Here is a 72,089-nt window from a genome sequence, read left to right as displayed (position 1 = left end):
ATTTGTTTAGTCTGGGGAAGCCTAAACCTTCAAGCATAGCTCGTCAAGGAGCTGACTAGCATGCTGCGTGTTGAAGTCTACTTCTAACAGTTGAATCAGTTCAAGAAAATTTATAGAATTTCAAGAAAACATTTTTGGTGAGGACGTTCCCTGCTGAAGTTGCTCTGTTGCTTGGTTATAAACAACTTTAATGACAGAAGTGTTTGCGTGGAGGAGGAAGGACTTGGTTGAAGTCATAGTGGTCTTAGTGACTTCCAACGAAAAGGATATCAGTCCACTGTCATTAGTCATGTGATCTCTAACAAAGAGTTTCAAAGGAGGTGTTGGGAACAAAGGCCAGAACTTTTGCATGCTGGTAACCCCACCTATGGAATTGGAGGAAAGATGAAATCAAATGAAGCAGATATTGTAGTCATCTACAGTGCGGAGGACTGAGGACTAGCCTGAGGTAGCATTTCATCTTCCACCCTTTTATTGGGGTTCTCTTTTTTGAAAGTGAAAGTTAATTTTGAAGCACTTGGCAAAATGCTTTTTTGAGCACTTGAAAATTGTTTTTTGGGTGACCTTTTAAAAAAGCCAGGATTTTGAAGCTTTTAAAGCAAAAGTGTGATTTTTTTTTAAATAGAATTTCATATTTCATGGACGCGTTAATTTTTTTATTCAAATATTATGAAATTGTGTTTCCAAATGTTCTCACAAAAAGCTCCATCTTTATTTGTTACACACTCAAATTCAACTTCTCTTGGTTGGATGGAAAATGCTGATTAGGAAATACTTCATTTTTTTTTTGCAGGATCTCAATCTTTTCAAAGACAAATTTTTACATGTTTCAAGGGGATTTGCAGTTGTGCAGTTTCATTTGCTAGTGCTGTTTTTGGTTATTGATTGAGCCGGTTGGACATTGTACATGAGTCCCTTACTTCTTAACTTACACTGTGTTGGGTTTTGTGGAGCCTAGTTGTGCCGACCCGAAATAATGCTGCGTGTTTTTTAATGAAAGATTTTCTTACTCAGGGCTTAGTCCATGGAGCGAAGGCTTGGGCCAATAGGCCTTTTTCATAGCCCATTGGGAGCCCTGTGTGCAGCATATAAAGCTATTGTTTTTTGGTGATTAGGTTTGGCCGTCATTTTGAGAGCGAGAGAGAAAACATTGTAAAGATGCACTCTCTGTTTTTCTTCCTGATTATAGTGAAATCCCTGCAACTCCGTGGACGTAGGCAAATTTGCCGAACCACGAAAATATTGTCTTGTGCGTGTGATTGTTCTGTTTGGGTGTGTGTTTTGCTTTTATTTTGTTTCTCATAGGTTTGGGAATTTCGTGTTTCTTCCCAACATACTGCAGATTCTTAACTGACTATGACAAAGGGTGCAGAAGGTGGCAATTGGCCAAGCAAACTTGAACAGCTGAACCGCCATTCAGCTTTCTTCATTAATCTTAATCACCCTCTGCATTGAAACATCAATCAAATTTTAGTCTTCCCAACTCTTTTATTCAATAGTCAGATTTTTTCCATTGCTCTTTAATAGGCATCAAGCTGCCTTTACCCTCATCTCAACAACTCAAAACATCAATTGCATCACTCACCATCGGCAATTCTTACCACAAAATCTCAGCACAATGTCAACATTGTGTCGAAGTGAAGCTCTACTTGTATAAAGCATCAACATTCATTTTTGATGTCCCATTGAACATACTTCCCAATTTGAAAGACAAGAAAAACACAATTATTATTTAACCCATTCTAGAACTTGACCCAAAAATATACTAACATGATTCTATATTGATTGATCTATCTTTACTCAAATTAGTTCTTGATCAAAGGGTAGGCTACCAAAGAGTGGAGCCGAGCCAAATTTTATTATGTTCAAGCTTATTCATTAATTTTTTGATTAATCTTGAGCTTGAGCCAAGCTGAAACTAATTTTGAATATACTTGTCCAAGATTGTTCATTATATTATCAACCAAGTTTGAGCCAAGTCTAGCCAAATTTTATAATGTTTTGTACTGGGTAAATTTTTAATAAAATGGTAAAGGTTGAGTTGAGCTTAAACTAAGTTTGAATATAAGTATTCACTTGAGTTTGCTATTAGCTTTTAAAATAAATGTAAGATTGATAAATTTATGAATGAACATACATAAATACAAACAGTTGTAGTGATTTTACCATGTCGACCACCTATCATATTGGTGATATCAACTTTTGAGGATGAGTGTATTTGCAATGTTTATCTTAACTCTTGGTACCCAAAGTAAATAGTTGAACTTATCAAATTAGAAATTTAGTAGGAAAAGAGTAGATTGATGTCTTTATCTCCACTCCTATTTGGACCTTAGATGATTCCAATAAGCTTTTAGAGGGGCTCACTCCAAACCTATAAACAAGCTTCTTTAGGCTTGTCGACATTGGTTTTCGTCCGCCGTACGACGTGGCAAGGATGGAATGGAGGAATAAAATGTGACAAACTAGAGTCGCAACCTCACCTTTTCGGGAAGAGATAAAATGAGGGAAACTATAATGATTAATAAGCAAAACCCTAAAGATCTACAAACTTCAGGATTCTGGTTATGTATAAGGACTATATTAGACACCTTATGATATCAGTTTTAGGAACAATTGCCATCACTGATTGAATGCTTATTCTATATTTATATATAAGAAAGGAATAAAACAATGATGAGATGAAATATCACTCTTATAAGCCCAAATTGAACATCAAGGATGACGTGGTTTTAGAAGAGGTAGCCTAAGGGTCATCCTTGTTAACTCAAAAGCCTTAAGTGAACATTTTTCAAAAGAATTGAATGAGTTTATTCTCCTTTGATCACCCAAATCAAACATCATGTGATTTGAGACGAAAAGGGCAACCCATATCTATTCAAATTAATGGAATGGGTTTTTCTTCCTTTGATCACTCAAATCAAACATCAATTATGATATGAATTGGGAGAGAAAGGGGAACCCATATCTTTATGAAATTTGAAAGCTTTAAAATCAAATGATTAAATAAAGAATAAATGTGGCCTCAAAATCACTTATGGGAAAGGCAAGAATCTAATTTGAAAATTTCTATTTGAAATTTAAAATAAAAGGAAAAGATTAGATATAATTTTTTAAAAAAATTATAATTTTGAAATTTTCAATTGAAAGGAAACTGAGATGTGATCTTGGACTTGAAGTTTAAAATGAAAAGGGAAATTTGAATGCAAATTTTAAAAGAAAACATTTTGGGTAATTTGAAAACAAGAAAAAAAAAAAACGGGGTATCATCATTGGCCTTTAAAAGAAAGAGAAACAAAAGAGAAGCACAAACAAGAGACAAAATTTTATATATATATTTAGTTTTGTCATTTTTCTGTAATGGATAAATAATAAATAAAAGTATAAATAATAATAATAATAATAATAATAATAATAATAATCACAATGATGGTAAGGACAAACATAATAATAATGATAAAATAGACTAATAACAATAAAAGATAATGACAATAATAGGTATAAGATAATTATAATAATAGTACTAATAATAACAATACTAGTGAATCTAATGGTAAAAATGACCATAAAGGAATTTCACTTTTTTTTTGAATTTTTAACATTTTAAATTTTTTTCTCAATTTAAAACCCAAAAAAAAAAAAACTAAAAAAAATAAAAGGGGTCTGGCTAGCCTAGATTGAGTCAACTCGGTCTAGTTGTTTAAACACATGTACATGGGCACGTGACCTTCCCCCTCTCCTTCATCCTCACGTGCTAGCATTCCCTCAACCATAGGTGCATTGCAACCTATTTCACACACCCATGGTTCTACACCCAGTCATCGCCTACCAGCCGCCTAGTCGCCACCATCTCCATCGTTCATTAGCGACGCCACTTCCAGTAGTGACCTCCCCCCTTCCTTCTTCTTCTTCTTCTTCTTCTTCTTCTTATAACCTATGCACAACCATTGTTAGTGATAACAATTATTTGCATTATATCAAGGTAGAATAGTTTTTTTCCCTTTTATTCTTGTAGGCTACATAAGTCATCTTTAATCTCTTGTAGAACTCCAATGATTCAATGAAAGCCTTCTCTTTTTTCCAATCTTTTGCTCCTCTTTGATTCTATCATGGTTGATACGCCCAAAATAATCTAGCCAATGAGAGTAGGTCAACACCTGTCTCGTGCCTTCTCCGGGTCAGACATTCTGACGAATAATCAGCTCCAACCCAATAAAGAGGAGGAGAGATCCACGTCAGCGGCTTAAATAGCTGAGTAATGGGTGCAAGCACTTTATGACTGGGGAGCAATTCACGCCCCCGCGCAATAAAGACAAACCAACCAAGAGTCAACTCGAGCCCTTATAAGAAGGGATCTGGAGAAGAGGCCAAGGTAAGTCATTCAACTCATTCTACTATTGCATCCAGCCTCTCTAAAAGCATTTCTCTTACTTTGGCATCGGAGTGATCCCCCGGAGTACACCCCGGGTCCTCCAAGCCTTTCTTCTCTTCCCCTTTCAGGTCAGCGAAAGTCGAAGGAGCAATTTTGCTAATTTTACCCTACAACAGTTGGCACCGTCTGTGGGAACCTGCTTTTAAGAGGCAATCATATCTTGCTCTCGACTTTCGAAATTCAGGCAATGCCGACATCACACAGTTCTACCTCCATCCCTGCTGTGAGAAAGGAATCGTCTCAGTCCATCCACTCCACACCCGCAGAACCATCGGGTGTCAATAAGGAGGAATTCCTCGCTTTCCAAAAGGAAATGAAGGATATGCTCAACCAACTTTTACAACAAAAGAGTCAGGAAGGGCACATCCTCCACCAACAGCAAGAGAGCCCCAGTGCAGACAAGAAAACTGGAAAAACAAAGGAGAACGAGGAAAAAATCTACCTCAACAAGAAGGTAGAGGATACAAACAGCGTGGACGTAAACCAACAAAGATCCACGAAGCTCGAAGAAAGGATCAAGAAAATAGATCACATAGAAAAGATGATGAAGAGGGCAGAACCAAAACCTTCTACGGGGAAGCGTCCCTAAAGATCTTAGAGCCACCATTCAACAAAGAGATCATGGAGGCTCCACTGCCAAGCAGATTCAAGATGCCCACCTTCGAAAGGTAAGAAGGTTTGTCTAACCCAATTGATCATCTGGACACCTTCAAGATGTTGATGCAGCTGCAGGGTGCTCCAGACGCCATTATGTGCCGGGCTTTTACAACAACCCTCAAGAGTACTGCAAGAGACTGGTACCGGACTCTACGACCAGGATTGATCGGTTCCTCAGAATTGGAACAACTATTCATCGGTCACTTCCTTAGTAGCTGGAGAATTTCTAAAACAACAGGCCATCTCATGAGTATGGCGTAAGGAGAGCAGGAGTGTAGTAACCTGACCCCGAAAAAAAAAAAAAAAGATATTTTGGAGAAGATATTTTGAAAAGAGATATTTTGAGATATTTATATATAAATATCTTAGAGGAGATATTTATTTAGATTACTTAAGGGCTAAGTAAGGATTTATTCTATAAATTCTCTTATCCTCTCTCATTCTCTCATTCTCTCTCTCATTCTCTCTCTCTCTCTCTCTCTCTCTCTCTCTCTCTCTCTCCTCTCTCTCTCTCTCTCTCTCTCTCTCTCTCTCTCTAAGATCCTTCGCCATTCGTCATCCGTTTCCAAAAACGGAGGGTACTGCGTGGATCAGAAGAGGAAACTCTACACTTTTAGTGGATTGGATCGTCGTTTCGGAGAGTTTCGGGTTTTCCCAAGAATTGAGGTAGGAATCTGATCCTAATTTTGATTGGATATTTGGATAGCAGTAGAAAACATAGTAAGGTTATGTTCTGTGGTTTTAGGTTTTCGGGATCTCAGGTTGTCGTTTTGGACCGTTTTCGTACGAAGTTTCATTTCGAATATAAGGTAAGGGAAATTTGATTACAACAGTTATTTTGGAAAACTAAACTGCTAAAAAGCTAGTTTACGTTATTATGTATGATTTAACTGCTTATTTGTGAAATTCTACCAAGTAGAAATGCCGGTTTGACAATTTTACGGTTTTTGGTAAAAACGAGAATTTCGACGTATGATCTCCAAATTTTACAAACATCGTTATTTGTGCTTATACTATAGTTGGAGAGGCTCGATTCCTTTATTTATTTAGTTAAATTATGTATATTGAATTTCTATCATTTAGCGGGTTTTTGTATTAAACTTGTATGATATATGTTGAAATGGAAATGAATGTATTTTCTATACTACGGATATAGAATATGGGAATGAAATTCCAATTTGTTATACTGACAATGTGATAAACAGAGGCTGGTGATACACTGAGCCGCATCAGTAAACAAAGAGGGGAAAACTGAGTGGAAAGACGCCGGTTTGAACCTGATGGAATTATTTCTATACTATTGATATAGATTATGGGAGATAAAATCATATTTGTATAAATTGAATTTATGATACACGGAACCACAGATTGAGAGTCCCTAGAGGGTTGAAAAATACTTTCTTTGCAGGGTGAAATGAAACCACTGTTATATGATACGACACGATATCGTAGCTAGATGTACACGTGCAACCACACGTATTAAACGATGTGGGTACCAAGATGGTCGACTAGCAAGGTGAAACCATTGGCTGATATTGGGCCAATGGGGGCAGTCGGATCGTATGTAGGTACTCGGCAGTGTCTGCAAGAACAGGGCATTGGATGAGTACCAGTGCACAACCCAAGCCACGGGGTAAAATTGGTTATAGGGATATTTTGCTATTGGTCATCTGATAAATCATTAAATGGTCGAAAGAAAAATGTGGGAATTTTGTAATATGAATGATGATATACCTGATGCATTACTATATTGAAAATATTTGATTTATATTCCAGATGTTAAATGAAATGCATGTATGCAGTCACACACTGTTGTAACTCCTTCTTCCTTACTGAGAGGTGTCTCACCCTATCTTATAACCTTTGTTTTCAGGTCCGTCCGTGCGTCGGTCCTAGTAGATAAAGGGACTGGGGTGGTTATTTTGGTTAGCTTACGTAAGCATCTAAATTTTGTACTAAACTTGATGAAAGTCCTTTTTGGAGGGTTGTAATATGACGATTACTCTAAGTCCGAATGTATGTAAATTATGGATGTATTAGTGAACTCTGGTATAAGGCTAGTAGTAATCCCAATGGATGTTTATGTTTTTACGCGACATCTACATCATGATTATATATTATTTACACCCATATGTCCCTGTTTAGGGCGGGTTGTTTCCATATCTTGAACAGGTATAGGTATTTGATGTATGTGAGTGACACCTAAGTCCATGTAAAGGGCCGGGTCGTTACAAGGAGACTCTCAAGAAATTCATGCACCGCTTCAACACAGCAACCCTAGAAATCCGCAACCTAGACATAGGGGTGGCTTCAGCAGCCTTGACAACGGCTCTTCAGCCCGGAAGTTTCTTATACTCTCTAGGGAAAAAGCCGCCAGTAGATATGGGGGAGCTAATGGCTCGGGCACAGAAATACATCAACCTAGAGGAGATGATGGACACAAAAGGAAGTCGCATAGAACGGAAAAGGAAAAGTAGTGGCAGGGAGACGGGAGAATCCTATAAATCCGCAAAAAGGCAAGAGAATAGTGCACTACACGCAAGCCCAAAAATAAGAAGGCAACCTAGTAGGTTCTCCACCTACACTCCCCTGAACGTACTGTGATCTGAATTATTGATGCATATCAGAAAGAAGGACTATGTTTCGTGGCTCGAACCCATGCGAACACCTCTTCACAAGCGAAACATGTCCAAATTCTGCACATTCCATAGGGATCATGGCTATGACACAGAGGAATGCATCCAGTTGAAGAAAGAAATTGAAGCCCTGATACGAAGGGGATACATGTCAAAGTTTATAAAGAAAGAAAATCCACGAAGGGAACCTCGAGCAGAGGAGGTCCAGCATAAAAGAAAAGGCAAAGTAGGTCGTAGGGGAAATTGCGGTGATCTTCAAAGGATCCGCTAGCGGAGGAGATACTGGGGGTGCCCGTAATAGGTATGCTAAATAGGTGCTCTCGATGGAGAGGGGAGAAAAAAGTAGTAAGAGAAACAAAAAAGATGGCAACATAACCTTTGACAGCGAAGATGAAGAAGGGGTACAACAGCCACATGATGACGCATTGGTGCTGTCCCTATTGGTGGTGAATTACAAAGTCAGAAGCGTATTGATAGACAATGGGAGCTCAGCAAACATCATGTTCTGGTTGGAATGAAAATCAGCAAGGAACGACTCAAGTCGGTCTCGACCCCTTTGGTCGGATTCGGTGGAGACACTGTTCACCCCTTGGGTACAATCATGCTACCGGTGACAATAGGGACGACCTCGCAGCTAGTTACTACGCTAACAGAATTTCTTGTGGTCAACCGACTTTTGGTGTACAATATCATTTTGGGCCGCCCTTTCCTTAATGCAGTTCGGGCTATAACGTCAACATACCACCTCAAAATCAAATTCCCTACACCGCACGGGACAAGGTTTGCCAAGGGAGATCAAGTAGCTGCTCGGAGCTACTATGTAATGGCCCTGAAAGGAAAGATAGAGGCAAAAGAAACCCTAACTGTGGAAGACCTAGAAGTAAGGAGAGAGTATCCCCAGATCAGTACAGTGGATGAAGACATCATGCACATACCCCTGAAGGGCCATCAGGAGAGAAGTGTACAGATCGAAAATCACCTGCCCGACACCTTGAAAGTGGAGCTGAGTGAACTTTTGGACGAATTCGTTGATGTGTTCTCTTGGTCGGCCGCAGACATGCCAGGCATTGACCCTGCAATCATAGAGCATAGGCTGCAGGTCGACCCCAACTGCTGACTTGTGAAACAGAAAAAAAAAAAAAAAGGAGTTTCGCGATGGAGCGGATCAAGATAATCGATGAGAAAGTGACGAAACTAGTGCAAGCCAACTTCGTCAGGGAGGTAGAATACCCGGAGTGGCTGAGCAACGTGGTTCTAGTAAGGAAGCCGAACGGAAAATGGCGCACTTGCATAGACTTCACTGACCTGAATAAGGCATACCCAAAGGACAGCTTTCCTCTCCCTCGAATCGACCAGCTAGTGGACTCGACCTCTGGGCACGAGCTCCTCAGCTTCAAGGATGCCTACTCAGGAAACAATTAAATCCCTATGAGTCAAGCGGACAAAGAAAAAACATCTTTCATCACCAAAAGGGGCCTGTATTGTTACCGGGTAATGCCCTTCGGGCTAAAAAACGTAGAAGCCACATATCAGAGATTGGTGAACAGGATCTTTAAAGATCAGCTCGGAAAAACAATGGAGGCGTACGTGGACAATATGCTGGTAAAAATCATGGAAGCAGGGAAACACTGTAAAGACCTGAGGGAAACGTTCGAACTCCTTCGCCGGTACCAAATGAAACTGAACTCATCGAAGTGTGTGTTCGGTGTTTCTGCAGGAAAATTCCTTGGCTTTATGGTGACCCATAGAGGCATAGAAGCAAACCCGGACAAAAGAAGAGCCCTTCTAGAAATGGAGGCTCCGCGGACGAAGAAAGAGATCCAAGTCTTGACAGGGATGATAGCCTCCCTCAGCAGGTTTGTCTCCTGCTCAGGAGACAAAGGCTTACCTTTCTTCAAAGCTCTAAGGAAGAAAGGAGGATTTGAATGGGGGGAGGAACAGGCCAAAGCCTTCGAACAGCTCAAGCAATACCTCGGTTCCCCACCCCTTTTAACGAAGGCAAAGACAGGTGAAGACCTCTACCTATATATAGCATCCATGGAAAATACCGTCAGCTCGGTCCTTGTCCGGGAAGAAGGCAGGAGGCATTAGCCCATATATTACACTAACAAGGTGTTGAGTGGAGCCGAAAAGAACTATTGTACGATGGAAAAAGCGGCCTTCTCCATCATCTGTGCTGCACGAAAATTGAGGCCCTATTTTCAGGCTCACAAGGTAATTGTGTTAACAAACCTACCAATGAGACAAATTCTGCAGCGGCCGGAGAGTTCGGGAAGGATGACGAAGTGGTCAATCGAATTAAGTGAGTTCGACATACAATACCAACCAAGGCCCGCTGTCAAAGCCTAGGTGCTCGCTGATTTCACAGCCGAAAGGCTCCCCGAGTGTGCTGCTAAGTCAGATGTATGGGCGCTACATATTGATGGGTCGTCTAACACTGCTGGAGGGGGAGCTGGATTCATCTTTTCTCAGCCCCGGACTACAGTGAAACTCTTTTCGCACTAAAACTACAGTTCTCGGCAACCAACAACAATGCGGAGTATTAAGTTTTGCTAGCAGGTCTACGCTTGGCAGAAGCACTAGGGGTGGCATGGATCAAGGTATCGAGTGATTCCCAGCTGGTGGTAGAGCAGTTGTAAGGAGAATTTAAGGCTAGGGATCAAAGAATGAAAAATATCTCGCTAAGGCCTAAGAATACGCGAAAGGGTTTGTTTATTTCGATATAGAACATGTACCAAGGGCAGAGAACAGAAAGGCCGATGCACTCGCAAAATTGGCCTCAGAAACCGGTTCGAAATGGAAGGACGCTATTTATCTACAGAGGATAGGGAAGCCCTTTTATGAGGAGGAGAGCATTAACTCAGTGGAATCTGAAATCAGCGAGGAGGATTGGAGGGCGCCTCTATTCCTGTACCTCCGGGACGGATCCCTACCGGAGGACAACAAGGAATCTCTAAAAGTGAGAAAGAAGACAGCAAGATATACGCTGATAGGCCGAGAGCTATACAGACGATCCCTAACACTGTCATACCTTCGTTGTCTAAATAATGAGGAAGGGAAATACGTACTAAGGGAAATCCACGAAGGAGTGCGTGGAAACCACCTTACCAATAGGGCCTTAGCCCATAAAGCCATGCGGCAGGGATTTTACTGGCCCATAATGAAGAAAGACGCCCTTGAACTCGTCAAAAGATGCGGCAGGTGCCAGAGGTGCGCAGCAGTACCACACGTACCGTATAATCTTCTCTCTCCTCTTACCAGTCCCTGCCCCTTTGCCCAGTGGGGAATGGACATCTTGGGACCTTTACCGCTGACAGCTAGTCAAAGAAAGTTTCTGGTTGTAGCAATTGACTATTTCACTAAATGGGTAGAAGTCGAACCCCTAGCCACCATAACAGAGCAGAACATCACGCACTTCGTATGGACGTCAGTGGTTTTCCGGTTCGGGATTCCATAGGCAATAGTTACCGACCACGGGAGGCAGTTCGACAACGAGCGCTTCAAAAAGTTCTGTTCGAACCTATCTATTAAGCTTGTTTTCGCTTCTATGGCACACCCCCAAGCAATGGACAGGTAGAGAACATGAACCGAACAATACTGCATGGCCTGAGGATACGACTCAAATCTATGCAAGGCAGGTGGACAAAGGAACTCCCCTTGGTCATATGGGCATACCACACCACCAAGAGAGCGGCAACAGGGGAAAGCCCGTTCATGCTCGTCTTTGGCGCAGAAGCGGTCATCCCAGCAGAAGTAGGGATCCCCTCCTGGAAAAGGCAATACTTTAACGAGCAGGCCAACAATGAAGAGCTCAGATCAGAAATTGACCTACTAGAGGAGAGACAGGATCACGCTAGCCTAAAAGTTGCAGCATACCAACAGAGGGTAGCAAAATACTACAACAATGGCGTCAAAGTTCGGAATTTTCCCGGAGACTTGGTTCTAAGGAAAACGCGAAAAAGCCCAATAGAGTCGGGGTCGCACAAGCTGAAGCCAAACTGGGGGGTCCATACAAAGTCACAACCGAGATAAAGTCGGGGACGTACAAGTTAGAGAAGGTAGAGGGGAAAAAGATCAATAATACATGGAACTCGGATATGTTAAAAAAATATTATTCTTGAGTGTTTCTTACAACGCAGTAATAAAAGTTCCAATTACAACGATTGTACTACGTCAATAAAGTTTAAGAATATATATATTGCAAGTGAAGTTCCAGCCGGCTAGCTTGCCTTGCTCCCCTCTCTAGCTTCCTCTTCCTCCCCATTTTTTCCTCGTCCAGATCTTCCCCGGAATCGGGACTCTTGTTGCCATATCTGTGTGAGCTCACACCGTCTAGGGGAAGGTTAGGGTGCTTGGTTTTGACCTGATCCCGGCACCTTCTGACCCCATCCTGTAAGCTTTAGAGGTGTCCATAACGAACTATGTGGAGTCCTTGTACTCCATTACTGCGGTTCGGGAGGCATTAGCAGCAACGACAGCTTCTTTAACAGGTACCTCCTCCCTACGAATACGCTTAATCTCAGCTTGTAGGGCCCGCTCACGGACCTCGGCATCACAAAGTTCATTCTGGGCAACCATGTACTTTTCCCTAGCATCCAAGGTTTGCCGGTACATCTCGACAACCTTCTCTTCTTGGGCTAAGGCCATCGTCGCTAGCTGAGGAGAAGTACAAAGGGCATAACAAATGAAAAAAAATGTATATGAAGAAAAATAACGCAACTGAAGAGTATACCTGGTAAGAGGTGTGGCGGATCTTCGTTGAAAGAGCATCAGGAAGAGTGCACTGAGCTTGCACATAGTCTTCGATGTGTACCGCCCGACGTAGAGCAGAGGCAGAACAGGTCAGCCTGTGAAAGATTGCCTCATTTTGAGCCTGGGGGATCGGAGGAGGAGCAGCACCTCTCATCAGCACGGGCTCCACTATCACCTACGACAGGTGTGTCCCTCTAAGAGGATTCTCCCTCGATCTCCCTTCTCTTCTTCCTACTTCTACTCACCCTCTACTTCTTAGCTTCCCCCATAAGAGATTCATATCTATTGAAGTTCATATCTGCAAAGACAGAGAGAGAAAAGATAAAAACACCAATAATAGAGAGAATGTCCGAACACAAATATAAAAATCAAAGGCAAGGTAAGACTTGGGGAAATGGGGCTGATCCCCCACTGCACGAGGACACGCTCCTGGAGCAGCTCCTCGTGAAGGACAATCCCCTATTCGCCAAGGGCTCGCAGCTCTTTCAGAATGGCCTGCTCTTTGAGGGAAAGCCTTGGAAGAAGGTGGCGCACCCGAACTACAAAAGGAAAAAGGGTGAAAGGAAAACAAGTGAGTCAGGGGATAACCTACGACCAGCCGTACATAAAAAGGTAGAGAGGGATAGATAGATAACGTTACCATCCAGAGGAGCAGACCAGAAAAGAGAGTTCGAGTAGTTCAACTCCCTTGAGGCAAAGAAGTACCGGGACTTCCAATCATGTATGGAAGAACTGCTCGGCGTAAAAAGCTTATAACCTGGTAAAGAGTTGAAATAATACAGCTCCTTCCCCACAGAGTGCGTTCGCATTTGGAAGCAACTCCTAAAGAGAGGAAATGTAGGCTGATAGCCCAGATGAAGCAGAAGGACGGCGAAACATGTGAGTGAGAGGTAGGAGTTCGAAACCAATTGGGAGGGCGCTATTCGGTAAAAATGTAATACATTAGAGATAAAGGAGGGGAAAGGGAGTCTAAGACCCAAATCCAGATCATTCGTATACAGGATGAGCTCCTCGGAGCCCGGATCAAGGGTTGATTATGAAACAGAAGGTAACCTAACAGTAATACTCTGGGGGATGGCAAAAAAATAACGAACATTCTGCAGATCGGAGGGGGTGAGGTCGCAATGAGTGCTCCTCACTGTAGTAGGAACTCGCAAAGGCTGCGAGGAAGACTCCATCGAGAAAACAAAGAGTTAAATGAAACAAAACTCTTACAAACGGATCAAACAAGCGAGCCCCCAGCAAAAACAAGGAAGGAAAATGCCAAAACGGATCAAACCGATAAAATTTTGAGTGAAAATAGCAAAGTTACCATACAAGAAAAGATCAAGCAGGCAAAGTAAATCCAAGAACAGTGAAGAACATGAAGAACAACAAAACAATCATACAATTGAAAAGGAGAGCGTACCTAACGACAAGTAGGGGACCCTTTGGACTGAAGATGAAAAAAGAATGAGGGGGTCTGGCCTTTATAAAGAGAGGGCGGCACGAATCCTCAAGGAAGCGAGAATCTCAAAAACTCTCGTTTGCAAAAAAAGGATTGTGTCTAGAGGGAGAGAAAGGACACAGAGAATCCATGAACGTACAGAAAATCGCAGACACATGCACAGCCGTGGCTTCCCAAGGACATATGGCGCCTCGGAAGGACCACGTCGCCTCAGAAACAGCATCAGATCGACAACCCATAAATGAGAACGTTTCATCTAAGCCACTCCCCAAGATACAACACATTTAAACATGCATTTATCACGCTTTCGCAGGATAGAAAGGATGGTGACAACGCCTCGGAAAAAGGATTAGATTGAAACCCCTAATAAATGAGCACGACTCATTAAGCATCAAAGGCCCAAATGACGAACACAACTCGTAAGGCCAAAAATAACCCATCGGATGAGCACGACTCATTAGGCACAAAGGCCCAAATGATAAGCACGACTCGTAAGGCCACAAACATCCCAGAGGATGAGCACGACTCAACAGGCACAAAGGCCCAAATAACGAGCACGACTCATAAGACCAAAAACAGCCCAGCGAATGAGCACAACTCATCAGGCACAAAGGCCCAAATGACGAGCACGACTCTTAAGGCCAAAAACAGCCCAGCACATGAGCACGACTCAATAAGCATCAAAGGCCCAAGTAATGAGCACGACTTGTAAGGCCAAAAACAGCCCAGCGGATAAGCACGACTCATCAAACACAACTCAGCACGAACTGCTTGGCAAACTCGCTTAGTAAGCCCTGCCCCTGAAAAAAAAAAATGCCCCACAAAGCTGCTCGGTAAAAAGCCCTCCACGGAGTAGCTCGAGACAGCAACTCCGAATACCAACTCGGACAACTCAGCAAATTCTGCCCATCTTTGAATGGCTCGGTAAAAAATCCTCCACGGAGTTGTTCAGTACAGTAGCTTGTAATATTAGCTCAGACAGCTCAGAAAAATGCTCCAAGGGGCAGCTCGGAATATCAGCTCAGACAGCTCGGCAAAAATCCTCCACGAAGGAGCTCGGCAAATTTTGCCCATCTCTGAACAGCTCGGATAGCTCGGCAAAAATCCTCCACGGAGGAGCTCAGCAAATTCTGCCCATCTCTAAATAGCTCGGAATATCAGCTCGGCAAAGGTCCCCCACATAGCAGCTTGAAAAATCAGCTCAGCAAAAGTCCCCCATATAGCAGTTTGAAAAATCAGCTCGGCAAAGGTCCCCCACATAGCAACTCGAAAAATCAGCTCGGCAAAAGTCCCCTACATAACAGCTCAAAAAATCAGCTCATAACCCAAAAAAAAAAAAAAAATGAAGAAGAAGAAGGAGAAGGAGAAGGAGAAGAAGAAGAGGGAGCATTAAACCTTCTAAGGGGAAAAATGCAGACAAAGCAATTGTTCAAAATTCCGTCTAGAAATTTGAAATTGAAGGGGGAGACAACTGATACGCCCAAAATAATCTAGCCAATGAGAGTAGGTCAACACCTGTCTCGCGCCTTCTTCGGGTTAGACATTCTGACGAATAATCAGCTCCAACCCAATAAAGAGGACGAGAGATCCATGCTAGCAGCTTAAATAGTCGAGTAATGGGTGCAAGCACTTTATGAATGGGGAGCAATTCACGCCCTCGCGCAATAAAGACGAACCAACCAAGAGTCAACTCGAGCCCCTATAAGAAGGGATCTGGAAAAGAGGCCAAGGTAAGTCATTCAACTCATTCTACTGTTGCATCCAACCTCTCTAAAAGCATTTCTCTTACTTAGGCATCGGAGTGATCCCCCAGAGTACACCCCGGGTCCTCCAAGTCTTTCTTCTCTTCCCCTTTCAGGTCAGCAGAAGTCGAAGGAGCAACTCTGCTAATTTTACCCTGCGACAATGGTATCAGAGCTCTACTCTATGGAATTTCACATCTCATTCATTGACTCTGGAATTACCACAATACGAATAATTGAAAGAAGTGGGGGTATCTCTGTAGATCGTCTGTTGTAAGGAAATCCCTTTAGGATCACTGACGACAACATTTGGTGGTACAGCTCCGACTTGGTAAGGGTTGTCTCTGACGTAGTACTGAGTGAGTGGAGGAAGAACTTGGTAGGCTGCGGCATAGGGAATCCCCATCGCTGGTTCTCAACCAGTCTTTGACATCTCTTGGGCGCTAAAATCAATAGATTATTGATCGATACAAAAAAAAAATTAGCATTTTCTACAACTTCAAAGACTGATTATCGGAAATGATCATGAGCAGACTAAGTGGGGCAAGGGATCAAGAGACAAAAAAATCAGAGATGAGGTTTCGAAGAACGAAGGATGAAGACTGAAGCACTAATACTAGGAATTGTCGTCGAGTAGGAATTCGAAGACAGAGGAGTGCGCAGTGATGCTATGACTCCAGTCTTTTAACGCGTTTTTCGGGATACTGTCTTTCACGTTGTAATTTCACTTTTGCCCCTACAGTTTCCATAATTCTGGTGTAGCCACAAATTCTCTTTTAATTTTCCACCTGCCGGTGGATAGAGGTGAAATGCCAAAGCTTCGTTTTGGTTTATATGCTGGAATTTTGGTTTGGTTTTGTAACGATCCCAAAAATAATATGCATGAAAATGTAATAAAATAAAATAAATAAATACAAAAAATGAAAAAATAATAATAATTAAATTAAATAATTTATTGAATTAAATAAATAAATAAATAAATATTATTAATTAAATAATATAATATATTATAATATTATATATATATATATATATATATATATATATATATATATATATAATGTAACTTCCTGAAGTTAATTCTAAATTCATAACCCCCCTTACGCCTCTCAGCTTCTTTCAAGATTCTCTGCACAGCCGTCTATCTCTCTCCTCCGTTCCTCCTTCCCTATCTCCTCAATTTCTTGTCTAATACTCGGCCGATCGAAAAACAGAAAATACTATTAGGATCCTATTTCTGCCACCAACATTTTCACCAGAGTGGATTTGTCGTAGGAGCGACGTAAGCATCACTCCTGGGGTAAGGTAACCTTTCACTCTCTCCTCAATTTTTCTCTAAATCTACAATCAAATCGACAATTGGACACCACCACGGGGGTCCTAACTCTGATCCTCATCATGTTGGCTGGAGCAGATTTTTAATTTAGATTTCTTAGGCACCACTCTAAAGCTAGGATAGGATAGTGGAAATATACCCGTTAATTATTGCTGAAGTTTAATTGTCTATTGGGAGTGTGTGGGCCTAGAAAATATTAAAATAATTATTATTTCGAGAATTGAGTTTATTAATCTGAGGAAAATGTGAATTTCAGGGTTTTGAGCGTCGAACGCTGCGAGCGTAGAATTTGGGTACTTTAGTGAGATCTCAGTAAGTCAGGTAAGGGGAATAAATTATAGCAATCTTTTCTGAAAATTACTAGTTGGGAAATATAAGAAATTGAAATATGATATTTAACTTAAAATTATTATGATATGAATATCAGATAAAAATTATGTGGCATATGATTTATACTGAAATATATTTGAAATTAGATTAAATGATTTAAATTGAGAATAATGAGGTTATGAATTGTATATTGAAATATAAGATTTGAAATGTGGAAAATGATGAAAAGTGATAAGTAAATGAGTACTTTCTGAGAAATGATGAAAAATTGAGCATAGATGATGTATGTTAGAAAAAGGAAGAAATATGAAATGTTGATATTTGTTAGCTTTACTGTAATCCCAAGAGGGGGGTGAATTGGTATTTTAAAATTTCTCTCCTAGGTCAATTAACTAGCAGCAGTATTACACAATCCTAAGGTCAATCTAGTTCAGATATAAGATAAATCAATATATATATATATATATATATGCTGAAATTAAATTGCACAAGTAATCTAATTAAGCACGCACAATAAAGCAGTAAAGAGAGATAACATCATATATGTTATCGAGGTTCAGCAACAATGCCTACGTCCCCGCCTTGGCTTACAAGCACAAGAATTACACTAAGGCTCACTTCACGGGTGGAGCGGCACCGTAATACAACCAGGTCAAATTAACTTAGGGTTGACCTCAACCTTTTACAACCAATCCTTCCGAACTGGATTAACACCTCCTCAGGCCACGCCTGGAATACAACAGAATCACAATACAGAATGTGTATAAATTATATGCTTCTTAATCAAGCAAATTGACACCAGTATAATCAACACATACCAATAATATAAGAACTGTAAGCTCAGATGTATACATATGTGTGGAAACAACACTCAGAGTAATGTCTATATTCAAGCACGCACAAGAGTGTATCAACAAACTAATCTTTGAAACTATGTATAGATGAAAATATCAATCACAGTTTAGGGTTTCAAATATTTCTACCAAGAGTATTCTAAATATCTTTAAAATATTCAATATTCAAGCACAAAGAGATATTCAAAAATGAGCTTGTGAAAAGATTTTTTGCACACTTAAAAATACAAGCTCAATGAGTTTTACAATGAAGATGCAAAGACTCACTAGCTATAAGATTTTTCCCACACACGGATTTATTAAATAAAATCGGGGGGAAAATATTTGCTCAACTCTCAATATGAAAATCAAACAACAACAATGCAATAAGAGTTTCTAGCAATGTATAATCACTCAAATAACTCTCACAAGGTTTGGTTTAGCAAAGGAATGAGTGTATGAGAGAGTATAGGCAAAGGAATGAGTGTGTGAGAGAGTATAGGCTTTGTATTTTGCAAAAGGGTTCTCAAACAGAGAGAGAATATTTTGCTAATCGAATTGCTAATTACTTGCTAATTCGAGCAAATGAACCCATATATAAAGAGAAAGCCTAAATTACAAACGTTGGGGATACATAGGGAATAATTAAATTTATTTTAAATGAGTTTAAGAAAATTAAACTAGTTTAACCCCAATTAACCGCAGTAAAATTTAAGCCAACCCGAGAGTTTCGGTTGACTGAGTCATAGGTTTGGTCGCCCGAACACTCACATATAGAAAAGATGTTTTTTGAAGTTTGGGTGCCTGAATAAGGGTTCGGTTTGCTAATCAAGGCAATTTTCCAATCTGTCCAAGATTCAGTCACCTAGTCTCAAGTTCGGTTTGTCGAACTTGAACATTCGGTCGCCCAAGGGTATTTTGAACATAAAGTTTGGGCGCCCAAGTTGCTAGAAAAAGTTAGGGCTTAAGTTCGATCGATCGTGGACACTCAGTTCATTTGAGTTCGGTCACCCGAAGTCAGGTCAACTTTTTGACCATTCAATGGTTCTGTCAACCGAGGTGTTTTGAACACCAAGGTTCGGTCACCCAAAACCCTAATAACTCAACACCTTAAGTCCTGTTTTAATTCAATAAGTTCCCCTGATAGTATATGTGATAATGGGGACTATCTTAAGTGTAAGTGTAAGGACTTAGGGTCTTTCTAAGGTCTTTGAGCTTATTAGTTCCTACATGCATGATATGCATTAATTATTACAGACTTTTCCTACTTTACTATTACGGACCCGAATTAAACTTAATATAAAATAACAAAAAATGAATCTTCTGGGTCTTCTTTTGCTTCAAGATAACGTATGCCATCATACGATTTTGCAAATATGAACATGCACACAAGCATGATAGACATTAAATATCGGAGTATTTGTCATAATCAAAACAGGGTATGACCTATAAGGTTAACATATTGTTTTACTGAGTTATGTATAAGATGAAGTGTGTATTGAAATGTTGAGAATGAAATAGAAGAGGATGAGAACCTAATGTGAATACTGAACTATGAATATTGATATATGAATATGGAAATGGAAATATTACAATGTGAATTCTGCAATATAAATATTGAGATGTGGAAATTAAAATGTGAATCCTGAAATGTATATACTGGATTGTGAATATTGAAAATGGGAATATTGTAATGTGAATACTGCAATATGAGTACTGGAATATGAATACTGGAAATGTGAATATTGCAATGTAAATGTTGTAATGTGAATAATGCAACGTGAATATTGCATGGTGAATGTTGATATGTGAAAGTAAAAAGGTGGAAGTGAAAACCCTAATGGATAGATTGCGATAATGAGCACGGTACCATTGCTAGTGGTGATTACGTGCAACCACACTGACTCGTGGAGCGTGTGGCGTGACAGTTAATTGAGCAAGTAAGAAGGGTAGTTTTTCCCCTCAGGTCCAGACCAAGGTTATGGCAGGCCAATCATACTACAGATGCATGGATAGATTTTCTATTTTAATCTAATCGGGTAGGCCAACCATGGTTTAGATCTAGCCTTCGGGCCACACAACCCTGACCATGGGGGGAAGCATGGCATCGAGAAATATCCTCAAAGCAGCCATGAGTTACAGATGCGATATGCACTGGTTACTAAGGACACTCATGGGCTGGATGGTGAGATGTAAATGGGAAATGAAAGAATGATGAAAATGGGAAATGAAAGAGCGTGAGTTAATAACATAAATAATTAAAGTTAAGTAAAACACTCCGCCTGAGGGCTTACTAAGTAAAGTGAGTACCTTGATAAGTATCAGTTGTAGCCAAACTCGAGTTAATCGGGCAAGGATACAAACGATATCAGAGCAGAGGGGAACTACATGTATGGACGTGTAATCTCCCCTATTCTCGGGAACTTCGCTGATAAACATAGGTTGCATGTGAATGAATTTGAAAATGGAATTAAAAGCTTATGAAAGCCTATGTTTTATATGTATATGATTATGAGCATATATCAGTTTATTTTCTCTAATGATATGATGATTGAAAAGAGTATGTCATGATATAATGAAACTCATTTTGCCACACACTGTAAATAATTTATTCCGTCTTACTGAAATGTGTCTCACCCAAATATCTGAACATTTCAGGAAACCAAGATAGACCAACTAATAGAGCTCCAAGATAGAGGGGAGTTGGTACCCTGATATACAAGGTGAGTGTATGAACTAGGGATGTATGTTTCCCCTAGAGTTTTATTGTTTTTGGGAATGTGTTAGGCATGTATATATAGATGGTTTAGTACTCTGGTATGTGTATTCACTGTGGTATGTAAATATATTGACTTCCGCTAATAGGGTTGTTTGTATGACTGCTTACCCGGTATCCTCTTCCGGTCGGGTTATGTTGTTATGGTATCAAAGTTTTTGACATAGCCAATGGTTGAATATATGTAATTAATAATTATTATTTAATGGAAAAAAAATGGAATAAAAATCAAGGTGCCACATTTTGGTATCAGAGCCTAGGTTGTTAGGTTCTGCAGACTTTAATAAACAGCGGAATATGATACCAGAGTATAAGAATGGATTGTGAGGAGAATAAGAGATGGGTCGATTGAGATATGAGTCAGTTGTTGTAAGAGGATGAGATTAGGAATTTAGGATTCTATCTTGTAGCCTGGAGGCAGGGGTTCCATGGTTGTTTATGTGATTTTCCTGGGGTGACGACTTCAGGAAAATCATAGTAAACTATCTTTGTTTCTTGTTTCTGAGTGGTAAGATTGAATCTTAAGTTGGGATTGAGGATGTGAAGATGAATAGTTATAGAAGATTATTTTATGGATCCTAGTTTGTTAAGTGTATTAGTGGTATTACATAGCATCATCCACCCAGCAGATGATGGCAAAGATGGCTAGGAGTTCAGGGGAGCGGAGTTGCACGATTGAGCAGTTCACGTGTATTAAACCCCGTTTTTTTCTTGGGGGGATTGACCCATTAGTGGCTGAGAATTGGGTCCAAGATATTGAGGACATGTTAGCAGTGCTCCCTTGTACTGAGAGCAGGAAGTGTCCTTTGCTACATTCAAGTTGACTGAAGAGGCAAAATGCTGGTGGAATCCGTGATGTGGACATATATTCATCAGATCCTTGAACCTCTCCCAACAAGCCTGGAAGGTCTCGTCACCTTTTTGCATGAACTGACTGATCTGCTCCTACAGGTATTGGTTCTCTGAAAAGGAAAGAACTTGTGTAAGAACTCACGCTGCATTTCAGCCCAACTAGTAATAGAGTTAGGTCTTAGAGAATTAAACCAGATTTTTTCCTTATCTTTCAAAGAAAAAAGAAATAAGCGAAGTTTGACATACTCATCAGTTCTAACCCTACTAATGAAAGTGGTACAGACCAACTCAAAATCTGTCAAATGTTGATATGGACTCTAAGAATCCATCCTGTGATGCTGGGGTATCACAGATAACATACCATGCTTAATTGTGAAGTTTGGTGCATCTTATGGCAAAATAATGCAAGAAGGTGTAGACGTGCGTGTAGGCTGCAGAAAATCCTGAAGTGTACGTGGTGCAGCCATAACTCCCTCAAAAATTTCTTCAAAAAAATCGCTCAAATCAATTTCAAAATCACTTGTAGAAGTAACAGGAGAACAATCAGATTTTGTGTTCTGTGTGTCACTACTGGTGTCAAGTGAAATTTTAGATAGTCTATTTGAAAGATCTCTGACTCAAGTCAAACATCAATGCAAACGGCAGAAATTCACCAACACAGTAGCAAACAAGCATGATCAAATTTTTCATAATTTTTTATTTTTATTTTTAAAAAAAAAATTTATTAATTAAAAATAAAAATAATTGGAACAACACAAATTTTGAAATTAAATCTGGCACTCCCCGACAACGTAGCCAACAACTTGACTCACTCGAAAAATAAGTAGTTCGGAAGTAATCCCAAGTATAGGAGTTCATTCGTGCAATAATAAGCCCAAGAGTTAGATCGTTTCCTCAGGGAATGCAGTCTAATTCCAAATTTTGCGTAATTCCAAAAGAAATTAAGAAAAGACAACTTAGTGAATACAGTTCTAATTCGGTTCCTGAATTTTTTTTTAGATTTTTGCAATAAAATTTAAACCCTAACTAGAAATTAAATACGCATGGAATAATTAAATAAAAACCGAATGCAACACCAGAATAACGAGATAAGTAAACACTGCAATCATCCAAAATAAAAACAAACTAAACCAGATAAAAGTACAAAATTTAATAACAAGCCCAAACTAGAGTAAATGAAATAAAAATACCGACTTTAATACTAAAAACACCCAAAGAAATATTTGGATTCCACCGAAAACATTAAATAAGATAAAGACAAACTAAAATTAAAATAACAATGCTTAACTAAGAATCTAAAAGCAAGTGAGAAAGAAAAAAAATCAAATTAACACCCGTTAATAACAAAAAAATAAAATGAATTTTTAATAATAATAATAATAAAAATAATAAAAAGTAGACCCAAATAATTATTCAAGATTCAAACAAAAAAAAAAAGAATAGAGAGAGAGAGAGAGAGAGAAGAGAAGAGAAAAGCAGAGTAGAGATGCAAGCCATGAGGAAGAAGAGTCTGGTCGTAGCAGATTGAAGCTGCAGTGGCAGTGGCAGTGGCAGGGCAACAGCAACAGCAAAGAAGTAGGAGGACGGCACAGCAACAGTAGGAGGTAGTAGAGCTGCCCTCGGGTTCATGGGTTCAGAATAGCAGGGAGAGTAGCACGGTAGGAGCCGCAGCAAGAGGGCTCGGGTTGCAATAGATTCGCAGCACATCAGGAGCACAAACTACAGCAACACTCGGAGCAGTTGAAGGCAGGAAGCAGCAGTAGCAGCTTGAAGAAGAGCCTTGGGTTCCTTGGGATATTCAGCACACAACAGGGGGAGTAGCAGCAGATAGAGGAGATAAAGCCGAAAGGGAAAGAGACAGAGAGAGATTAGAGAATTGAGAGTTGAGGGACGAGAGACAGAGGAAGATGAGAAGGAGAAACCGAGAAGGAAAGAGGGCAAGAGAGGAGAACTGAGGAAGAGGATAGGGTTAGATAAAGAGGAGGCCGAGAGTTTGGAAGAAAAGAGAAAAGGAGAAGGAGAGACAGAGAAGGAAAAGAAACAGAGGAAGGGAAAGGAGGCTTGCCCTGCTGTGTTTAAAAAAAAAAATTAGGCCTAGAAAAAAAAGAGCCAGGTCACATCAGGCCCAAAGGTATTTATTTTATTTTTTTTCTTTTCTTGTCTCCTTTAATCTCCACACCAGGCCTGCCTCTCCTTAGCACATCTGTTCCACATGAACGCACATGCCCAGCTACACAAGCCCACATGCACACGACTTCTTCATGAACACTTTTAATTCCAGATTTAATTTCCAAATATTTCCTGCAATAATAAAATACACAAAATTCATAAATTATTAAATAAAAATTAATTATTACAAATTGAGTGCAATGTTAAAAGATTGAACATAATCAGGCATTTAATTAAAAATATAATCGTTAATGCATGATTTAAATACCTAATTACGTAATTTAAACGTGTAATCAGAAATGTTGAGAATAAAAGAGAAGAGGATGAGAACCTAATGTAAATACTGAACTGTGAATATTGATATATGAATATGGAAATGGAAATATTGCAATGTAAACTCTGCAATATGAATACTAAGATATGGAAATTGAAATGTGAATCTTGAAATGTATATACTAGATTGTGAATATTGAAAATGGGAATATTGCAATGTGAATACTGTAATATGAATACTAGAATATGAATACTGGAAATGTGAATATTGCAATGTAAATGATGTAATGTGAATATTGAAATATGAATAATGCAACGTGAATACTACATGGTGAATACTAATATGTGAAAGTGAAAAGGTGGAAATGAAAACCCTTATGGATGGACTGCAATAATGAGTACGGTACCGTTGCTAGTGGTGATTACATGCAACCACATGAGCTCATGGAGTGTGTGGCATGACAGTCGATTGAGCCAGAGAGAAGGATAGTTTTGCCCTTTGGGTCCGAACCAGGGTTATGGCAAGCCAATCGTACTACAGACCCCATGGATGGATTTCCTATTTTAATCTAATCGGGTAGGCCAATCACGATTTAGATCCAGCCTTCAAGCCACACAACCCTGACCATGGGGGGAAGCATGGCATGGAGAAATATCCTCAGGGCAGCCATCACTGGTTAATAAGGACACTCATGGGCTGGATGGTGAGATGTAAATGGGAAATGAAAGAATGATGAAAATGGGAAATGAAAGAGTGTGAGTTAATAACATAAATAATTAAAACGAAGTAAAACACTCTGCCTAAGGGCTTACTGAGTAAGGTGAGTGCCCTGATAAGTATCAGTCATAGCCAAACCTGAGTTAATCGGGTAAAGAGACAAACGATATCAGAGTAGAGGGGAACTACATGTATGGGCGTGTAATCTCCCCTATTCTCAAGAACTTCGTTGGTAAACATGGGTATTATGTGAATGAATTTGAAAATGGAATTAAAAGCTTATGAAAGCCTATGTTTTATATTTATATGATTATGAGCATATATCAGTTTATTTTCTCTAATGATATGATGATTTAAAAGAGTATGTCATGATATAATGAAACTCATTTTGCCTTACACTGTAAATAATTTATTCCGTCTTACTGAGATGTGTCTCACCCAAATATCTGAACATTTCAGGAAACCGAGATGGACCAGGTGATAGAACTTCGAGATAGAGGGGATGTGGTACCCTAATATGAGTGTATGAACTAGGGATGTATGTTTTCCCTAGAGTTTTATTGTTTTTGGGAATGTGTTAGGCATGTATATACGGATGGTTTAGTACTCTGGTATGTGTATGCGATGTGGTATGTAAATATATTGACTTCCGCTAATAGGGTTGTTTGTATGACTACTTCCCGGTATCCTCTTCAGGTCAGGTTATGTTGTTATGGTATCAGAGTTTCTGACGTGGCTGATGGTTGAGTATATGTGATTAATAAGTATTATTTAATGGAATGAAAATCGAGGCGCCACAGGTTTCGTTTCGTTCTTGCCATTCTCAGATTAATTTGTTTCTTATATATTGAGTATACTTGTTGTTGTTCGTCATGGCTAGTGAACAGGATGACTTTCTACAATCTATTAGTGTGCGGTTGGATGGTATAAATTATTCTTACTGGAGTTATGTGATGGGAAAATTTTTAAAGGGTAAGAAGATGTAGAGTTATGTCTCGGGTCTAGCTCGTAAACCTATGGATGGGGTTGATAAATATGAGGACTTATTGGATGCGTGGGATACTCATAACTCTAAAGTTATTACTTGGATCAACAATTCTATTGATAGTCGCATTGGGATTCAATTGGCGAAATATGAAATTGCTAAGGAGGTTTGGGACCTTTTGGCAAGATTGTATGTTCGGCCTAACTTTGCTATTCAGTATCAGTTGGAGATGGATATTCAAATACTTGAACAAAAGGATAGAAGTGTTCAGGATTTTTATTCGGCTATAACTGATCTTTGGGATTTAGTGGCTCTCAAAGAATCTGTGGAATTATAGAAGTTTGCTCTATATATTGCCCATAGGGAAGAGCGGTGATTGGTCCAATTTCTGATGGCTCTTCGTGATGATTTCAAAAGCATTCGTGGATCTATTTTACATCGCGTTCCACTACCTTCAGTTGATTCAGTGGTTAGTGAGTTGTTGGTAAAGGAGACTCATCTTAAATCTCATACTGGAAAGGGAACATATCCCCCATCTACATCCATTTTGGCAATTCCTCCTAACCACCTTCCTTCAGTCGGAATAAATCTTTGCCTCACCCCAACAATGAGTGCAACCTCTGTAAGGAGAAGGTACATTGGAAGGCTTAGTGTCCAAAATTATTGAATAAGACTCAAACTTCACAATCATGGCGAAATGGAGGAAAGCCATTGCAGCGTTCAGGGGGTCTAATGCCCCAACAATGGCAACCAGGAGGGCATTTGTCTAATACAACAATTGTTGCCCTTTCATCGAATAACTCAGAAAATGATTCCCCATTTGATCCTCGCATGAGTGCCCTTGTAGAGTTCCAATAGTTTCTTGTTTCACGACCATATGCCATGTCCACTCCATCTGCAATAAGTTTGTCATTATCTACTCCCTCAAGTATAACCTCTTCTTTGTGGGTTTTAGATTCTAATGCATCTCATCTTATGTCCCTTAGCTTCTCTTCATTTGCATCTATACATCCATCATTTTCTTCAAATTTTGTGCTAACTGTTGATGGCACTCCTATGGCTTTAAAGGGTGTTGGTTCCATTCGTACGCATAATTTCTCACTTTTAGATGTTTATTGCATTCCTAAACTAACCATGAGTCTTGTCTCTATTGGTCAATTGTGTGATGCTGGTTATTCTATTCATTTTTCCTCTACTTCTTGTCATGTGCAGGATCCTCAATCCAGGAAGCTGATAAGGATAGGTCGTAGAGAGGGTGGCATTTATGTTTTGGATGAGCTGCGTGTCCCTGATCATGTGGAAGCATCAGGAGTAGACCTCTCCTCATTTCGCTTGGATTCCTCATATTCTGTTTTTTGTTTGTGGCATTCTATACTTGGTCATGTGTCGGCCTCTCATTTAAAATTGTTGGTATCTAGTGGTGTTTTGGGTGACTTATAAATACATGATATTTCTAATTGTAGTTGTTGCAAATTGGCAAAGTTTTCTACATTGCCTTTTAATCATAGCATGTCTAAGTCTATTGCACCTTTTGATTTAATTCACTCTAATGTGTGGGGTCCTGCCCCTCTTGACACAAAAAAGGGGTCGAGATACTATGTTTCTTTTGTTGATTATTATATTCGATATTGTTGGGTCTATTTAATGAAACGTCGATCTGATTTCATCCATATTTATATAGTCTTCTGATCATTTGTTCGTACTTAACACTCTACTATAGTTATGTGTTTTCATTCCGATCTGGATGGGGAGTATACTTCTAAGGCAGTTTCTAAGTTGCTCATCCCTGATGATACTATTCATCAATCTTCTTGTATTGATACTCCTCAACAAAATGGTGTTGCCGAAAGAAAATATTGCCATATTATTGAAATAGCTCATTCTTTTTCCTTATCTACTAAGGTTCCTAGTGAATTCTGGGGGGAAGCGGTTCTTACAGTGGTACGCTTGATTAATAAAACCCCCACATTCCACAATTCTAGTCTCTCCCCTTAGGAAAAATTATATAGGTCTCCCCCTGATTACTCCTCTCTAAAAGTATTTGGTTGCCTATGATTTGTCCTTCATCCCACTATTGAGTGTACTAATTATCGCCACGTTTTGCCATGTGTGTCTTCCTTAGTTATGGAGAGGGACCAGAGGATTATAGGTGTTTTGATCTTGTTGTTCAGAAACTATATGTCTCTTGTCATGTTGTCTTCCTCGAACACATTCCTTTCTTTACCGTTCCAACTAGCTCTCCTCATATGGCGCATCCAGACCTTATTTGTATTAACCATTTCTCTAATGATGAAAATGGTGGCGATGGTGGTGGTGATGATGATGCAAATGGTGGTGGTGATGATGCCCCTCTTGCGGTCCCCCAACAATCTCTTGTGGTTGTGGATTCTCATTAGTCTCGTTATCCCAAGTGTGCTTGTAAATCCACTCAGTTACTAGATCTTGGTTATTCTTGTTATTTTGGTTCTTTCACTTCTTTTTTAGTAGCTATTCACCCACTTTGTGAGCCTACCTCATATAAGGAGGCTACTTGTGATCATCTTTGGCAACAAGCTATGGCTGAGGAAATTTTTGCGTTGCACAAAACTCATACTAGGGACTTGGTGTCACTCCCTCCTAGTAAGAAATCGATTGGTTCTTGTTGGGTTTACAAAATCAAAACAAAGTCAGATGGTTCTATTGAGTAATACAAAGCTTGTTTGGTTGCTAAGGGTTTTACCCAAGAGTATGGTATGGATTATGAGGAGACTTTTGCACCGGTTGCCAAGATGACAAATGTTCGTGCTCTTATTGTTGTAACTTCCGGTCGTCGATGGGCTATTTCTCAGTTGGATGTTAAAAATGCCTTCTTGAATGGGGATTTGAAGAAGGAAGTTTACATGATACCTCCGCCTGGTGTCTCACATAACCTATGTGAGGTTTACAAACTTAATAAGGCTTTATATGGTCTCAAACAAGTCCCTCGAGCTTGGTTTGAGAAGTTTTCAATGGTTGTCACTCTTCTTGGCTTCTTTTACAGTGCTCATGATTTAGCTTTATTTGTTAAGCATATTTCTGCTAGTCATATCATTCTTTCTTTGTATGTTGATGATATGATTATAACAGGTAATGATGTTGATGGTATTGTGGACTTGAAAAAGATATTGGCTCAGGAGTTCGACATGAAAGATTTGAGGCCACTCCGCTACTTCTTGGGAATTGAAGTAACCTACTTCCCCAAAGGTTACTTGCTCTCCTAATCGAAGTATGTTGCAGATATTCTTGACCACGCTCGTCTCATTAATAGTCGGACTATTGGTACTCCTCTTAAGGTTAATGCCCGCTACTCTCCCACTGATGGTATTCCCTAACCCGATCCCACCTTGTATCATACTATTGTTGGTAGTTTGGTCTATCTAACTATTACTTGCCTAGATGTTGCTTATGTTGTCCACATCGTAAGTCAGTTTGTTGCTTCACCTACATCTGTGCATTGGTCAGCTATTTTACACATCTTGCGTATCTTCGAGTGACTCTCGATCAGAGTCTTTTATTCTCTTCGACCTCGTTGTTGAAGCTTTGTGCCTACTCTGATGCGGATTAGGGTACTAATCCTACTGATCAAAAATACACTACTGGTTTTTGCATATTTTTAGGTGACTCCCTTATTTCTTAGAAAAGCAAGAAGCGAGCAGTTCTTTTGTGCCCTTCCACCGAGGCCAAATATCGTGCGATGGCATCTACCACAACTGAGATTGTGTGGTTACGTTGGTTGTTGACTGATATGGGTGATATATTTTCTACTCCTACTCATTTGTGTTGTGATAATAGGAGTGTTATCCAGATTGCAAGGAATTTGATGTTTCATAAATGGATCAAACACATTGAAATTGATTGTCATGTCACCAGACACCACCGTCAGCAAAGGACTATTACTTTGCCCTTTGTTCCCTCCTCCATGCAGGTTGTTGACTTCTTTACGAAGTCCCACACTGTCCAGCCTTTTCGTTTTTTGGTTGACAAACTATCGATGCTTCTTGCTGCCGCATCGTGAGTTTGAGGGGGGATGTTAATGATAATAATTATTTGCATTTTAGTAGGGCTAAATAATCTTTTCCTTTTTATTCTTGTAGGTTATATAAGTCATCTTTAATCTCTTGTAGAACTCTAATGAGTCAATGAAAGCTTTCTCTTTTTTCAATCTTTTGTTCCTCTTTGATTCTATCAACCATAACCTCCTGGCTTATTCTTCCCATGACCATCCCACACCTCTCAAGCCATCGTTTGGTCACTGTTGCCGCCTGGCGACGCTACCAAGGCATCTTCAACCATATGCCCTCATATGTTTTTTTTTTTTTCTGAAATTAAATTGCATCCATGGCTACCATGTTGCCTTAAACTATTTTTGGCCATGTAATTCGTCATTAACATCATTGTGATTGCCTCACTGTCGCTGAAATCCTGCCGATGGCCTTTGCTGCCAGCAATACTTCCTCTTACTTTTGGTTCTTATTTCTTTTGTTTCTATTTCTCTCCTCTTTTTCAAAGTTCTCTCTCTCTCTCTCTCTCTCTCTCTCTCTCTCTCTCTCTCTCTCTCTCTCTCTCTCTCTCTCTCTCTCTCTGTATTGTTTTTTCTTATTCTCCATCTCTTTTTGCTCTACACTCCTTTCTTTCTGCATCTTGCGATTATTATTATTTTGTCTTTCTTCTCTTCCTTTGGTTTACACGTCAAGGAACTACATCTAGAGAATAGAACATAAATGGCCAAACTTGCGTGGAGCATCAAATTACACGAAACATAAGGCACACCTATATGAAAATATTTGTATATTCTTCAAGATCATCAGAAAAATGGTTCTTAAATGGATTATATGGATGCTTAAAATAAAATAAAAAAAAATTCAAGAAGAGGCCATATAGAATAAAGCACAATCAAATATATATTGACATGCATGCTCAAGTCTACATCAAGTAAAGGAGAAAAGCTTGATCAATGTACCTTGCAAGGAGATTCATCTTAAACTTCAATAAGAAATCCAAAATAATAAACCTCCTTTATGCGGTAAATATTCTATCCTCCAAGAGATAAATGAGCTCTAAATTCCTCTTGCTCCTTGCTCTCCTTCCTAATGGCTAAAAACATATCCTCCTTCTCTCTCTCTCTTGAGTGTGTCTCCAAGATAGACAACATTAAGCCTCCCCACGGATAAATAAAAAATTAAGGATAAATTCTACTTAACGCCTCTAACTCACTCAAATGTGCAATTAAAAGAAAGAATAGCATTTTAACAAGTTATAAAACACTTGGTAAAAAATGGACATCAGTAGCCACCCTTCTTTAGCTAATGTCTTTGATTGAAGACATTAGTCAAAGATAGATGTGTCCATTTTGACTAAAATCAAAAAGTGAAGGAAGAGTGAATAAACCTCAAGGACTAAGAACCATGAAATGTCAAGCCGAGAAACAATGAAACCAGATTTGTGTGAAGGTAAGAGGACGATCCTCAAGGGTTTGATGGCCCAAATTGACTTGTTCTTAAAAGGAAAGAGAATGGACCTCAAAGATTGGAAGACTCACTGACTCAACCTTTTCAAAGATGAAAGGACATATCTCAAGGGTTTGGTGACCTCAAACTGGCTTAACTATTTGAAAGGTAAAAATATTGTCCTTAAGGGTTTGACAACCTTTAGCTAACTTGTCTATTTGAAAGATAGGCATCATTGGTTCGATGACCTTGAACTGACTTGGCACAAAAAAGATAAACCACAAGGATTGATGAACTTGGCACATGAAAAATAGACCTCAAGGGTTTGACAACCTTGAACTATGTTAGAGATTTGAATAACTTCGAGATGATTTTTCCATTTGAAAGGTAAAAGGATAGACCTCTAGGATTTAATGAACTAGAACTGATTCATCCCTAAAGGAAGTTGATGAACCTTAGAGATTGGATGACTCTGAATTGACTTGTCTAATAAAAGGAAAGATGATATAATTCATAGATTTGAACGATTCTAAAATGTCTTTTCCCTTATTTGATGACCTTGAATTACTTAACAAGAACAATGATAAATCTTTGAGATTTGAATGACTCCAAACTAACTTTTCCCCTTGAAAGGCAAGATGATAGACCCTCCATGATTTGATGACCTAAAACTGACATATTCCTAAAAGAAAGTGTTGGTCTAACAAGCCTTAATCTATTTTTGATGATGACAAATCAAGGGTACTTAACATGTTTGTTTAAGTATAGTTTCGGGGCTCAAAGGTATTCATGAGATCAAGTTCAAGTATTTGACGAGCTTAAATGAAGTTTGTATTTAAAGCCATGAGTAATGAGGAAGTTAAAGCATATTGAAGAAATGGTTCAAGCTGGACATAGCATGGAAGCTAAAGCATGAAGACAAAGATCTTAGATAGTCTAATCTTATAAAAGTCTCATGTAAGTACTTCACAAATCAATACTGATGTTTAAAGCTCTTAGGAAATATCATTGACTTAGAGACCTATTTTTAAAACATGGAAAATATTTTCATAAAGTCTCACATAAGTTTTCCATGATCAAAAGTTAAGTTTTGAAATCAAATTTTGAAAAATAAGAAGTAGCAAGCAAGATAGACGGTTGATGCTTACTCGTCAAGCAACTAAGGTGCTACTGACTTTATATATAAATGGAAAGAACAGGAGTAGTCAAATGACCCCTTGAAGTCCAGTCGGCTGACTCAGTCATAACTTTCAAAATGCGCTAAATTTAAAAAGCTCAGGTGACTGACCCTCGGGCATTAGTCGAGTGAAGTCTATGTTTTAACTTTTTAACAACACTGATAAAATTTCCAAATTTGATTTCTTGGCCTCCAAACTTAGAGAAAACTTGGGAAAAACAGTAAAAAACTTTATTGCTCTATATATATGCATGATATTTTCGCAAATTAAATATAACATCAAGCACATACAAATTATAATTTCAAAGATATATTATTGAAATCTTTCTGAAAACGTTGGAGTACTATTGTTGAATTCATTCACGCGATTCTAATCTAATCTACTAATTTTCTCAATTCTAAATCAGAATCCTAATGATATTACTCTAAGCTTCAACTTATTTATTGTTTTTTATTGAAGTATATTGATTCTAACATTGTACAAATCTACTCTTTTGAGAGTTTTTCATTATACGCACAAAGTTTGTTCCTTGTTTTTATTTTTGACGATTTAGGATTGTTGAATCGTTGCCGAACGAGAGGGTTGTTCTCGTTAGAGAGGGATCTCCACCTTGAACGGAGAGAGGACTGCTTCACCTGGTAACGAAGTGGAAAGGAAATCCTCACAACATATTGCTTGAGGCAACGACGTAGGCTGCTAGTTGAACCTTGTAAAAAATATGGTGTTAAGATCTTCTTCCTTTAATCTTTTTACATTCTTGCAAGTATATAAACTGTGTGTATGCTAACTTGATTGTTGAGAACTTGCTAGATATTGGGAATTTGCTGGAATACTGATTTTGATTGCGATTGAATTAAGGAACCATATTGGTTGTGATTGTTGAAATTGAAAATTCTTATTAGATTTAATTACTAAATTTCTAAATACAAAATCTGAGGTAAAGCTTGTGTGAGTGATTATCTTATTGAAGAAAATATTGCATGATAATTCAGATTGACTTATTCAAGTTGTATCTTGAGATTATTATTGAAAAGAAAAGCTAATTTTGAAGTTTGTTTATCTATTGAAGTATTGGAATTTGAATTTGGTTTGTTATCTTATATTTACATTCATATAGGACTCCCAATTGGTATAGTATGGTTGCTGATTAGAATTATTGTGTTTATGTGATTGTAGCAAATTAATTTAAAAAGAGTAATACCTAACTAAAATTTTTTAAAAGAAAATTTTAAAATCCTAATTCACCCCCCTCTTGGGAATACAATTTTAATCTCAGAAAGGTGATATACCTTTGAGATTTGATAACTTCAAACTAAATTTTCTATTTGAAAGCGAAGTGAATAGACCTTAAGGATTTAACAACCCCAAACTGACTTTTCTATTTAAAGGGTAAAGGGATAGACTTCAAGGATTTGATGAACCTAAACTAACTTGCCTAAATGAAAAATAAGAGGACAAACCTTAAGGATTTGATGACCTCGACTGACTTGAAGTAACAAAAGCAATGTTTAGTGCATATGATAGAACAAACTAAAGGTTAACACAAAGGAGTGTAATCCTTACCCAAGAGAGTCATAAGCCATTGCTTTTTAACTCCATCCCATGGTCATGAAAGGCTAAGGCCTCTTGTTGTGCTATATTATAAGCACTTAGTGGAACCTCTTGTTTGAACATGTCAATGCTTGAATTTCTCGTAATTCTTTTTCCTATATTTCTGAAAATATCCTATCTGTTGGAGATTGTATGTTTATTGTTTAAATCAAACCCAAAACCAATTGCCCCTATTGTACCATTAGGTGAGTACCAACTATGAACTTTGAATTTAGTCAAAAACCATGATTATATTTTTTTTTTTTCCTTCAAATGATTGCAATAATATCACCTCTTCTTGATTTTACAAGAAGGATGGAAATTAGCCAGAGATCACTGCGTATCATGCTCTTTGTTAAGCTAGATTTGAAAAACAAAATGCCTCAGTATCAATATTTTCAATCCTTGATAGCAATTGTTCCAATGTGATGACTTTGATGAATTCATATATGATTGAGCTAATTCGGTCCACCTTAAAATAAAACTGCCTAGTGTCATGGTGCGAACTATCCCCTTTGATTTTTACTTGTTTTTCTTCTCTACTCTTTCAAAAAAAAAATCTTCTTTTTTTTCTTTTTACTTGAATGCCCATATTCCCTCTTGGCACTATTTGTTGTTTTCACCAAGATTTAGCTTGTGCCTACATGATGCTTAACACATGTTTTCACCTTACATGTGTATGTGGAATACAAGTGTGCTGAATCCATTGCAAAAAAGCATGAATGTTTGGATGGACTTTTATAGGATGAAACATGACCAAGGGTTAAAAAAACTCTCAAAAATTAAGGGATGATAAGCCCAAAAATTCACCAATTAATGTGTATGTGCTCCAATGCCCTAGATGGTGATAGTTGAATTGAACCTATTTTTTAATTAACAAGTTGCCTACGTACTCGATATGGAATCAAGTCCTAATGTAGTTCGTTTGTAACTTAGAAAAGGATGATTGTGTCCAATTAAAGAGGACTTTGTTTTTTGTTACAATAAGGCTTTGGTTTAGGTGAAACAAGAAAGGATACAACTCAAAACAACATCTTGGGTGAATTAAATGGTCAAGGATCACTTAACTTTTCTCCATTTTGCTTTTCCACTTCTTTTCTTCCATTCATTCTACGTTTTGGATTTTTAATTTCTTTTTTCTTTGTCTTTCAACTTTTTTTCTTTTCTTTTTTTCCTTGATTTTCTCACATTTTATATATGCTTTCTCATTAATTTTTCATATTTTTCCTCCTTCATAGAAGACAATTGCCCCAATATTGGGGATTGATGCCTTAACATAACCCCGATGCGGGGGTGATCTTTAGGCTAGATTTTATGAAGAATATGATATAGGCTCATCAGGTGTGGACAATGGGATATTTGTATACAACGGTAGCTAAAAAGATAGCCTCTGTTCATCTTAGACTTCATCCTTAGTTAAAATCTAAATTTAGAGCATATGCAAAAATAACAGTATATGTAGATATAACACTAGAACAATTATCATAAAAGCTCGATTGGCTAGCAAAGGATAACACATTTTAGGAAAGTAGTGAGATAATGTAGTTGAATAATTTTTTGTTTAAATGTATAAGGTTGGAGACTTATAAATGGAATTATCTGTACAATCTAACATATTATCTAGATAGAAATTGAAAATGTACGGTGTTGCGCCCAGAATCCGATGGGGCCCGGAGTGCTATTCTTTCATACATACATACATACATATATATATCTCTGATACCACTATTATAGCAAACCTCAAAATACTTTACCAGGGTTCTAATTCATCCTAGCTACACATATGTGTCTCCATGTAATATATATTGCATCCCAAAATAAACTAAAACATGATAAACTACTGTCTTGCTTACACTTACAATAACTACAAAATCTAAACCCCGCCTTGTAGCACGCTAGGCTTAATTCCCTATAGGACCTGAAATATGATATGGATATTGGGGTGAGACACTTTTCAGTAAAACGGATTAAATTATCAACAGTGTGTGGCTAACATGAGTTTTAGTGTGATCATAATATATTCATATATTTAATTGTAAGTGATATGGCACTTGAAAACTATACTCACGCCTATATAACTGAAAATACATAATTTCCCTGATAACATACTTTCAGCTCATTATAGCCCATTTTTCATAAATTACATATATGAATAAAGAATCTTCCTTATTGGGTCATCATATAACATCATGAATAACCCCCATGATCGAGTTATGTGGTCCGAGAATTTGACTTAGTTATGGTTGGCCTACCACCACGTTAAGTCAAACATACTCATCTATAAGTCCGATTTGCCTACCCAGCCTGGTCCGGACTCCAAAGGGGTACAACAACTCTTTGCGGCTAAATCGACTATCCCATGGCCTACACTTCCATTATAGTGTGATTGCACTAACATATTTCACTAGCTGTGGTACCGAACTTCCATAAGAGCTAGTCCCTCGGGGTTCATAAACCATATATATAATTTACATAGTAAAAACTGTAACATGATCTCATTTTCATAATCAGTATAAAATGTCATGTTCATAAATCTGTATAAAAATTGTCATATCATAACTCAGTATAAAAACTGTCATATCATAACTCGGTATCAAAATCGTCATTTCATAATTCTGTATAGAACCTGTCATATCATAACTCGGTATAAAATTGTGTCTTTCACTATATAATACCATAAAAACCATCAGTTTTAATTATGCAATAACTATAAACATTCTCATGCCACGTGGTGATATATCATAATATAATAAACTGCTCGGGAAAAATATATTTTACTGAAAATAAAGGTATGATCATCTCTAGGGTTTAGTTTAACTCAATACATATGTTTTTCAGGAAAAGAAGATGATCACCCCACTCACTTTAGTTTTCCCCAAATACGTATAAAATACTAAAACCCCTATTTTCATATGCCTGATTCATTCAAAAAATCATACATAGTATTCCCATATCCATATACTTCAATTTAATTCACATTTCAAAAATAACTGACATAATCTAATCCCCTTATCTGTTCCTGAAAAAATTGCATACAGCTTTGGAGAGCAAAACCCTAGCCTCTTAAGTGGTCGAGGACAAAGACCGACAAGCCGAGAAGAGAGAGAGAGAGAGAGAGAGAGAGGATCGGAGAGTACGTGCAGAGAGATCCTGGGCTTGAGAGAGAGAGTGAGAGACTCGGTTTAGGGAAAGGGTGAGAGAGAGCAAAACCCTAGGAGAGAGAGAGAGAGAGAGAGAGAGTTAAAATGAAATAAAAATGTAAGAGTTTCTTCTTATTGGCATGTTGGCTCGCCGGAAACCGTTGACGGTTTGGCCACTTACCAAACCAAATTTTCCTGTGTTATTATATAAAACCTCTTGATTGTTTGGAACAGTCGAAATTTTCCCTGAGATTTATGAAACTGTTGACGGTTTGGTCTTACCAAACGATTGCCTTGCTGAAACCGTCGACGGTTTTCTTGGGGTTCCTCAAACTGTCGACGGTTTGGTCTTGTCCTAAACCATTTCCCTTCTTTTCTTTTTCTTTCTCTTTTTCTTTTCTTTTTCTTGGTTTGGGTTCCTACATATGGGTCCATTTCCCATATTTTTTTCAGTTAGTCCTAATAAAGAGGATTTGAAATCATGATGCCTTGCATATCTAAGACATAGGCAAATTGGTCTATCTAGACCTTTCATATGAAGAGTTTTGACACCCACCTAAATTGATCCTATGAATACAAACTTGAATTTTCTTCTTAAGAATTGAATATCATTTTTTGAAAGTAGTTCTACACTTTCTTTATTATTGATTATTGAATGAGTTCCTTCAACAATTTTAACAATTGACATGGTTTCAGATTCAAATGAACCTTCCTCATATATTCTATTAATTTGAATCTTTGGAATATTCTAGCTTTGAAGATATCTTTCAATGTTATCTATAGATATTGAAAGTTGATTATTTTGATTTTGACTCATTTCTAGATTTTCCAATCTAGCATCAATTTGATCAATCGTTTGATTTTTATTACTACTACTAGATTTCTTTAATAAAGTTTTGAAATGTATCCATCTTTTCAAAGTTGTATAACAGACTAGTTAAGCTAGCATCTTAAAACCTAGTGCTTCTAACGGGACCACCATTAGGACCACCCAAAAAACAAACAACGAGCTGACCAACTGATTTTCCTTGGCTGACCAACGCTAGAATCAAACACTATATCTTAAAGATTATTAACTTAATTGGTCTGGATACATCTTTGATTTAATAAATAAATTATAAATCCTTTTAAAAAAAGATAATAATAGAATAGAAGATCGAAAGATCAATCAAATTTGCAAACCTTGTTAACTGGCTCTAATACCATTCTACGCAAGACCTTTAAAACAAATTGATGATGTAAATTTGAAAGCAAAAATAAGAAAATGAAAATTTGATCAAAATACTAAATATTATACAAATGTTGAATTACAAATACAAATATCAAATATGGAGATAAGATACTGAAATTACTTACAAGAGAGAGAGAGAGAGAGAGAGAGAGAGAGAATCAAGCTTTTAAGAAAAATCTCAGAGATCTTTTTCACTCTCTTTGTTTTCCCTTTAAACTGCAATGCCTCTCTTTGATGGAATACATATTATTTATATTAGTTCTACAATTATTAAAAGGAATCTAAATTATTACAATCTTTTTGAACTTGTAGTTATGGTTCATTGTCCGTTGAATAGACGTCTAGTCAGAATGGACTATGCTTTTGAGAACCTTGAGAGCTCTACTTTATGAGTTTTTTCCCGTTTTATTATTAAAAATATATAAAATATCAAATAATACTCTGATTGGGAAAAAATTTCCCAAACTAATGCTCACGTAATCTTGCAGCTTGATGCTGCGAGATTTAAACTGATGGACTGCTTGGAAGGTGACGCGTGGCACGGAGGGAAGAAAATCTCGCAGCTTGGTGCTGCAAGATTTAAACCAAACAGCCAATGAGAAGGTGACACGTGGCGGAGGGGAGCAAATCTTGCAGCACCAAGCTGCGAGATTTAAAGGAGCCGAGCCTCGCCGTCACCAACTCCGTCAGTTCAAGTCTCTGCAACTCCGACGACAACCCACACCTCTCAGCAACTCGCAGCAATAATAGCCGCCGCTGCCGCTCTCTGCTCCACTCGCCCAGCGTCCCTTGCGGCAACTTCACCACCTCACCCAACGAACCAGCAGATCCAGCCACGACACCACACAACTACAAACAACTTCGGCAACCATCGTCACCGTCATCGTCATCGTTATCAACTCCAAATCGCACTAGAAAACCGACACAACCATCACGCATCTCCTCCTTAGGCAACCTCCCCATCCTTACCCTGCAACACCTCTTGAAGCAAAACCAGTCCTCGCCGCCACCATCGCCAACACCCCTTGCCGCCGTCGTCGCTCACCATCCTTGCCGGTGCCGTTGCCCACGCTGCTCTTATCCTTTTCCATCGTCGTCACATTCCAGCCTTCTCCCCCTCGCAGTAACCTGTATTTGACGACCCACCTCCAGCAGCATCCAGGTAAGTTCCCTGCATAACTCGGGAAGGTGATGTTGGCTTGTCCTTTAAATCTCGCAGCTTAAAGCTGCGAGATTTTTTCCCCTTACGCGCCACGCGTCGATTTCCAGTTAGCTGCTCTCTTTAAATCTCTCAACTCCAAGCTGCGAGATTTGGTTCCCTCCTTGCCACGTGTTGTCTTTGCAGCGGCCTATCGGTTTAAATCTCGCAGCATCAAGCTGCGAGATTACGTGAGCATTAGTTTGGGAAATTTTTTCCCAATCAGAGTATTATTTGATATTTTATATATTTTTAATAATAAAACAGGAAAAAACTCTCTACTTTATTCTAAAAACCTTTCTTTTCCTTTTGAAAGTCTTAACGGCTTCACTTTATTCATGTTACCTGAAAACCTACTTTAATAATGCTTGACATATGCTTGGCAACTTTGAAATGATCCTTGTTGGCTTAAAGATGGCCAAGTAAATTGTCTCCTGATAAATCGTACAGATCTTGAGAATCTTAGAGTTTGTCATCAGAGGAAGCATGATCGTCATCACTGCTGAATGAGAATAACGATTCTTTGAGAATTCTTTTGTATTCCTCTTTTGAAGAAGTCGCTGCAAATTTAGCTTGAAATTGACTCTTTGAATTTAAAAAGCTACTTTAAATGATACCCCAGCTGATGGTTTTTGTTGACTTTTTGAGTCCGATCCCTAGTTTTGATAATGACAAATCGCAAGTATCTTATGTGTGTTTGCAGTGCTTGAGCATGCTTAATACTTTAGCGCACACATAAGGAAGAGATAGAAGTCAAGAGGAACATAAAGACCATATCATCTGGCGCATTCCATGAAGACTCGCGAGCAAGAAGATTGAAGACATTCAATTTCAATTAAAAATGCATTTTAGTTTTTAAATTTGGTTTATAATATAATGCATGGCATGCATGATGTGAATGGATAGCTCAGAACGACCATAGACAGACCTTAGGAACCAACACACTTCAGAGAAAACCTTTTTCCTAAAAGACTAAAATCATACAAAAGGTTTAGAAATATTTTAGGGTCAAATTTGGGGCAAAAACAAGCTTTAGTCGACCGACGTTGGTGTTTTGGGCTTAATTTAAAAGTCTGGTCGACCGAATCCATGGCAGTATAAATGTGACAACCCGAATAAAAATGGTATTTAAACTAATAAAGAAAAAGGAGAGTTATCAGAGGCCTCGTCGACGAATCTCCTGTGTTCGTCGACGAGGGCATAAGAGGGCCTCGTCGATAAAGCCAAATTTCGTTGATGAGAAAATACCGAGAGAGGTTTTTTAGCAGACTGAATTTTGTCGACGAGGAGTGGATTTCGTCGACGAAATTATTGAAAGACTCATCGACGAATGACGTGGCTCATCGACAAATCCAGTCCTATAAATATCAAAAATTCGAGTTTTAACTTATCAACTAAGCTAACTCTCTCCTCTCTCTCTCTCTCTCCCCTTCGGCTCTCTCCCTCTCTTTCTTCGATTTCGGGCCAAATTTACGCCGAATCGACAATCAAAAGCCACCATGACGCTCTTGGAGAAGTTCTCTCCAAATCTGTCGAAGCAGATCGTTGGTGAAGGCAAGTTGGAAATCATCCCTAAGTTGAGGTATGGATTTTTAAGCCAAATTTGGTCTTATGGTAGTTGTAGAAAATTATGTACACGTGAAAATACTGAAATTTAATACTGTGAGTTTTCATTTTCAGGGTATTGAGCAGGAAATCCTACAGGTGTGAGACTATAATTTATAGGGGCTTTCTCAATAGCCAGGTAACGGAATAAACTAAAGCAATTACTTTTCACGCAAATTACTATTATTTATAAGTAAGTTGATTTCCTAAAAATATTTACGATATTTGAATATTATGGAATAAATGCACGTTTGGGAAAAATACTGCTATTATGTTGAAACGTGTATATATGTATGAGATGCCAGAAATCATGATTTTTAGAATACAATATATGGTTTTATACAGCAAATGTGTGACATGAATATTATTTTACGTGGAGAAATATTATGATATGATAATTATATGAATGCAGTATGGTTGAGAAATTATGAAAGTATAGAGTATATTATGATGTTAACAAACACATGATAAATTGATTATTTTCAGCATGATGTATTTATGTATGATTTCGGCGCAAGGCCGTATTTACGTATGATTTCGGCACAATGCCATATTTATGAAATTTTTGGCACGAGGCCATATTATGAAATTATGAAAGATGCTATATATATATATCATGTATTATATGTTATTAGAACCCGGATGTTAGTTTAGTTCAGTTCAGGAGTTCGGTACCGTAGCTATATAGATCAGATATCTATTTTCAAACTTGTGCTAACCACCCCACGAGGGGATGGGAGATGGATAGTCGATGTGGCTTTTAGTGTAGAGTTGTAGACGTCCACCTGGCAGTCCGAACCAAGGTGCGGCGGGCCCATCGTACTTACAGACATTTTTGACTCGGCAGTGGTCGGCCAACCATTATCGGGTCCCGCCTTCGGCCTGCACAACCAGTCATGGGAGGTAATACATGACATTAGCTGACTATTCATCCTGAATATGTTTTCAGTATTATCAGTTATAACAAATGTTTTACGAACAATATGATTTATTAGCAAATATGAAAGCATATAATGATTCAGTATATTATGATGAATGTTTACAGATATATGAAATGTACTGTATATCTATATTATCATTAAATATTCATGTTGTCACACAGCTGTATTTAGTTTATTTTCCCTTACTGAGAAGTGTTTCACCCCCGAATATTAAATGATTTTCAGGAAACCTAGAGAGACCGGCGGATCAAGACCGCTGTTGAGCTCATAGAGTTACCCCACTAAGAAGGTAAGATTTTATACTAGGATCAAGATTATTTTTCCTGTATGATCCTAGAGTTATTTTGATATTTTGGAGATTGTATATAAATACTATATTTTGAGAATGAAGTAGACTCTGGTATTATGTAATAAATGATCTGATGGATGTAATTTATTTTACTACTGCTTATGTTTCCGCTGTTTATGTCAGGCTATCCCTGCTACCCATGGGTTTGGGTTGATATTATTATATTTATGTTTATCATGTGATAAGTTAAGGGAGTCATTACAATAAATGCCTCGGTTGACCGAATTGTTCAAAAGTCAACATTTTGACTTCTCACGATCGACCGTTTTGAAATGAACGTATCGTCCACGATCGACCAAACCAACACGTGTTTGACACCCCCACCAACTTAGTCGACCGAACTCTTAGTTCAAATTGGCATTGGTCGACCGAACCTTATGAGCGGCCAACCGAACCTTGCCTCAATTGATCGAATCTATAAAAATGGTCAACCGACCGTGTCTTGGTCGAACGAACCTACGAAGGGTACTTGAAAAAATATTTGCATTGAAATATGTTTGTTTTGCATTATGCATATTGTCAGGGGGAGCCTTTCTAGGCTATACCCACTTTTTGCATGTTGTATTTGTCATCATCAAAAAAGCGGAGATTGTTGACTCTATAGGTCATATCCCACTTTTGATAATGACAAATACTGGTAATTGATGGCTATCAAGTTTGTGTGCAGGTCTATATTCGCAGATACTTTGATGGCACATGAAGAAGAGCATGAAGACCCTAAAGATCATTTTTGTGTTGTAATTAGGGAAAATGGTCTGTAATAATTATTATTTTACCTGCGTGATAGAGTAGATAAGTTCAAATGACCATAAGGAATCCAAATGATCATAGGGCACCCTTCAGTAAATTGACGCCGAATTTTTTCGGTGTCCTCAAAAAGATCTAGAATGACCCTAGGACACTCATACATGCTTTAAATATATATATATATACTCACATGAATAGGGTTTATGTATAAGGGACTTGAACCGAAATGTATGAAAAATATATGTTCGGTCGACCGTACTTGAAAGCACTATATCCATCGATCGACCGAATTGGTCTGGGTCAACAGTTTGACCAACTAGCTTGGTCAACCGAACCCTGCCAGTTCAAGTTACTCGGTCGACCGAACTCCCTCCAAGTCAAATGTTTGACCATACGATCGATCGCAGTTAGTGCTTAAGCCAACAACTTGGTCGACCAAGTCCCCACGTGTGTTTGGCCAACTTCCCAATCGACCGAACCACTCAGTACAAATCCACACGGCCGACCGAACCGTGCAGAAATGAAAAATTGCCTTTGGGAACCCTAGTCTGGTCGACCGAACTTTTAGTTCAAATTTTGCTCGGTCGACTGAACTTCGTCACTGGGTCAACCGAACCTCAAGTTCGATCGACCAGTGCTCTCGGGTTGGCAAATTATTTTTACCACGGTTAAATTTTTTAAACATTGTTAATTGGGTCAAAATGGTTCAAAACAATACTAATAATACCCTATGTGTCCTGGACGGTTATAATTATGGGATAGTCTATATATATCCCCTCATTTGAAAAGATTAGCACCCTAATTAGCAATCTTGATTAGTAAAATTCTCTGAAATTCAAAAATCTCTTATACTCATTTTTAAGCCTCCTACGCTCATTTTTACCAAATTTTATTACTTAAATCCTCTTGTAAGTGTGCTTGAGTGTTATGATCAATAGACTTTTGCTCTCCCTTGCTTGATTAATTGAGATTATTTTCTTGGAGAGCAAAGCATTAAGTTTTTCCTAGGAAATTTTATTAATAAGTCTTCCGTAGGAAAAACTTCATTCAACTTTTGAGTACTGCATTTTCATTACAATATCTCAAGGAGTTCACATTATATTTTGATTGCTAAAAATACTTTTTAAATCATCTTCAAATATCTCATGTGGTTTACTTTGAGAAATATTTGTTGAGATATTTGTCTATGTGCTAAAAGATCTTTGTAGCAATATTCTTTGATTGATTTTATCATTTTAAACACAATGATCAAATCATTTTAACAAACTAAATCTGAATATCTCTTGAGGTTTATATTTTGAGAAAAATATTTGTTGAGATATTTAAAGTGTGACTAGGATCTTTGTTTGTGCATTGTGATTAAAATCATTATTTGACACAAAGATCATATCATTTACACTCTCACGTACTGATTGCAATATTTGTATAAATCTTTGAGAGTAGACACTAAGACTACATTGAGTTTATCATATCTTATCATCTGGTAGTGTGCATTGATTTGTGATATTATGCGTAGTGGTACATATTTGCTTGTGTAAGAAGCATTTCCTTGTACGCAAAATTTTCACATTTGTTGTATTCCAGGCACGGGCCTGAAGAGGGAGACTAGTCCTGTTGAATAGTCTCGGATTGGCTTAGACCCGATTAAGAAAGTTAGGTGTGTCATCCTGGTAAGGCGTGTTGGTTGAGGTCAACCCCTTGAATTGACTTGGTTGTAACTGGTGTCACTCCCCCCGTTAAGTGAGCCATTAGTGGAATCTTCGGGCTTGCGAGCTAGAGGCGGGAACGTAGGCATAATTGGCCAAACCTCGATAACATATCGTGAATGTTCTTTATATTTCTGTAAATTTATTTTCCGCACTTTTATTTTCAGCACATGTATGTTGTATGCTTGATTCATTATATGTAGTACATATGTTGATTGGGTTTATAATTATATAGACAAACCCTAGGTTGCGTAATTCTACTGATTTGGATAAACCTAAGTAGGACAAAATTTTAAATACCCAATGCACCCCTCTCTTGGGAATACACTAAGGCTAATAGGGTTCAAATCGTCCTGAGATGGTCGACCAAATTCCTATTTCAAAACTGCCACAGTCGACCGAACTCTGCAATATGGTCGACCAAACCTTGAATATAGTCGACCAAACCTCTCGGGTTTGTGAGATTTTTACCACGGTTAAATAAGGTTAATTTTATTAAACATAATTACACAATTCCCAAAATTCCCGTTATATCTCCAACGGTCATATTTTTCCCAATATCTATATATACCTCCTCATAACTCTATATTAGCTACTTGATTAACCCAAAAACTCTCTCAAATTTTATCCATTATCTTTCACTCTCTTTATTATTCTTTTGATATATCTTACAAAAGAACATTGTTTTAAACATTATTTGGGCATTTGTTTTACAAATCAAATATCTTTCACTCTCATATATTATTCATTTTCATATCTTATTTGGAGAGTATTATTTTAGTTTCTCCCACTCATTTCATTTGATAAATATTCTTGAGAGTTAATATTATTTGCTTGTGAATCTTGCACATCCATTGCAAGATTTAAAGGCTCATTTGTTTGTACTTGCAAAAATATTTTTGAGCCATAAACCCTAAATTCTCTAGCACCTTATTGAGAAAAATATTTTTGGATAAATTTCTTATTTGGGCATAAAATCTTTGAGCACTCATCATACACATTTTTTTCCCCTCAAAGATTATATTAAGAAAAACATCATACTCACACTGAGCTTGTATTCATATCATACGTGAGGGCATTGTATTTATTGTTGTACACATCTACTTAGTTTAGAAGCATCTTTGTTGTACGGAAAATACTTTATTGATTATCTATTATATTCTCGACGAATTATCGAAAGAGGGAGACTAGCCCTATGAATAGTCTCAGGCTTGCTTAAACCCGGTTAGGAGAGCACCGGATTGGTTCATACCGAATTAGGAGAACTAAATGCACCAACCTATAAGGTGTTATAAACGATGTCGCTCCACCCGTGAAGTCAGCAATTAGTGGAATCTTTGAGCTACGGCTTAAGGTGGGAACGTAGGCAATATTGGCTGAACCCCGATAACATATCTTGTGCATACTCTTTAATTTTCGCACTTTATTTACTGCACATGTATATTATTATTTACTTATCTGATTGATTTATATACTGAGTCTGCTTTCTCTACTTGTTATCTCTACACAAGATTTTGTTCAAAAAACTTAGTCTTGTGTGTACCCATAAATGCCAGAACTACAGGAGATGTAGTGTCGTTTGGTTACCTAATAGTATTAAAAGAGAAGAGAACAAGAAAAGAATAAAAGAATATACTACCTCTAGTTTAGTTTGGAGCATGCCTTTTATACGCTAAACTAAAAATAACTTCCAACATAATAAACATGAAACTATTAAAATAATAAATAATATTGTAAAAACCATGAAAATTTAATATTGAATTTAACATACACTTGATTAAAAGAAAAAACTTGTGCATGTTATATAATATTTATTAAATAGATATATTTTAAAAATTTTAGAATATTTGGACATTAATATCAACACAACTTTCTTAACTTATAATTTCCTTAATTTATCTTATCAAAATTGAATGAAAGGGTAAATTATTATTTTATTAAAGGTAAAATTTTATTCTTTTTCTCTATACTTAACAGTGATGTAAAGATCAATCAATAGACAATTCATTTTATCAATAAAATTAAATAATAAAAAAATTAATAATTTTTAAAAACTTAAGAGTGAAATTTTAGAATTGAAAAAATTGTGTGGTGTTACTGAATTTTACCTAACATCTAAAAGGGTGAGAGTATTTGATTCAATGCTTTTTTATAACAAAAGATTGTAGAATGTATACACGCACTCACATGCATGTATGGACCATATGCCAAAAAGAATAGCAGTACAACACCAAGCATGAATTGATGCATCATGAGTAGCCTCTTTAAGTTTAGGTCGAGTTGTTCCCAATTCACCTCAAATTTGATTTTAGGGCAAAAAATATTGACTTTTCAGGATTTGATAAATAGACAATGATCTTCCTTAAAATTTTAAAAATTTTAAGAACTTAGAATTCTAAAGACCTCCTCTAGGTCCGCTAAAAAGACATAAACCCTCTCTTATATTTTGTAAGACAAATTTTTTAAGAGAATATCAATGTTTTTTTGATAAATCTTAAGAGAAATCTATGACATTTTTTAAAACTAAAGAAAGATTTATGACATTTTTAAAATCCTCTGTTTTTTTATCAATCCTTAGAAGAGGTCTTTATCATTTTACCAAATTTCAGAAAAGGTTTCTATTTTTTATCAAATTTCAGAAAAGGTGAGTATCTTTTATCCTTAATTTTATGGTACCACTATAAGTAGCAAGGCGAACGTTCAATTCCAAATTCATTAGAGCAACTTGTTTAGTATAAGTTTGAAAATTATGGTTTTGAAGTTGGTTTAAGTAATTTGACACTGTGTAACTCTTTAGCAAATTTTTAAAAAAATTATGAATTCAAAATTTTTAAAAATTTAAACTAACTTTATTCTAAATGATTACTATTCTATGGATGTTTTTTTTTTTTTTTAAGATATTACAAAATCATTTACGCTTTTGTTAGATTTTTTTTAAACATATTCTTTTAGTTATTTTGAACATTTGGGGATATATTTTGTATCATTTTTTTTATTTTCATTTTCTATTTGTGTTTCTATACACTGACAAAAATCAATTATGAAAACATGTTCATTTATATTACTATTTTTCTTTTTTCTTTTTTCTTTTTTCTTTTTTTTTTTGTTGTTTTTCACTTGTTTGTGAAAAAATTGAACGTTTTGCTAACCTATTATTAGAATATTTAATATCTAAAAAAATTAATTAAATTATTCATCTTTTACATACTCTTTGATTAAAATAAAATAAAATAATCATAGAATTTAAAATATAATTAAAATAAATGACTACAAAATTTCAAAAAAATATAATGTCATTTACAAAATATTTTTATTATTTTTTAAATTATCATGTACAATAAGATTGTTCTAGTAATGTAAATTTTTAAATAATAATTAAGTAAAATAATTATAATTCTTATCTTTATTACAGTATTTTACCTTTTAATATTATTTTAATCATATTTTTTTCATTATTATTTGACTGAAGAAAAAAGACGAACATTTGACCGTTCAAGCTTTTAATTTTTTTGAGTTTAAAAAACACTAAAAAAAAAACGTAGCTGATTTTTTACTTTTAGTTTTCAGTTTTGGCCTTTAATTTTTATTTTAAGAATTTTTTCCAATAATACCAAACAATATCTAAAGTCCATTCAATTTTTGTAGCAAACATTCAGAATCAACAATATCTTTATAACACATTTCTTTTTCAGATGATCAAACAATTCTTACTCTTACTGATCATTTTCAACATTTTGTTTTCAAGGGTTTCATATTGGAAGTTTGCTTTCATCAACCAGGGTTGCCTGCCTTTAAGATTGGTTTTAACTTACAATGTTGTGGTCCAGCCAAAAAAACAAAGGATAAGAATAAATATATACTTACAATATTGTAGTTTTGATGTCACTTGCTAGCGCTCGCTGGAGTCTCATCATGAATCCACGAGCCCTACACGGGCAAAAGGCGATGATACAGATTGCAGAAACTCTAATGCAGGAGACTTCCAAAAACTCATTCTGGGTGTGAGCGCATTGTGATGATGGGATGGAGCAATATGTTATAATTTTATATTATATTTTATCTAAAATTATAGGAATCCATTGCGCACCCAAATGCAAGGTCAAAATTTAATAAATTTCAAAGGGAAGCATTTTGGAAGGCTGGGGGTACATCCTGCTCCTGTTTTTGCAAAGGTCTCAGGTCTAATAAGTAACCAGCAGTGGAAATTTGCTAATGACCGGGGAAAGGGGCATGGTCATAGGTTGTTCGATACTGTGCTAAAATTAGTTGGGTGATTTTTGCCATGGAGCCAAAAGAAGATTAGGATGATGCTGGGAAGATGGATGCAATTGGAGATTTTGGTTCTGAAGATGAAGAGGAAAAAGTTGGTATTGTATTTCACTGTGCATCAGAGTAAGGTCCTAATTCATTTTCTATATTGAATGCGTCATTCCATTAATCTGGTATTCTTTTGCATAATGGAAAACAATGTCAAGATCGTACTAATGTTTAACCAGAAAATTCGAAGAATCTCATCTCTTGGCAAGTTGTTCATCAAGTTCAGTTATCGTCCCATAAGATCCTCCGCCTAAGCAGCATTCAATCCAATTTTGCAGCTGTTACTCAGCACCGTGTTGATTGATAGCAGGGCTCTTCAGCCTTTCTGGGCTACAAAAAACAAAAGAGCTAGCATTAACTGCCAAAGACTAGCTCCCTGAAAAGCAAGTTTACCAACCTAAATTAGCAAATTTCAGAATTTCAGGCTCAAAATGCCACGCTAAAAAAAAATACAGTGCAGTCTGTGAATGTTGTGTTAGGCGTGTGCAACACCAAAATGAATGTTCAAAGCCAGACAATTAAAGAATCAATTAAGCTCAATAAAATTTCAAACACGCGCAACCTGAATAGGTTGCACCGATACAACGCACAACAATGCACACAACACATTTGCATATTGCCATTTGAAAATCTAAGCCACAGGGTGGGACTGGGGGGAGGATTTACGAGTTCTACAACATCTATTTAAGATAAGGCTGGCTCTAGGTGGCCAAAAATATCAAATCCACCTGGAACAGGACACATGCAGCTGAGCAACTTGTGAAATTTTCAGTCCTGTGCTCTAACAAAGGATCTATCCTCACTATTCCTAAGACATCATTCTCATTTTGCTAGATGGTATTTGACTATTCTTGGAACATGATAATACTTCGCTGTACTGTTTTGTCTCGTTCTTTTAATTAATATAGGCTCCATTCATCTATTAAAATGAGAATTGTGCGAAGAATACTTGGGAATTATGATAGTTCAGTTCAAAGAGCAAAGAACTGAATTTTTCATATGTTGCATGGCTGCATGTGCGCCTGTTCCATGTGATTTTGATTTCTTTTTGTTGAAATGCCTGTTTGCCCAGTTAGAGCCAGCCTGACCTTCATACAGATGCTGTAACACGTCTCCCCAACCCTGTGGCATAAATTTTTGATGGGTAAATGAGACTGTTGCAAGCATGGTTGTGCTTTTGTCTGGGTGTAACCGCATCAAGTTGGACATGGTTAAACTTTTATCCAGTTTAATTGATTCTTTAATTGTCTACCTAGAAATTTAACCATCTCCTTTGAACTCAGACAAGATGAACCTGAATTAGACCTGTCAGCTTTTGGTGCCGCTTCAATCTTGAGTAGCAAGGCCCCAATAGAATCTGAATATTGGAAAAACTAAAACCAAAAATAACAAATCAATATCAGGTTATGCATACACCAAAATGCACATGTACATCAATATAAAATGTGCCCAGCTGGAGATCGAAAAAAGGAAACAATAGCAAAGAATAATAGTTTAATTTTACATATATCTGAGTCCCGGCTGAGAATACCAAAAAAAAAGTCACTAAAACATGCAAATAAGCAGTACTTCCAGTTTTTATAAAAAATATTCCAACTTAGAAAAGGAAAAGAAATCCTAGGTTCCGCATAGCAAAACACTAAAGAACACACCTCTTTAACAATCTCTTCACCTTTACGAACTAACTCTTGCTTTTTTCCATCTCCAGATTCTTTTACTGAATTGATCTTTGAGGTTATACCATCCACCTAACCAGTTGAGGAAAAGAAAAAGTAGGCACCTTTTATTTTTTATGTAGCCCATAGAAGAATCCAAAGAGATGATCTGTACCTCTACTAACACAGCTTCAACCTTCCTTTGCCTTGCTTCCAGATCATGTTGCCTCAATTCTGCCTCCAACTTCATGCTATCTAAGTCTTTAGAAGCCTGCTCACATTTGAGATCTCTGTCTTTTTCTGATTGCTTTCTAGATTCATTCAACTGTTCAGCTAGAGAAAAGGAAAAGGATTATATTTTGAACGACCAACAGAAAAGTAAAGGACAATAACTCAGATTTGAGTATAGCAATAATAATAAAATGAAGCCACCTTTGCCCTGCAGTTCAATCAGTTTGGCATCTAGTGATTTGTTCAGCATTTCCTCATCACTCAGCTTAGCCTTTAAAGCCTTAACATCTTTATCAATAGTCTTGGCAGAGTTTACCTGTGTATGTCATGGGTGTTGAATACTTACACTGAATAATTCAATTCGACATTCTCTCATAGTTTTAGCAGCGTCATACAATAAAGACAGTGTTAGATAGTCTGATAATTTATGCTGATCCAAACCATTTAGTCTATCCTATTCTTTTGACCAGGAATAATGGTGAGCAAGTTATGGAATTCACTATAACTGATGAAATGAACCAAAAATCAAGTTACATTTTGGGCACGGAAAAACTCCGAATCAAAAAATACATACTAAATCATGTTATGGATTTCCTCTCATTTGTGTTGAAGCTTGATATACATTGTTCGCCCACAAGCTACTAGCTTAAGCATTAATTGGTTATCTAACATGGTATCAGAGCCAAGTTGCCAGGAGATCCTAGGTTTTAGTCTTGTTGCCCGCTTTTATTGTTTGTTAGTTATCTTATTCCCTATAATGGGTGTTATTTATCTTTTGCTTATCTTTCCACGTGCTATCGCGCTGCATGTGCAGGAGAGGGTTAAAGCTTGATATACATTGTTGGCCCACAACCTAATAGCTTAAACTTTTAGGTAAAGCAGTATTCTAACAATTTGATAACAATTCTTTTACCCTAGGTAATGCCAAGGAATGTCAAACGAAGCTGTCAAACAAAGCTATGCAATTTCAGAGCATAAATGCAGTATAAACAAACCTGTTCTTGGATAGCCTGCATCTGAGAAAAGTGCTTAGACATTTTCTTGAAAGCCTGAAAAAGAAGGCAAAGAGAAACATAATCAATTAAAGTCTCAATTTAACATGCTCAAGTACAAAGCTTTACATGCTAGATGTCACGGTCCCACATCAGATGTGTATAGGTAGATCTTGGGCTTATAAGGATGGTTTGGGCTCCAACTATGTGAGGCGCCTTTTATAGGACAAACTCGCAAGGCTTGTGGACCAAATTAGACAATACCTCACCAAAGTTGGGCCAAAGACCATTACATTAGGCTTTGTTCCAAATTTCATCTGTGTGCTGCCCAAGAATCCTAATACTTGACACCAGATCCCAAGGGGTGTAAAATTTATGTAAGTTCATTTGGAATATGATACAACTACTTGTGAAAATCTATCAGGGATTTATTCCTGAGAGACCGGGTTGAAAATATTGTTAGAGAACAAGTCAGATATTTGGGTTGGGATATGGTATTGTAATCAGATCAGTGAGGGTAACAAAGAGGAGAGGAGCCAATGGAATGAAAAGTATGGGAGCTTCCTTAGGGTGGGTATAATTGGAGCAATGTCTGCAACTGTGCCAGCAACCAAGAAATGATGGTGACTGCTCCAGCAATCGACAGTGAAGTTCCCACAACCTTGAAGAGAATTTCATTGTCATTAACGTAGGGTTTTAACTGCAGTAGGCAGTGGGTCAGGGAAATTAAAGGTACTCTTGAGATGAAGGGTGTGATAATGTTGCAATTTTCAAAAATCGGGTCATTAAATGAGGGTTAGGCTTCCACAGACTCAAAGTGGGTAAGGAATAAGGCTTTGTAAAAAGTGGTGGATATGACATTAATGATGATGGTGGTACCCCAGTGACAGCAGATGAGTCGTTCAAAAGGGATGATTACAACAATATTTGACTTTCTTTTGAGAATGTAGGTGCGTAATTGTGATCTAACCAAAATTCTATTATATTAATATCTATTCATACTGTTGTTTTAAGAGTGGTTTATTTGTTTAATGAAATTTTCAGATAATTTAACTCTTTTAAAACTAAAAAAGGTAGGTGTCATTACATTATTGAAATAAAATATTGGTAGTCTCGATATGGAAATTTTCAATAATATTATTATAGAATTTACATTAAAATTCTAAAACATTTATCTTTGTTGCTTGAAATAGGATAACAAAATGTAAAATTTTTAACATCATAAGGTTTTTTTTTAAGTATGCTGTAGATTTTTGTATATAATTTATTGCCAAATATTTTAAAATATTGTATATTTTTTGTTACTTTCAATAGCAAGATAAGAAAATTTTATTTAAATCTTATATATTAAACCATTTTATATTTGACATTTTCATTCTACTATAAGAATTTTTTATTCGCCATAGAATTCTACAATAAATTGATCAAATTAACTATTTAAAAATTATATAATATTTATATTATATTTGTAGAACATATTCCAAACCCATGCATAGCACAGTAATGGTATTAACCATGTCATTAAATTTAACTTCCAGTGGAAGCCCAGTCAACAAACTAAACATTTGGAAGTTAATGAAACTCACTTTCCAAGTCCAGAAGCTAATGGATATTAAAATAATCAAACTAGTACATCAAATAAAAGAGCTTAATTCCCATTATACAGCAACCAATTTAAAAACTTCAGTTGAGGTTATGGAGCAGCAAGAGCACATAGTCAAACACAAGCCTTGACTAAAGCTTAAGGCATAAAATTGCAAGGATATCCAGGAAACAGCCAAAACTACACACTCATAGCATCAATAATTCAATATTAATATATCTTCTCATCGAAAAATGCTTACATTAAAATGGATGTCATGAAAAGGTTAGGCTGCACTAAAAACCAATAAATTGATAGATAGATGGTTATGCAATTTATAGTTCAATAAATATGTAATTTGTCTTAACTCAGACAACACGCCATATAAATGACAAGAATTGTCAATGTGTGGGTTTATAACAACTACCTTTGTATAAACCTCAACCAAGGCAGCCTTCTCCTGAAATGACTGCATGGCCGATCTTTCAGAATTCTTTGCCTCAACTAGAATTGATTTCTTCTCCTCTAAAGCCCTCTACAAGCCAAGTGGAAATATTATTGTGATGTCACTTTTTCAAAAAATTGATACAAAAGCCACACAGAATATCATAATCTGAATCTTATCTGAAAGTATAGAATGTTTTATAACCAAAAAAACAACAGAAAAATTAATTATGGTTTAAGAACAAAGCTATAGGCAGTCCATGATTCAATGACCATAGCTGCTGTTAAATGCATGACAACTGAAGTTGCATCAACTTAAAATTCACTTGCCAATTGAAGTTAAAAAAAGTAATATTTCAAAGAATGGGAAGATACCATAAGCCTTGTGATGAAGTACAATCTATATCAGATTTTAGGTGCTTGTATATTACAGCTATAGATTTAGAAATTAAGATTTCTATTTACTTTTAAAATGCTGATTATTTTAGAAGTTTTAGTTAATTTAAGGTTATTTCAGGCAGTTTAGTTCTTTATGGGCTTTACTTTCATTGCAGGATGTATACATACAGTTAATTTGCAATTGTATTTGAATCAACATTCCCTCTTGTGTTCCTCTCTCCCCTTTCCATGTTCTGCCTTCTTCTTCTTCCTCTTCCTCCTCTTCTCATTCCACTCCTCTTTCTTCCCTTCCCTCAACTGTCTCTTCTCTCCCCTATTTTCTCCCTATAGCCTCTAATCTCATTTATCTCTCCTCTCTCCCCCTGCTGTCCTACATCAATTTGGTGTCAGAGCAAACCTCTGATCTACCACACTTCAAAAAGAGCCCAACTCTGAACAATCTTGACTGCCTTCAAATCTCAGCAATAAACAATCACCATTGTTCATCCATCAACCACCATCTAATTCTCATACTGCCACCGTCCCTATTTAAAAAATGCAGTATGTTGTGAACAGTAGCATTTATTGTTAAAGCTTGGAGATTAAATACAAATCAATAGCAATAGCTATGCTATCTTTTATTCTTTATTTTCCTCTCGCTTCCTTTTGCTCTAGTTTTATCATTTATCTTGGCAGAATTTCTTTATAGCCCCTCACAGCCATAGCTGTCTTCCGTTTGCTCGTCATTGCAAGGTAAATACCATGTCCACAATATTGCAGTTGCTTGCAACTAGCAGATCTGCATCTGAAGAGATTGGAAAGAAAAAAACAATTACTTCTTCCGATTAATCAGGAACTTCATGGAGTCTCTTTCCCATTGCCATCACTGGGGAGAATTGTTGCCCACCCCCACAATCAGAAAGGCTGAACAATCCATTCCCAGCAAACATATACCACAATTCACAGGTAACTGCCAGAAATTCTGTCAGAAAGCTATGCTGCCTGTCACTTAAGAGTTTTTCCACTCTTGGAGCCCCTGGTCATCATTGCAACCAGGCCTCTCGCTGTAGTTGCATGCACTAGTCATTCCAGATTGTCGAAAACTCCATTCCACTCAACGAATTATAAATTCTAGGTCTGCAAGTTGCAGTACCCAATTGATTTCCTCTATCATCCAACTCATTTACCCATCATTAATCAATCCATAACCAGCCAGCCCATTTACACATTAGTTAGCCCAAGCTAAATGACTGCCTAGCAGCAAATTCAAATCTATCCTGAGAAATTGATGATAAATTGCTGGTGCTAGTAAGAGTAACCAACTCAGCAGTGATATTTAGATTCTGTTAAAGAGAAATTGAATATATTTACAAGATCTTCATAACTGTATATAGAAACTAACACTGCCAGCATCAGTTTGAGTTCCTATTGGGAGATTTTGTGAATTTCCTGTGAGAATAAGGAATTTGCATCACTCAGTGAAAAATTCACAATCAGTTGTGAGACAGGTATTATTTGTGATAAAATTCAGGGTTTTAGTGAATTGAAAAGAATGTTGAAAGGACCTCCTAAGATTGCAAAGTCAACACAAGGATACTTTGACAAGGTTGCATGAACTTGGGTATTACTTGTACCCCATACTTTGATAAGGTTGCATGAACTCAAGTATTACTTGTGCAAATCTGCATTGGCCCATATGTACTCTGAATTTGGTATCCCGTTATCAAAAAAAAAGTGAGTTGATTTCACACATTCTAGTTTCATACTAGTTGGTATGGCAATTCCCAATAGTTCATACAACCTAGGTGTCCTTGTGAATAGTTCTTAGGTTGGTTAGTTGACAAGAAAAATTATTTTAGTTGGTATGGATTTCCTGTCTCTGAAGTAAACTTATAGACTTGGCAAAGCAAATATTTGCAAACAATTGAAAGGGACAAAGTATTGTGGAGAATAAGTTGCTACCAATTGGTTTTAAATAAAATATCTTAAGAGAAAAAGATACATTCAGCACTCTTATAAGGAACAATTCGTGGATCAATTACATAATCTTAGGCATATGAGTAGGTGTGGTACAAAGTGAGGATCCTAGATGTGGTTTTGTTCAGAAAAGTTTAAAACAAGCTGTTAGCAGGCTTTTTTTTTTCTCTTGATATCCTGGGAAACCTGGGGTGGCCGAGGCCCTTACCTCCTTTACCAAAACCCAAGAGGGAACTGACTGCAGAAGCCAGCCCCCAGGCAAGTCAAGGAGACCCAGAAGGCAAATCATTTTGCAAAATGTCAAACCCAAGCACACAATTTGAGGCCTACAAGCATGGCTTCTGAAGCTGGGAGATTTCACCAACTGCCCAACCGTAACACCACTTCTTATGCTAAAGAGTTTCATCTGCTTAAATCAAGTTCTAAGTGGTCAAAAGGTAGTCGTGATCCCATCCAAAATTCAAGAGAGGACTCAAATAATTCAGGATGAACACTCCACTGTTAGTAGTGCACAATTGAATTGTTGCAAGATTATTCCAATTGCTTCAATGATTTGCATATTTTTAGTAGTGCACAATCTTCTAACCCTTCAGTGGACATGAGTCACAAGTCTTCTTACCAAGATGAGGCCCTAGACTTGTCTTAGGTGACCCCAGACACTATTGAAACTTCGAGATCAAATATGGATTTTTATTTGTCATTCAATTTCTGAGAATTGAATTATTAATGACTCCATTCCTGAATCACAATAGGGCATTCCAAGTACAGTTGTTTGCTCCAGATTTTGTTGAAGACTGCTTGATCATAGAACCTGTTGAAATAATCACTCCTCCACCAATTGAATAGCTTATTTTCCCTCCACTTGTTCCTTACCCATATCTCTTGAAACTATTTCCATCACTTTTGAATACGGGCCAAAGTTATATCTACTTGAGTTACTATTATATTTGAATATTAAATTGTTTTCTTGTTTCAAGGACTTGTTCCCTTACTGGTGGATGTTGGAGCCTGCTATGCTGTCCACAGTTGAAGGACCTTTTTCTGCTTGTTCAACTTGGTTTCAGCTGATGGAATAATGCTACTGCATATTTCAGAACTTGAGGCTGAGTTTTCAACAACTAGGGGAATTTGGAGGACTTCTGCAGAATTTAAGGGCCGTTTATTACCACTGTAAAAAAAATTACGAAAAATAAAACCATAAATGGAAACTAAAAACTAGAAACAAAAACTAAAAATTGAAAACTAACAACCTATTTGCTTATTTGGTATATTGCTAAAAGTAAAACAAATTAAAAATGAACAATACACATTTTTCTCTTGAATCAAATAACATTTAAGAAATATGATTAAAATATTAAAAAATACAAAACAATACAAACTAAAAATATCACAATAAAAAATTAAAATTATTATAATTATTTAATTAATTATTAAATTTCAAGTCTCACTTTTAGAGCTATAAGAACAATCATATTGTACATGACAATAGAAAATAGTAAAGTAATTTTAATGATTTATTTTTTTCAAATTTAATGGAAATTTTATGGATTTTTTTATCATATTTCAAATTCACATGGTTATTTTATTTTAACTAAAAATTAAACATAAAATGAATGATCTAATCTGCAGAAATTAATTCTGGATATCAAAGCAGTGTGGCAACATGTAGCCAAATCAACTGAAACCCATATATCTAGTTTTCAGTTTTTCAAAAAAATAATAACACATTTGCCAACAATAGAAATAGAAATTCAACAACGCAAACAAACAACTTCTTAGATGCTTAGATTGTTGCTGTACATTTAGAAATTAGGATTTTCATTTTAGAGTGGAAATTTTGGTATTTTATAAGTTTTAATAAATTTAAGGTTATTTTGGGTATTTTAGTTCTTCAGGGGTGGTTTTCTGATTAAATGTTTTACTTTTGATGTAGAGTATATGAGTACTTTCTGTATCATATGGTTCATGTGCAATTGTGTTTGAATCAAACTTCCCTCTTGTTCCTCCCTCTCTCTCCCCTCTCTACATTCTGCCTTCTTCTCCTTCCTCTTCTCACTCCTCTTCTCTCTAATCCCTCCTCGTCTCCTATATTCTCTCCCTAATCTTTCATTTCTCTCTCCTCTCATTGCTGTCTTACATCACATTGGTGTTCCCATTAGGCTAAATTATTGTATCTGATGTTCTGCATTTGCCTCAATCAGTCAAGATCACGATCAAAGACTTCTTCAAAACTAGAAAATGCTGCCATGGAATCAGTGGCCTTCTATGCCCCAACTTCCTTCTTCCTGTGCCCCTATTCCTCCAGCTTCTCATGTTTTTTCTGCTGTCATGTTGTTTCTCCCTGTTAGTTGCTTTTAGTTTTTTTCTCAATCTTAAAAAGCATTGGCAAAATAGGGAATTTAAAAAAATGCAACACAAGCTGTTTTCCTTTTACACCCCCCCGCCCCCCCAAAAAAAAAAAAATGCTCCCCCTATTATCATAAAAGAATGACTATATATAGGTTTTCTTCTCCATAACTCAATTATCTCTACTTCTAGAATAAGAATGTTCCAGAGATTGGACACAAATCAAATAGCATAATCACAATGTCATCTGCAATCCTATAGTTGCTTGAGAAATTTTCGTATTTTTCAACATTTTTATAGACTGCTGTTCCAGTGGAAACGTCGAGATATAAAATATCAAATTGCATGATCTAGATGAAGAAGTGTTGTTCATTGTTCCCAAATATAAAGTATATACCATTGCACCACAATGTTCCCACTTAACAGCTGCTAAATATAATATAAGAAATGCTAATTCACACAATGGCACAGTAACTAAGTTTTTTTCTAGGTATTACCATGCTAAAGAATAGGGCACACTGGTCTCCCTTCATACCTCCTAACTTAATTTCCCAATCTAAGAATTACATTCTACAATGATCATAATGCTATATTTGCCATTACAGCCACATCATGAGATTTTTTAAGTAGTGATATAGCTAGCACTCTTCATATTATTAATGAAAAACCTTTTGTCATCATTTTCAATAACAGAACTTCAAAACTTAACATGACCAAAAATTACCTGTAACTTGTCCGGTGATTGAACAATTTTAGAACGCAGATTGGCATTTTCTTGGACACTTTGAACCAGAGCAAATTCAGCACTAGCAATCTGAATTCTTAAAAAGAATGACAAAGTAAGAAAGACAACAACTTTTTCCAAAAACAGTGATTGACAAATAAACATTTATGAGCATAAATGAATGTGTTCCCAAAAAATCATGTAGATACCAATTAGTAGCCAAAACTTCAAAAAATTAATTCTGCTAAAAAGTCAGAACCAAATCACTGACAGTATAAATCTGCAAGTCAAGAAAATTATAAAATATAGATGAGTCATACAAGCTATAACCTGAAATACAGCCTCCTCAATTTAAAGGCTTTACGCCATGAAGCATACTAAATTTTTTGACAGAAATTCATCATCTCAATCAACACGTGTATCAGTTTGACTTCAACAATTATTCAAATTTATCAATGTCAAAAGGGATGGACCTTACATGAAAATCAAAAGAAATTTCAACAATAAATCAATTCTCTTGCACAGTAAATGACAAAAAAAAAAAAAAAAAAACCCCAAAAAAATAAGAACACAAAAATCAGATCTAAACCACATGGCTGAGCAGGGGTAGCGTGGAATTGGAAAAAAAAAAATCCTGATATAAATTATGAGATAAAACTTGAAATAGTACAGGTATGGAGACAATCCAAAGACTAGCATTATCAGTTCCACCCACAAAAGCCCAACAGGCTAACTAACAATAACCAGAGCAAGGCCTAGATGTTTAGGTTTAACAGTCCTGAGCATAAGTAGTGTGTAATTACAATATGCTCAGTGTATATTCTCGCAAATCTAGTGTTCTATTGTTCAATCAATCCCAAAACAGAGACTTTAACTTATGTATCCACAGTTCCCTGCAAATTCAATTTTCAGCCATAAAACAGCTTTTTTATCTAAAATGAATCTCACGTTCATTACCTTCATAACATTCATTACCTTCATAACATTCTGCTACCACCAATCATGTTTCTTAAAAGTACATCAGACAATTGCAGCAAAATAGAAGTAAGATTATTCCCTTTATTGGGTCAACAAATGAGAGATGACATAATTCAAAAGCCTGACCTTCTCATCCATCTCTTGGGCCTTTTCTTTCATTTTTCGAATAGAAGCCCTCAGGGACATCTGCTGATTGTTAAGGCCTGGAATGATCTGACGCAGTTCTTTAACTTTGGCCTCTACCTCTTGAACAAGAGGCGTCTCCTTTTCTCTCGCTTCATTGAGGTCTGCAATCTCGCCATTCAACTGCAGGGCAGAAAAATGAGTGTCTTCAAATAAAAATATGGTAAAAGACTAAAATTTATTGCTTCTTTCAGAGAAGCACTCCTTTTCTATTGGAAAACCTGAGAAATCCTGGCCTCAAGCTCTTTCCGCTGCTCATCAAGAAGGGAGAGTTCCTCAACAACTGGTCTTAGTAGATTCATTCTTGTGTCTCTGAGAATAAAAACAAATAAATAAATAATAAATAAAATGGGAAGTACAAATAATTGTAAAGCTATATAATAGATATATGCTGTAAACATAACACAGTAATGAATATAAATCATCATTCTAAAGATTAAGATGCCTGTCACAGAAAACTTCTAGACACAAATATATTCAACCTTTTTTTTGTGGGCCTTATCAGAATATTTATTCACAAATACAATGCTTTTCGCAAGAATTCATTGCATATTTGCATTTAAAAACCCATAAGGATTTCATTAGCACAATTTATTTTATTACAATACTGTAGCTTCCATCTTTTAAAGCACAAGAATACTCGCCAACACATAATCTAGGGATATAAATTTTCAATTCTTCGTACTATGTAGATATGAAGATCATGCACATACAAAGCAATCACTGATATGCATGAAGAAGCAATTCAGGACTAGGGCTATATTTGGTTTGCAGAATGTCTATTCTTAAGGATAGAATGGTCACGTATAAAAATTTGATTAAGGATAGAATGGTCGCACATAAAGATTTGATGACTTACAAAGAAGATGTGTTATCATAAAGCAAATGACAATGCAAAAAACTATTAATCCATAACATGGAATACACAAGAATGACAATTCCTAAATTTCACCATGGGAATGTGATGTAGGACAGTTTGGGGGTGCCTGATAAAATTAAGCATTAGGTGCTGAATACTGCATACAATTCTGAATTTGTGAACAATGTTCTGAATATAACAAGCCTTTGAATTTGAATATTGAACTATTGCAATTGTTTGGTTCCTAAAGTAGAAACATATATATTTTTTCCCTGTTTAACCCTTTGATTGTCAAGAGCAAAACTCTTTGTTAAAAATACAAGACATTTTCAGGGAAATAATTTTTTTTATGATAGAAAAAAAATGTACCAAAAATATAAAAAATAAAATCTTATTTACAAATATTTTTTTTTTTAGTACAAATGTTATAAAAATAAAAATTTTATTTAACAATAAATAATTAAACATAAAATAACAGTAGGCACCCATTGCTCTTCACCCTCTCATTTCCCTCTGAATAGATCACTCCATCTCAGGAGATGCAGATGTCTTCTTCTGCACTCTCCCTCTCAAATCTTGACTGCCAAGTGCCAACATGTAATTGATGAAATGTGCAAGGGAAATTTCAGCACTAATTTTGACCCAATTCTTAGTGTATATTGGGATCTTTTAGAGGGCAAACGTGTCAAAATTGGGATCAAGATTAGTGCTGACCAAATCAGCAAGGGACCATATGCTAGTTCTGTCAGAGGATACTCAGCAACCATGAATAGGTTAAACAAACAATACCAGTTTACTTAATATTGGACAGTAAGAGCCTAACCTCTACTTAGACGCTATTAAGCACAAAAAAAAAATCTCCTAAATATCAGGAACAAAGAGAGATCATTAAGGAAAAGAAACAGAAAAAAAAAATGATGAGAAGAAAAGAGAATTGTTACAGGGCAAACAGTGTAAAAAACAGAAAAGAGAAAGCAGAAAGAGGAGAAGGCAAGAAAAAGGAAGAAGAAGAGGGAGAGAAACAGAGGGAAGAAGAATGAAGGGAGACAAAGGGAGAAACTATAGCAGGACAGAATAGAGGATCAGAAACAGAAACAAGAGAAAGTAAGAAGGACAAGGAAGAAGAAGAAAGGAGGAGGAAGCGGAGAGGGAGATGCTGCACGAGGGAGAGGAAAATTAGCTCTAGATATCTGAATTTGAAATGGTAACTGTCTAATACAACTCCCAAATATAAGTACTTATAGAATCAAACTGGAATACTCAATTACATAATAACCCCATAATACATAATGACCTCAATGTAACAGGAAATTACACAACACAGACAAAACTCTAATACATGAATAATATCCACTGTTGAGTTTGCTGATAATAATTCTGTGAATAGGCCACGGGTAAGAGTTCTTTTGAGTGTGTATTCAGTTACAAAGTTGGAGGGATATCTCCCCACAATAACGTCACATATATTTATCTCTATTTAGCCTCTAAGAGGTCTTCACTAAAAAGGCTATAGGGTGTCACGAATCAAAACTTTACATATACCAACCCCAGAGCCATGACAAAAAACCTCAAAAACTCTTTGAAAGCCTAGGTGCCTAAGTCATCATCTGCTTAATCTTTCTAAATGCCCTAGAATGGGTCCAATGGAACTCCCCCTTTCTTCAAACAATCATTGATGGGAGCCATAATGGTGTCAAAGCCCCTCATGAATCACCTATAGAAAGTAGCTAAGCCATGGAAGCTACAAACCTCAAAAATAATCGTAGGCTCAGGCCACTCCCTAATGACTTAATCTTATTAGGATTAGTCATTATTCCTAGCGCAAACACCACCAAACAAAGAAACAACACACTAAACTATATGAAGTTGAACTTCTTATGTCACCATACAACTTGCAGTCTGTTTGGTATCAATTCTATGTTTTGTTTCTGTACAACAAAAGGGCAAATTATGAAAACGCATCTCTGTACATTGCAACTTTTTTATTTCATTGTCAATTATCAACTGTTTTTGAAAGAACTAAAATCCAATTTTTATGATTTTCAGTTGTTTTGCAACTTGTTTCCAGAATAATTTAATATCTATAATCAATTTTTTGCATATTATAGCATTCATTTTAAACTTAATTTTTAATTAAATTAAAATAAATTGATCATATGAATTTAAAATATAATTAAACTGAAAATATCAATAAATTTTCAAAAAAAAAATTAAAAATAATAAAAGTTATTTAAAAATTATTTTTATTATTTTTCAATTGCCATGTACGATAAGATTGTTCTCATAAAGGGTGAATTCTAATCTTTCAAATAAAAATTAAAGAATAACAAAAGTCATTTAAAAAATATTTTACTATTTTCAATTGTCATTTACAATAAGATTGTTCTTGTAAAGTGAATTCTAAAATATAATAATTAAGTAAAATGATATAATAATCTTTATTTTTATTATAAATATTTTTAATTTGAATTTTTTTGTATTTTACTATTTTAATCATATTTTTTTAACTATTAGTTGTTTCAAGGAGAAAAATTAGTATTTGTTCAAACAAGTTTCTAATTTGTTTTAATTTTAGAAATATTAACCAAACTGGTTGCTGGTTTTCAATATTTAGTTTATGCTTCTAGTTTTTAGTTTTCATTTTTGACTTTTGACAGCCCCTTAGTTTCCCTCAAAGTGGCAGAAACCTCATGAAGATGTATCAAGTGCTCCACCATAGTCTTAGTATAGACCATATCTTCAAAACAGACCACTAGGAATTTTCCTTTGAATGGCTACAAGATATGTGCCATAACCCTTAAAAAAGGTTCTAGAAGCATTAGAAAGTCCAAAGAGCAAGATCAACCACACAAATAAACCATCCTAGGTCTTAAAAAAAAATTTCCACTCATCTCCTAATCTAATTCTAAATTGGTGATATCCATTGCTCGAGTCAATCTTGGAGTACCAACCAGAGGCAGCTAGCATGTCAAGCATATCCTTAAATTTGGGAATAGGGGAGCTATACTTGATTGTGATCTCATTGGTGGCTCTACTATCTACACACAACTTCCAAGATCCATTTTTTAAAGGTTAGAAGGGCTGACTCTGCACAAGGGCTAAGGATATGTCTCAGAAGCCCTTCTCAAGGAGTTCTCCTACATGTCTATTTAGCACAAGATGCTCCTACAAATTCATCATAATAAGATAAATTAGGCAACTTTGAACTTGGGAAGATCTATGGCATGCTAAATATGCACATGGATGGCAGTTCACTTGGAAGCTCATCTGGTACTACATCATAGATGATAGAACTCAACTAATAACTCCCTTCCTCCAGTAGAAACCGACGTGGTAACTTACTCACTGCTAAGGAACACTTGTTTTGATGTTTTCTAATGTCTCTCGCTCAAAAGCGCTATGACTTAGCAATTGATAACTTCTCTGAACAAGTCCTATGGGGCTAGCTTGTTCCTAAACTTCATATCCTTGGATGTGGGAATAGTAGGGGTCAAATTATCTTCTTGTCTTTGAATATAAACACATAAGTGTATTCACTATCATGATTGGTCACATCAAGGTAATATAACCATGAGTGCCTTAACAAGACATGGGTCACATCCATTAGGAGTATCTCACAATTCACAATAAACCGTATCTTTATAGTCTCCCATTTGGATGGATATAAGGCACCTCTCAATGACAAGTAGATTTGCCCTATTTACCGAATTCACTGTAGCAGGATTTTTTTTTTTTTTTTTGGTTGGGGGGGGGGGGGTGGCTGTGGGTATCTCCCTTTAGAGCAGCTTTAAAGAATATATTCACACTGCCACCCTCATCAATAACCAACTTGCATGTCCTATCTCCACATCTGATGATAGTAAGAAATTAGTCACTCACCACACTAACATGGTTATCATCCTTCTCAAAATTATATACAAGCGTACCCAAGGTCTTAAATTTCAATTTCGTCTCAAATTTCAAACCTCCAAAAGTACGGAAATTTCGACGAAAGTTTCGATTTTGATGTCAATTTCGATTTCGATTTGAAAAAATAACGGAAATCAGTAGTAAAGCATGGAATTCTTTGTGAAACTTTAGAAATGGTTAACAAACATAATAATGTAAGTTTTAAGACTAATATATTACAAGTTAAATACATCTACGTTGTGTATGAGGTGGAAAAGTTGTAATATAGTATATGTATCAAACATATTTATAAGATAATGTACAGTAAACATATTCAGCTAATACAAATGAAATTCATAAATCATTTAAATATTATTTGTTATACATATAATGATAATTTAGACATAAATTGTTAAATAAAATGCTGCTGTAAGTTTAATTTTTCATATAATTTCAAAAGCATTTGTAATAATATTTTGTTTCGATAAAAATAAATAAAATAAATTAAGAGAGAAATTTCACTTCACTCCTAAATCTCTTATTTGAATTTCAAGGAAATTTCATTGTATATTTAAAATTTTGACAAATTTGGCTGAAATTTAGAGATTTTGATAAATTTCGGGATGATTCGTTGAGATTTTGATGGAAATTATGCAAGACGGAAATCAACTGCCATTTCGATTTCGAGGGTGATGGAAACCGGAAATTTCGACAATTTCGTGGAAATTTAAGACCATGAGCGTACGCCCCCCCCCCCCCTCCCGAGTATTCAACAACATTTACAACTTGATACTCACAATCATACATGTTATCAATCCACGCTCCAAAGCTAAGGTTCGTTAGGGACGAGGAGAAATGCTCATAAATGGGAAGAATACACATAAAATGGGGCTTCCATGTATTCAAATTTTGTTGAACTCATATGTCGTAGAAATACACATAAAATGAAGCTTTGTAGATCACAATCATGGGCTCTAAAATTGAAAGACGCATACAAAATTAACAATTACATTAACATTTAAGAGTGGCTTTCCATTTAAAATGTGTTTTTCAACTTTTCTAAATTTAAACTTGATTAATTTTTCTACATTTGCATGAAGGAATTTTTTTTCTTATTCACTCCATTTTTGTCTTAAAAAAAATACTCAAAAAATTTTTAATAATTTTTTTTCCTGACATTGCTTATATTATATTCGAGTTAAATGCACTCTTAGTCACTGAACTTTTGACTAAAACTCCTGATACCACTAAACTTTCTGTTTATGCACTAAGGTTACTCAACTACAAATTGTTGCAATTTCCCTCTTTCTATCCAAAAATGATGTCTCACATGACAGCTCTGTCACCTTTATTTCTTATTTTCTTTAAATTTTTTTATTTATTTACAATAATAATAATTTTTGAGAGTTGAGATCAGGGAAGAGTTTAAGAGATTAGATCATTACTCGGTGATCTTCAAACTCCACGGCAGCACGCTGCCGTTCTTTGCCCCCATCACAGCCATTGGCTTAGCCATGTCACCAGTCACTACCTTGCCGCCAAACCCTGCAACAAGGCTTTCCGCACTTCCTAGACTATTGATCCACAATCTCCCAAACACCAATCACAATGAGCAATCCCACCACATATGGTACAGGTGCATTGCGCAGGGTGTCCAATAGTGTAGGGACAATCTCGCAAAAGACGAATTTGATATAGGGAACCGTAAGGGCTCCAAGCACACTGACCACTAGAAGGGGGATGAGGATGTCACTTTCTACAAAGGAAGAGTCATTGTGCTTCCTGGGGCAAGCGTTGGGGTTCCTTTGGTTGGGGATGAGGTAGGTTTCCGCATAGGCTTTGCAAAACTCAATGAGGCTCCAACAATCCACCAACAGCGATGCCATATGCAATCAAACCTCTCGAAAATTTGAACAATACCAAATGGTAATTTTTTGTGTCTGATCTGAAATGGGAAATTTATTGAGTTAATAATTGGGGAGAGGTATGTACAAGGTGAGAGCAAGATATATGGTGTGATGAATTTTATGGATTTTCAGGTGCAAAACAAAAAGAATTCAACACAAATATCCGGAATGATAAAATTTGAAACTAATTAATTTTTTTTTAATGGATGCCTTTTTTGTTACACTGAGAAATTGAGGTGTAGATGTGATGAAAGTTGCAAAGGAAACATCAAATGCAAAGGGGAGGAGACTGTGTGCGTGTGTAATCCACAGCAGATTCAACATGCCATAGGTTGGGATTTTGAGGTTGGGGGGTTACTGATTTGGGGTTGGGTTTCTCACTATCTCTTTGTTTGAACTTTGAAGTGAAATTGAGCTTGCTGGGTTTATCAGGTCAAAGTTTTGTTAATTTTTTATATGTATGGCAATTACTTACGAAATTGATTGCGGCCTTCGGGATTTGGCAACAATCTTGGCATTGTTAGTGGAGGAAGCCGAGTTCAGGGTGGTGACCATGACAGCAGCATCCGTCTGAGGTCCGGAGATAGTGTGAATTGAGTGGGAAGAGAAAGAGGAAGAGAGGGGTAAGTGAGAGGAAAAAAATATTAATATCATTATTATTATTAAAATTCAAAGAAACAAAAAGTGGCAACTGGTAAGTGCGGGTTCCGAAACTGCCTTGTGAGCATTTTTAATGGCGAGACCTCATTTTTGGGCAGAAAGAGATAAATTGTAACAATTCCGTAGTTGAGTGAGCTTAACGTTAAGTGGTATCGGAATTTTAGTTAAAGGTTCAGTGACGAGAGGTGCATTTATCCCTATTATATTCTTCCAAACAATGTAAAGCAACAATTTTCTAAAGCGGAACAAATGAACTAAAATAATTATAATGACTACAATCATAACTGAATGACGAAGAAAGCTTACTTATGGATGCAAAAATTGAGAATGGCACTGAGGAACAACTTGGTCCGCTTTGGATCGGGGCGTAAAAGATCTTTAAGTGTAAAATTCACGGGGCAATGCACTGCGGCCACGACCTCCCTAATCTTGTTACACAAATTCATAGTCCGGACTGAGTCGACGTGAAGGTCGGGATTCTCAAACTGTTCAAGAGCCGCAAAATCGACTTGCCCATGATCTTCCCTGCAAAAAATCGAGAACCCAAGTTAGAAAAAAAAAAAAAAGGGTTAAAAACTATAGAGCTTCTGAAATGAAGAAGTTAGGGCTATGGAATTGGGAATGTACTGGAGGGAATCGAGGTAGTGCAAAATACTGGAGTAGAGAGCCGAGACGAAATCCGCATTTGGGTTGTTCAGATTGTTTGGAGAGATGGTAGCGATCTGCGAATCGGCGAGTATGGCGACGATATCAGCCGGCGACAGCTCTGGGTACTGGAAGGTCGACATGTTGGAAAAGAAGAGGGAAATTTACACGCAGAAAATAGAGAAGAGAAAATACAAACCGATCTGTGAGAGAGAGAGAGTGAGAGAGAGAGAGAGAGAAAGAGAGAGAGAGAGAACTTTTCCCGCCCAAACTATGGGTTACCGCTACTGCTTCGCTCTGTTTGGTCCCTCCGCAAAAATTTAAAAGAAGAAATCAATTGTCAATAATTATTATTGTCATTGCAATAATAATAATTATTATTATTGCAATAATAACTTTTCTTCTTCTTCTTTTTCTTCTTTTTGTTATTATTATTTTATAGTAATAACTATTATTGGCGTTGCAATTATTATTAATTGTTATTATTTTTATTATTATTTTTCAATAATTATTGTCCTTAAAATAGTAACAATTATTTTTATTTTTGCACTTTTTATTGCTATTTTCCTCATTTTTATTACTATTTTATAGTAATATATATTATTTTTAGTAATAATAACAATTGGTATCATTATTGTTATTGTTGTTTTTGTTTTATTATTATTTTATAGTAATGATTATTATTAGTGTAATTATTATTTTTTTATGGTTATTATTACTATTTTTTAGTACTTTAATAATAATTATTATCCTTAAAATAATCACTATTTTTATTTTTTATTATTACTGTTCTTGTTGTTATATTTTACAATAATAAATATTATTCTTATCATAGTTATTATTTGTTGTTATTATTTTATAATAATTATTATCCCTGAAATAATTATTATTATTTTTTTGGCTTTAATTTTTATAATGTTAGTGTTGCTATTACTAGTTTAATTATCATTTTAATTTTAATTTATTATTACTAGTTATTATCAACAATTAGTATTATTATCTGTTGTTGTCTTTGTTTGATTATTATTTTTTATTATTAGTGTAGTTATTATTTATTGTTGTTATTACTATTTTTATTATTTTTACAATAATTATTATCCTTAAAATAGTAATAATTATTATTATTATTTTCTTTTTTATTATTATTGCTCTTGTTGTTATTATTATTTTACTATATTAAATATTATTTTATTGTTGTTGTTATTATTTTTTATTAATTTTATAATAATTATTATTATTTCAGTCTTTTATTATTAATATTTTTCTTCTTGTTATTTTTATTTTATAATAATAAATATTATTTATTGTTATTGCAATTATCATTAATTGTTGTTATTTTTATTATATTAATAACAATAATTAGTATTATTAGCATTGGTTGTAGTTTTTAGAATTTTATTATTATAAAATGAGTCTAATTCTATAGAATGAAAATTGATTCCAACTGATACAAACTGGAATAGTCATTCCCTATTCACAGGAGCCATCCCCCACACCTCCTCTGCCAAACCACATCAATATTAGGGCTTCCCAAGCTTTATTTTGGAGCTTCATAGATCTCCAAACTCCCTTCTCTCTCTCTCTCTCTCTCTCTCTGCATATGCCCTTGAATTCCCAGTGCTTTCATTTAGTTATAACTTGTATTGATGAAAGGTCCTCCAGTAATGCATTTAGAATTGGTCCTCTATGGTATCTTATTTTGTTAGCTAAAATTTTGGTAATTAGTCGTATATTTTTTTCAAAAAAATATATATAAACAAAATTATTTGACTGAACTTTTAAAAAGCTTAGCCATGATAAATTGCAGCTACATATATTGAGAAAGTTCAAGAATTCAATGAAAAAACATCATCTATTAAGTATATCATTTGTTGGGGAATAAACTTGGAACAACAATCACACACGAATAAAAATTCAAGCACATCCATAATGGAACACTGAATTTACGTGGTTCGGTCCAAACTGACCTACGTCCACGGGAGTACACACCACTGCCCTATAAACTGGAGAATAAATACAACGAGGAGGAGCCACACTGCTCAACTCTACTCTCTATCACACCTCAACTCTCTGCACAACACACTCTGCGCTCACAACACAACACTCAGTTCTCTCTGCAACACACCTCACTGCATACAATACTCACACAGCTCACAGCTCCATGCACTCACATATATATATATACAAGAGGGAGCGGAGAGTTCAAAGAGGGTGACTGCAGATTTCAACAAAATCTGCAGCGTAGGTGGCCACCGGTCTTCAGTGTCAAAGGTGGTGGGTGGGTTGGTGCGGCTGTCGGCGGCTCCACACCTACAAATTCAACAATCTCCCACTTGGAGGTGGAGACAACATCTCAACCAGTGTATATGCAAATGTTGTGCTCATGTCTGTCTTCAATCATGAAGACCAACTGAAGTTGAGCATAACTTCAGTTTCTCTGTAATTACCACCTGTGTCAACATGTCAGCTAGATTTCTGCTGCCTTGAATCTTTTCAAGTGTCAGTACTCCATCCTCTAATAGAGATCTAATGAAGTGATAACGCAATCTGATATGTTTGGTTCTAGAATGAAATGCAGAGTTCTTTGCCAGATGTATCGCACTCTGACTGTCGCTGCACAAAACATTCCTCTCCTGCTTTAACCCAAGCTATGTCAACAAACCCTGAAGACAAATCATCTCTTTGCTGGCTTCTGTCACTGCTACGTACTCAGCTTCTGTAGTGGATAGGGCTACAATCTTTTGTATCTGCGACATCCAACTAACAGCTGTTGTGCCAATAATGAATATGTATCCGGTGGTGCTCCTGCGGTGATCAATTTCACCAGCAAAATCGGCATCTACATACCCTTTGACTTCCAATTCTCCTTTGCCAAAACATAAGCACTTATCAGTAGTGCCTCTGAGGTACCTGAAGATCCACTTCACTGCTTCCCAGTGAGTCTTTCCTGGATTATACATAAATCTACTGACTGCTCCCACTGCTTGGCCAATATTCGGTCTGGTACAAACCATAGCGTACATGAGACTTCCAATGGCTGAGGCGTAAGGTACCTTAGCCATGAAGTCCTTCTCTTCATCAGTCTGGGGAACCTGATCCTTGGAGAGGCGAAAGTGTCCTGCTAAAGGTGTATTTACTGCTTTGGCGTTGCTCATATTAAACCTCCGTAAAACATGGCCAATGTACTCCGACTAAGATAGCTGCAATGTTCCTTGTCGCTTATCTCTGGAGATTC

General features: G+C 36.5%; 3 protein-coding genes and 1 non-coding gene across 7 annotated transcripts in view; 3 read left to right on the top strand and 1 right to left on the bottom strand.

The window, feature by feature from the left end:
* Positions 1 to 1,240, top strand: part of LOC131164221 (pentatricopeptide repeat-containing protein CRR2, chloroplastic-like) — a 3,606-nt gene extending 2,366 nt beyond the window's left edge. The window contains exons 1-2 of the mRNA XM_058121245.1: positions 1 to 448; positions 794 to 1,240. The exon at positions 1 to 448 is cut by the window's left edge and continues 2,366 nt beyond it. The gene's annotated coding sequence lies outside the window, so the exon portion shown is untranslated. The remainder of the gene's footprint in view (positions 449 to 793) is intronic.
* A 7,979-nt stretch (positions 1,241 to 9,219) lies between these two features.
* LOC131163413 (uncharacterized) lies at positions 9,220 to 11,757 on the top strand. Its single transcript, XM_058120003.1, has 3 exons — positions 9,220 to 9,581; positions 10,465 to 11,143; positions 11,299 to 11,757. The coding sequence occupies exons 1-3, from the start codon at positions 9,220 to 9,222 to the stop codon at positions 11,755 to 11,757; spliced, it is 1,500 nt and encodes a 499-aa protein (XP_057975986.1).
* A 10,031-nt stretch (positions 11,758 to 21,788) lies between these two features.
* On the top strand, positions 21,789 to 21,896 carry LOC131165137 (small nucleolar RNA R71). Its single transcript, XR_009139458.1, has one exon. It is a non-coding gene; the product is annotated as a small nucleolar RNA R71 (small nucleolar RNA).
* A 27,585-nt stretch (positions 21,897 to 49,481) lies between these two features.
* LOC131164682 (kinetochore protein NUF2 homolog) lies at positions 49,482 to 69,166 on the bottom strand. Of its 4 annotated transcripts, none has more exons than XM_058122065.1 (12): positions 68,837 to 69,166; positions 68,516 to 68,734; positions 61,117 to 61,207; positions 60,839 to 61,018; positions 59,735 to 59,824; positions 54,293 to 54,400; positions 52,287 to 52,340; positions 51,493 to 51,607; positions 51,236 to 51,393; positions 51,058 to 51,153; positions 50,711 to 50,778; positions 49,482 to 49,735 (listed from the first exon to the last, which is right to left on the bottom strand). In XM_058122065.1, exons 1-12 carry the CDS (start codon positions 68,995 to 68,997, stop codon positions 49,687 to 49,689), a joined length of 1,389 nt encoding a protein of 462 aa, XP_057978048.1. In that variant the 5' UTR covers positions 68,998 to 69,166; the 3' UTR covers positions 49,482 to 49,686. The 4 variants fall into 4 exon arrangements, with proteins under 4 accessions (XP_057978048.1, XP_057978046.1, XP_057978050.1 ...); XM_058122063.1 differs by having other exon boundaries at positions 49,482 to 49,730; positions 50,700 to 50,778; positions 68,837 to 69,148; XM_058122067.1 differs by having other exon boundaries at positions 50,700 to 50,778; positions 68,837 to 69,134.
* Positions 69,167 to 72,089: the final 2,923 nt, after the last annotated feature.

Source organism: Malania oleifera, chromosome 9, assembly GCF_029873635.1.
Source record: "Malania oleifera isolate guangnan ecotype guangnan chromosome 9, ASM2987363v1, whole genome shotgun sequence".
In the NCBI taxonomy this organism is placed as follows: domain Eukaryota; kingdom Viridiplantae; phylum Streptophyta; class Magnoliopsida; order Santalales; family Ximeniaceae; genus Malania; species Malania oleifera.
The sequence above is the reverse complement of the archived record's forward strand: the minus strand, read 5'-3'. Positions and strand labels throughout refer to the sequence as shown.

Bases quoted from the DNA above. Each gene is read 5' to 3' on its own strand.
- LOC131164682 (XM_058122063.1), bottom strand. From the start codon at position 68,997: ATGTCGACCTTCCAGTACCCAGAGCTGTCGCCGGCTGATATCGTCGCC. The intron at 68,735-68,836 runs GTACATTCCCAA...GATTTTTTGCAG, and splicing joins CACTACCTCGATTCCCTCCA to GGAAGATCATGGGCAAGTCG. The intron at 61,208-68,515 runs GTAAGCTTTCTT...TTTTATTCTCAG, and splicing joins CTCAATTTTTGCATCCATAA to AGACACAAGAATGAATCTAC.
- LOC131163413 (XM_058120003.1), top strand. From the start codon at position 9,220: ATGCCCTTCGGGCTAAAAAACGTAGAAGCCACATATCAGAGATTGGTG. The intron at 9,582-10,464 runs GTTTGTCTCCTG...ACATGTACCAAG, and splicing joins ATGATAGCCTCCCTCAGCAG to GGCAGAGAACAGAAAGGCCG. The intron at 11,144-11,298 runs GTATGGACGTCA...AGCAATGGACAG, and splicing joins AGCAGAACATCACGCACTTC to GTAGAGAACATGAACCGAAC.